At 40.5% G+C, this 71317-nt stretch overlaps 5 protein-coding genes and 1 long non-coding RNA gene across 9 annotated transcripts in view; 4 read left to right on the top strand and 2 right to left on the bottom strand.

Annotated features, from left to right (window-relative positions):
• Nucleotides 1-6012, top strand: part of itchb (itchy E3 ubiquitin protein ligase b) — a 25144-nt gene extending 19132 nt beyond the window's left edge. For all 4 annotated transcript variants that reach the window (XM_029435639.1, XM_029435640.1, XM_029435641.1 and 1 more), the window contains 6 exons: nt 263-403; nt 563-683; nt 860-964; nt 1546-1642; nt 1876-1948; nt 2858-6012. In XM_029435639.1, coding sequence (XP_029291499.1) covers nt 263-403; nt 563-683; nt 860-964; nt 1546-1642; nt 1876-1948; nt 2858-2957 — 637 coding nt within the window. In that variant the 3' untranslated portion in view covers nt 2958-6012. The remainder of the gene's footprint in view (nt 1-262; nt 404-562; nt 684-859; nt 965-1545; nt 1643-1875; nt 1949-2857) is intronic.
• A 5264-nt stretch (nt 6013-11276) lies between these two features.
• Nucleotides 11277-23860, bottom strand: LOC115011155 (uncharacterized). The gene is made up of 12 exons (XM_029436163.1): nt 23812-23860; nt 21622-21740; nt 18663-18740; nt 18348-18538; nt 17662-17746; nt 17424-17576; nt 17240-17353; nt 16802-16902; nt 16494-16640; nt 15852-15986; nt 15415-15542; nt 11277-13277 (listed from the first exon to the last, which is right to left on the bottom strand). The coding sequence occupies exons 2-12, from the start codon at nt 21734-21736 to the stop codon at nt 11603-11605; spliced, it is 2922 nt and encodes a 973-aa protein (XP_029292023.1). The 5' UTR covers nt 21737-21740; nt 23812-23860; the 3' UTR covers nt 11277-11602.
• A 4709-nt stretch (nt 23861-28569) lies between these two features.
• Nucleotides 28570-38935, bottom strand: znf341 (zinc finger protein 341). Its single transcript, XM_029435954.1, has 16 exons — nt 38874-38935; nt 37890-38000; nt 37276-37466; nt 35873-36022; nt 35290-35724; nt 34807-34990; nt 34513-34606; nt 34311-34401; nt 33666-33861; nt 32739-32995; nt 32414-32622; nt 32087-32183; nt 31769-31901; nt 30680-30791; nt 30433-30503; nt 28570-30315 (listed from the first exon to the last, which is right to left on the bottom strand). The coding sequence occupies exons 1-16, from the start codon at nt 38902-38904 to the stop codon at nt 29750-29752; spliced, it is 2928 nt and encodes a 975-aa protein (XP_029291814.1). The 5' UTR covers nt 38905-38935; the 3' UTR covers nt 28570-29749.
• Nucleotides 38936-39509: 574 nt separating this feature from the next.
• Nucleotides 39510-46968, top strand: e2f1 (E2F transcription factor 1). The gene is made up of 7 exons (XM_029436509.1): nt 39510-40851; nt 41111-41210; nt 42974-43193; nt 43406-43558; nt 43673-43787; nt 44085-44367; nt 45970-46968. The coding sequence occupies exons 1-7, from the start codon at nt 40600-40602 to the stop codon at nt 46209-46211; spliced, it is 1365 nt and encodes a 454-aa protein (XP_029292369.1). The 5' UTR covers nt 39510-40599; the 3' UTR covers nt 46212-46968.
• Nucleotides 46969-47408: 440 nt separating this feature from the next.
• LOC115011373 (uncharacterized) lies at nt 47409-49898 on the top strand. The gene is made up of 2 exons (XR_003832577.1): nt 47409-48784; nt 48967-49898. It is a non-coding gene; the product is annotated as an uncharacterized LOC115011373 (long non-coding RNA).
• Nucleotides 49899-51012: 1114 nt separating this feature from the next.
• LOC115011023 (protein-glutamine gamma-glutamyltransferase 5-like) lies at nt 51013-61045 on the top strand. The gene is given in 13 exon segments (XM_029435951.1): nt 51013-51049; nt 51613-51807; nt 52384-52620; nt 52717-52835; nt 52937-53065; nt 53434-53611; nt 54444-54579; nt 55087-55190; nt 55695-55981; nt 57377-57653; nt 57857-58017; nt 59106-59245; nt 60889-61045. Coding segments are annotated over 13 exon segments (2157 nt in total).
• Nucleotides 61046-71317: the final 10272 nt, after the last annotated feature.

The following is a 71317-nucleotide window of genomic DNA, read 5'->3' as shown; positions in this document are numbered from 1 at the left end:
TTGATAGTTTGGTTTCAAGGTTAGAGATGTACTTTAATTTGAATATATCATGTAAATGACTAGAGTCTTTAAACTTTTATTTTATTGCAACTGCATTTACAGTAACCTTGAAAGTGTTTGAAAAGCGCTTGAATTTTACTACGAGTTGTAATCACTACTATAGCAGATCCCGTTACAGTATGTAGCCATGCTGTGAGGAGGATGTTGTGTGATTGGATGAGGTACAGTGTTGTAGCAGCTGAGTGTCCGTGCTGCTCTTTAGGGATAACAACATCGAGGAGTGCGGGCTGGAGATGTTCTTCTCCGTCGACAAAGAGATCCTGGGGGAAATCTCCACCCATGAGCTGAAACCAGAAGGAGGAGACCTCCAGGTCACCGAGGAGAACAAGGAGGAGTACATCAGGTGGGTCATTGATCGCTCGGCCTTATTACTTCACTACATGATGCTTCACATAGTAGAATAAAAGTCAGCTTGGATTCACTTCAGGCCTATTAGCAGTGGTTTTGACTTTGAGGAGGTGGAGTGTTATATGTGTGTGTTCGCCTCTGTCTCCCCCCGCAGGCTGGTAGCAGAGTGGAGGATGTCCAGAGGAGTGGAAGAGCAGACTCAGGCTTTCTTTGAAGGCTTCAACGAGGTTCTCCCTCAGCAGTACCTGCAGTACTTTGATGCTAAAGAGCTGGAGGTACGGATGAACCTGAAACTCTTTTTATTGTGCTATGGGATGAGAGTCTGACATCTGGAATGCACATAGTGAGCTGTACATTTAATTAGTGTAGAAAGACAAGCTGATTTCATGGTAATCTTTTCTAGATAAACAAACTGAATCTTTTAATATTAATAACATGAGTCCTGTTACAGGTGATGCTGTGTGGTATGCAGGAGATCGACCTCGCAGACTGGCAAAGAAGCACCATCTACAGACACTATGCTCGAAGCAGCAAACAGATCATCTGGTTCTGGCAGGTCAGCAGTCACCTATTAAGTTCTTTACCACATAAACTCCAACGTCCTGCCACGGCTTTTTTTCATGCCGTATAAATGTGTTATTTTCGCCTATTCTAAAAATGGTGTATTTGAATATTGGGTTTCCTTAACCGTCTGGGAATTGCATAAATATGGAAAGTTTGTGGATTCAATTAGTCCAAATATTGTCATGTGTGGTGATGTTAGACCCCATAGTAGCCATTTCACTGTAGTGAGACCATTTTTTTGAAAGTTGTCCCTGCTGGATAAAATGAGCTGCTGTGAGCTCGAGGATACAGCCACAAGCTACAGACTGGGGGCATGTTATGGCTTTTATAGATATATTGACAATACGAGGTTTCTGAGCAGTTTCCAGAACAGAAGTGCTCGCCATCCAATTACCGAAAAATACAATTCTTGCAGAAATCTCCAAAGTTTGAGACCAAACTTGATTTGCTATCAATTCAAGTTTTTAATGCCAAATCACAGCATGCTGTTTATATTATGCATAATTAATGTGATCGCATCATTCTTCTGGTGACATTTCAGTGTTTTAACCAGCATGCCACTTTGTCCTGCAGTTTATAAAGGAGATGGACAATGAGAAGAGGATGAGGCTGCTGCAGTTTGTCACTGGTACCTGTCGCCTGCCTGTGGGAGGCTTCGCCGACCTCATGGGTAATAACATCAATATATAACCATTTATTTCCATATGCGGGTGAAATATGCATCTCGTGTCTGGATCACACTCCGGGTACTTATTACTTTGTTTTGTTTTTTTACATCCGTTTCTAACTGAGATTGTGAAGCTAGATATCGGGGGGGGGGGGGGGGGGATCTAATCGTGTTTGTTCCAGTTTCTTGTGTGTTAAATGAACCATGATCACTCACTCCTTCTCTTCACTTTACAGGGAGCAATGGTCCCCAGAAGTTCTGTATTGAGAAGGTGGGAAAAGAAAACTGGCTTCCCAGAAGTCACACGTGGTGAGTTCATGCAAGCTACGCTAGAACCTGCAGCAGATCGACTCGGTGTGGATAAAACTCCTAAAGTTTCCGTTACTTACCGTGGCACTGCAATTATTAGCCCGGGCTTTTATTTGCTTCAATCTCTGAACTCAACCGGCTATCAAAATGTTTATTCAAACCAGTGAATTAGGCTATCAAATAACATATCAATTAGTAATCATTAATTGGATGTAGCACTCATTTATACCTACACACCTCTTGATCCTCTTAAAACCCTGTTTGGCATACCGAAAAGGAAAAGGGTTAAAAACTTGGAAATGTGGGGAACACTTTTATTTTGTTGCCAGCAAGGTAATGAAAACAAGCATACCCAACAACACAGTGCAGCAAGAAGAGAAAATATTGTTTACATCAGTTAAGATGGCACATATTTGGACTTTATGACGGGTTCTTTTTCTAAATCTGAATGAATTATACTTTGGTTCTCATATTTTCTGTTAAATTAACTGACTGATTAAATTGTGGAGAACTGATCTAACAAGGTGTAGCAGGTCCATATTAACCCGCCATCTAATTGAGAACTGCGTTTATTTGTCAAAACGTGTAGCCACACCCGGCGAGTGAACGGGACTTGCCGCTTCATTGGGACTCTGCTTTTAATGAAGTTTTTACGGTAACTAAGCTTTAGTCCTGTTTGTAGCAGTTGATCAAAGGAATCGGTATTGTTGCCTGCTTTTAGTTTGGTTTGTTTGCCTGGTTAGTTGTTTTAAGTGGCGTCAGCTGCAAGAAAAGACCTCATAGCACTATGATTCATGGGTATAAGGAGAAGTCTTTTATGATGCTCATTCATCGCCTCCCTTGGATAAGCACCAAGGGGAGAATGAGAATACAGTGTATTGAAGTATAGTTCTTATTTTACTTTCCCAGCTTCAACAGACTGGACTTGCCACCCTACAAGAGCTACGAGCAAATGAAGGAGAAGCTGATGTTTGCCATCGAGGAGACCGAAGGCTTCGGACAGGAGTGAGAGGAACCATCAGGAGTTTGAATAGTGGGTGCAGGAGTCTGAAGGAATAAAAGACCACCAGTGTTCAAATCAGGGAGCCCCTTCAGAAAAAGCGGGTGTTTCATGTGTTTCTGCTCATGCATGCACGCACACGCCTGTATGCTACTTCTATGGGTGTGAGACCATTTTCTGCATGTTGTTGCTAAGGAGCTTGGATTTCCGCCTCCCACCACCATGCTCGCAGCAGGCCTCTCAATGCTTGATTGGTACGTGACCATTTTTGTATTCTTTTAAACCAAAACACTGAAGCTGCTCCCATCTCTCAGAATGTGCGGCAAATTATGCATGGAATCCTGAATACATACCCTCCATGACATCTGCAGGATTTTCCCTCCCCACAGTGTGATCATGTAATGGCAGGGAACAGGGAGGCCTCTGGTCAAGGGTCACGGGCTCTAACAGTAGAGTCTCGTCACGTCGTCTTTGTCCCTGTTTTCTTCTTGAGTTGCTCTCCAACAAAGCACCTGGTAAAAGTCAAAGTGTTTATTTTAAGGCGAGATTGAGAGGGTGTGCTTTTTCTATAACAGGATTTAAGGCACAATGAGTAGGATCTGTCGGTAGCGGTTTGTAAACGCAACATTCAAAGTTGCCCCGGCTTAACGAGGGTGACGGTGCTCTCGCCAGCAGGTGAGAGCCGACACCCGTTTAGCATTTTCTGGTCGCTACGTTTTTATTGTAGATGTTGACGCCCAGAAATGAATCCAGCAAACTGAGAAGAAAAGATCAAATCCAGGTCTGTGGTGCAGCCTCTGCAGAAACAAACACCACCACACTCTTCTAGGAGATCATAAGTTAAATATTTTTGTACGAGTCTATACATTTAGGAAAATCCTACTCATTGTGTCTTTTTTAGGTTTCACCAAAAAAAGCAAACTTTGTTGCTCTAAGATTGTTTGTTGCGTCCGCTTTTATCCTAATGATGATGAATGATGATTTTATATCATCATATCCTCAAATCTCTCACACCTTCACCTGCATCTCTGCTTATGGATCTTTCTTTAACGTGTGACAATATAAGATGATAGCTATGCCGTAGTGAATTTATAAAGTGCCCCAAATTAATGCTTAAATAACAGACAATCTTGGTGACGCAAATGGATTTTTGCGACATATAAGTAACGAGAGAAAGATTTAGTGTTCCTGTATTATAGTATTTGATCTGTGATTCACTTAATGATTGTGAAAAGTGTTGAAGCCTCCATTATTTACAGTGGTGGGAAATGTGGAAGACTTGAACAGAGCTTAGTCTGACCCTAGTTTTATAGGGCCCGAGTTTGAATTCTGTGATGGGGAATAGGACATTTTGATTAGAGTATTCTGGGAGTGTTTTATAATTTATTCATTTTAATGTCAGCTTTTGAGACATTTTACATCTTCCTTGCTTTTATTTTGGGGTGGTTTCAAAACAAGACAATGAAGAAATCCATTGGGGATCAAGTACTTTAAGATGTGTATTCAGTACTCAAGATGTACTTGAATTACTGTCGGAACTTTAAATTAAAACACGAGTGAAAAACACCAAATGCAAGTCAAACCAAATCTTTTTTTTTTTTTTTTTGTTTAGGTAACATCTTTAGTAACATTTTGAATGCATACCTTGCAAAACTCCAAAGTAAATTGCATGAAAGCTCCTCATACACATGTAGCATTTGAAGGAGAGTGATAGTTAATACCTTATTTTAATTCTTGTTGCCCCACAGCCAACCACGAAATGAATGGGAAAAATAAATAACATTATTCGTAATTTAAAAAAATCACTGTCAAAAAGATGCAGTGCAGTATTTAAAACTTAAAGGATGATTTTAATCTGAGTATTTTCACTTCATAACAGTCAAAGTTCCTCCGATATCGTTTTGTTTTACAGACAAAGATACTGCTTCAGAATTCCCAAGAAAATAAATTTTTAGCAGATTACCGTTCCTTAATTACAGAAGTGTGTGTGTGTGTGTGTGTGTGCACAAAGAAACCTCCAGATGCTTCACCAGTGTGGAATCCAAAGTTGAGAGTGTAAAGAAACAGTCTTTCTGGAGACGCTCGTTTGGTTTGGTTGATGTCACACATCATCTGATCAGTCACAAAGTTAAAGAATATGTTTTATCAAACTTCTCTTAAAAAAAAAATAAAAAAATAAAAAAACAGGTTGCTTATTTTTTAATTACTCGCTGAAAAGACCGGTGTGGTTACTGAGGAATGTTGGATTCAGGTGTTATTGGTCTGACTAAGCAAAGCACTTTAAAAAAGATATATATATATCCCTCCACTTTCTTATCTTCAGCATGTGGGACATCCAGTCCTGGTTGTTAGTAACTCCAGGCTCTTTGTTTCCACATGCGTGCTGAGAAGGTGTTGGTCATGAGCCCGCAGCCTTATTTCCACCCTCAGGCATCAGGTACCCTTTTCAGCAACATGATGCCGGCAGAGATGATTGACCATGTGGACTTTATGTTCATACTCTGGACTATGGCTCTGCTCAGATCCTGCTGTGGAGAAGTAACCAGACCAAGAGGAGCTTGATTAGTTCATTTTTAGAAGAAAGTGCACCAGAGTGGAAAAGCTGTGAGACTTGAGCTGATGGCCTGTTTCCACGGCTCACTGTGACTTCAGCTGGGATAGCAACTACTGAGTCAAAGTCCGTGTAATATAATGAATGTATCACGATGAAAAGTTGCCTCAGATTGTTCCCCTAGTGCAGAGTGAGGTTTTGTTCTTGTTCTCCATCGCATTTTAAAATCCCAGGGACATAGCAGATAAGTAAATATGTGAATATCGTAATTCACCGCTTTTTTTTTTTTTTCTTTTTCTCCTGAATCCTCCATGTACAACTAAACCACTGTCACTCTCCTGTATATGAAAACAAGTTGTAAATGGTGTCAATAACAAATTTTCTTTTGTAAAAGAAAGGTTTTAATAAGAGGTTTATGGTAACACTATATTTTCTTTTCCCTGTTTAATTGCCGATGTACATGAAAAATGTGTAATATAGAAATTGTCACCTTAATAAATTAAATCAAAAAAATGTGTGTGCCTTAAATGAATGAATCAGTATCATGGTAAAATACATTGTGTATCCCTGCTAAGTTCTAATCTATTATTCACATTTATTTATTTTGTCATTAATTACCAACCTGCATTTATGAATTCGCTTAGTTTTTACTTTTGATCAAAAATATTTCAAGAAAGGAGAAAGGTTCTTTAATGAATAATTTTTAGCTTAAATGTATTAATGATGTATGTACCTATTTCAGCTTTGATTTGATTTAATGTAATCAGTCATATTTAATCCTCCATATATGCAGTTTATTACGTTAATGCAGTTAATATGTATGACTCACCATTCGTTGTTCAGAAAGGTAAGTTAACGGTTGTTCGTTCAATGTGCACAATGAAGGGGACTTATTATTAATACTATTAATAAGACGGCAGTCAGTTTTTTTGTGGGCTGCCTCGTTCAGAAAACATGGGCTTCAACAAGCCATTCAGATTCGACTCCCCTTCCTACGTCACACGCAGGCTCATGAGAATATACCGCATGTGAATGTGAATGAAAAGTACAAACAAGTCATAATTAAAATAAAGGAAATAGATTCTAAAATTGTATTCCTGCAAGAAACTCATCTTTTACATGAGGACGATAAAAAGATCAGAAGAAGGTGGCAGGGTAGTGTATTCACAGCATCATTCTCATCCCAGGCCAGAGGAGTTATGGTTCTTATTCATAAATCAGTCCCATTTCAAGTGAAAAATATAATCAGAGATAGAAGAGGAAGATATTTGATAGTCCAAGGTTCTTTATTAGAAAATCTAAATCTCGTTAACGTGTATGGCCCAACATGGATGTTCCTTACTCTCTCAACACTTGCAGGACAACACATTATAGCAGGGGATTTTAACCAGTAGTGGGCCGTCAGGGCCAGCAAGGCCTTCTCTGCTGGCCTAAACATCATCAGAATATACATTTAATTTTGATATATTTTTTCCACAAATATGTATTAAAATATTCCCCATAGTCTATTCTCTTCATTTCATAGCTTTCCTCTTGGTTGCGCTGCTTCCAGCCTCAGATTGAGATTTGGAGGTCTGGGCTTTATGTTAGAGCTTTTATCCAATCATATTTCAGCCATGATGTGTTGCTAGGGTCCACGAAATCTGCCCTTAGGCCTTCAGAATCAACAGTGCGGGCGCCTGTCGCTTAAAGTGAACGGAGACAAAACTGTGGCGTTAACCAATCAGATTTCGAGTTGGGGACACCGGGGCCAACTAGCAGGCGTATGATAACGTCTGCACGTGCACGTCTTTTGATTGGTTACGCACTATTGAGAGGCAGAGCTCGCAAACTTGAACGAGCTAATTTAGATTTCTACAAGCTGTTTGTTTTCAACCCACAATGGCTGAAGGAGGAGAAGAAATCGATTTGGTCGCAGATTTAATTACAACGCCATTTTCAAAACAAACTTTTCAAGAAAAGCTAGACATCGTGAGAAGAGAAAGGCCAACCCCGACGCTAGCGAGCCTATCACAGGGTTTGTCCGCCACTTTCAAATCACTAACTACGAGCGGTACCCCCGGCTCACAGCCTCCGAGAGGCACTGCACATTGTACTGCTGGGAATGCCTGCTATTTACAACTAAATGTTTCATAAATATTAATATAACTCTGTTGTTAGGGTGATGTAACGCCCGGTTATACTGCGTTTCTGTCTAAATGTATAGTTTCTAGAGTTATGTCGTCATGATGGTATTAAGAGGTGGAATAATTCAGGTAGGACTGTGTAGGACATCACTGAAGGCCTAGGTGTGAAATGCATGGCCCGCCACTGATTTTAACTGCACACTAAACTATAGATAGATCCACGGGACAAGGTCAGTCACATGACCGGTGTAGAACAGTTATATATCGTTTTATTAAAGAGTTAAGGCTGTTGGATATATGGAGAGAATTGAAACCACATGCAAAAGCCTATTCCTGTTACTCGAACACATTCAAGACCTATTCACAAATTGATTACTTTTTTGATTTCCTCAGAATTGCGGTCCAAAATCCATAATTGCCATTATGATAATATTGCTGTCTCGGATCACGCGCCCTGTTTAATCTATGTGGATAAAACTGTCAAAGGACCCTCCTAGATGGTATTTCCAGCACAAATGGTTACAAGATGAAGAATTTATCAAATATATAGGACAGATGGATGAGTTCTTGGAAATCAATACTACACAAACCTCTGCATGTACAAAATGGGACGCTTTTAAAGCTTTTCTAAGAGGGCATATTATTAGTTATACAGGGTCAAAGTCAAAAAAAGGCACGAGAAGAGCAGTTACAATTGGAATATAAAATAACTCTTCAGGAAAATGTTTTTGAGAAAAGTAATCCTCAACTTGAAAGCGAGTTACTGATTTTGAGAGCTGAATATAATAAGTTGTCTGCTTTTAGAGCTGCCTCTAGTCTTTTAAGACTCAAGCAAACATTCTATGAACAAGGTGATAAAGCAGGTCAATTATTAGCATGGCAGATTAAACAACTAGAAAGTAGAATCAATAACAACCATTCTATCCAACGGACATGTTGTTGTGGATCCTATAGAAATTAATGATGCCTTTAAGGACTACTATAAAGAACTATGATAAAAAAAAATGAAACTAATGTAAAAAAAATAGGTTTCTTAGACTCACTAACTATACCAAATATCCCAAATGAACGTAAAGAAGATCTAGAGCTAGAAATGAACAAAGACGAGATTGGGAATGCCATTGATAATATGAAAACAGGGAAAAGGGCAGGATCAGATGGCCTTCCAATTGATCTATATAAAAAATTCAAAAACAAATTGCTTGCACCACTTGTGGAAATGTTCTGAGGCACTTCCACCCTCCATGAACGTTTACAAATATTGCTACCAAATATTAACAAAGATCAAAACGGATTTATTATGGGAAGCCAAGGTTTCCACAACGTAAGGAGGGTGTTGAATATTATTCATGCTAATCAAGAAAAATCAGATACAGCACTTTTATCATTGGACACCGAGTGGAATGGCCTTACCTGTTCAATGTCCTGGAAAGATTTGGATGTGGAAATAACTTCATTGGATGGGTTCAGATAATATATACAAATACTACAGCGGAAATCTTAACAAATAGAAATATTTCAAAACCGATAATCAGCAAAGGTTGCAGACAAGGCTGCCCACTCTCGCCCCTTTTGTTTACATTAGCAATCGAACCTCTCGCAGTAGCAGTTCGTTCACAACCTCAATTTAGTGGAATAACAGTAGGGCCGACTTAGTACGACATAGAATATCGCTTTATGCTGATGATGTAATTGTATTCATGTCAAAATTAAATGAATCTATTCCGGCCTTGCCACAGCTCATAACATTTGGTGATATGTCAGCATATAAAGTGAATATTACAGGAATAATACTAAATCCTCTATTTTACTGCTTAACGAACATGAAAGAAGGAACCCACTTAATGAGGTAATTAAATGTAACGCTGTGGAACAGTTTAAATATTAGTACCAAGAATACAACATGTTGTTGAGGCTAATTATGAACCTTTAATGACAGAAATTAATGAGTCAATTGATACATGGATGTCACTACCTTTATCTATAATTGGGAGAATCAATATTTTAAAAATGAATATTTTACCAAAATTACTTTATTTCAAAAATATTCCCCTGTCACCCCCATTGGATCTGTTCTCAAAACTTCAGAAGAAATGTTTTAGATTTGTATGGAACAATAGGAGGGCAAGACTTCGTTTGTCTTTATTGTATTTACCATTTGATCGAGGGGGTTTAAAATGTCCAAATATAATGTGGTATTACTGGGCTGTGCAGCTGAGAACCATTATGTTCTATTTTTCAACGAATGATGCTCCTCATTGGACTGAAATGGAATCCCATGGTTTAAAATGACCTCTTCCCTTATACATATATTCAGATACAGTACGAAAGCTACGTAAACAAACAAAACATCCAATTGTAAAGCATATGATAAAGATATGGTATGACGTAAAAAAAATATTTAAAAGAGCCGCATTCACTATCACTTTTAAGTACCCAGTAGAGCAGACGCAACATTTAAAATATTGGAAACTTAAAATAAGGGACTTAAAATGATCCAGGACCTTTATTTGACAGACTCAAACACCATGACGTCCTTTGAGGAGCTGAGGTCTAAGCTCAGTCTCAATAGAAAACATTTCTTCAAATACCCTCAGCTGAGAAGCTTTGTTAAGGCGAATCACAATAGTGCACGATCAAGACCCCTACACTCACCTTTGGAAGAAATGATAAAGGACAGTCTGAGAAAGGGTATCAATATGCTGACCTCTTACTCAGTAGAAAACTCACAGTATAAGTTGAATGCCTGGAAGGACAACCTACAAATTGAAATTTCAGATGAGGATTGGAAAACGGCTTGCACTGCTGCTCATACAAAGTCTATCAATACATGACTAAAACTAATACAGTATAAGTGGTGGATGCGGACATGTGACTCCGGTGGATTTAAACCGATACAACAAAAACATTCCAGATATATGCACAACATGCACAGAAACTATTTACCATTTATTATACATTGTTTCATTGTATATGGCAGTGCAGAAAGATTGAAAGGTTCGGAGAAGAAGTACGAGCGACAATAGAGAAGATTATTTCAAAACAGATTTTACTGGACCCCAAGCTTTTTCTGTTGGGTTTATATCCGGAGAAACATAAATATAGTAAAAACCAGCGAGCATTTATAGACCGCAGTTTGATTCATGCTAAGACATGTGTTGCATTGTTTTGGAAAAACGTTCACAGTCCAAGCATTACTCAGTGGTTACGACGGATATTATCAGGCCTTCCATTAGAGAGGATATCTTACATATTAAAGGCTAAGCAGCATATATTTGAGAATATATGGAGGCCCTTTATAAACTGTCAAAGACTTGGACTTAACTGATGATCAAGTGGGCGACTAGTTGCGGTGGTAATGCAGTTCCGAGCTGGACTTGTGTATCTCTTGTGAACATGTTTTGTTTCTGAATGTTTGCCTAAATAAGTAATGTACTCCATTGTGTATTAGATTACCACTTGTTTTGTTTTTTCTGTATTTCTTTGTAATTTTTTTCGTTTCTCCTTGTTTTCTTTCTTTTTTGTCTGTAACGTTGAAAATGTAATAAAAATATCGTGGAAAAAAAACACAAACGGAATTTGATTTTAGAATTTTAGTGATAAAAAAAAAACAGTAAACAAAGTATAAAACTATTTACAATCAAATTTGTGAGTCTTTGTCTCTTAAATGGGCAAGAACAGGCCATAAAATGGAAACTATGTACAGGTGTTTTTTTCCACAATTGGAAACCTCATCTTCAGCTCCAGCATCCCCACAGCTTCTCCCTCTACAGTACTGAATGTGACCTCTGGTGGACACCTCCTCTCCAGCTCTAGCCTCCCCACAGCCTCTGCTAGGACACAGGCTACTTGAAGAAGATGCGCACATTTACATATAGAAAGTACAATTACAAATTTACAGACTTGGTACGCTGTTCTAAAAAAGTCACCACGCAATACAAGTGTCGAGTTACATACCGTCTCGCTTCCATTTTAATTCAATCTGCTGTAATCTCTCCTCTCTTCACTTGGTGGTACTGCCAGTGACAGTTCCTGTCTGGCTGCAGACACAGGCCCACATCACAGTCCTCACACTTCCAGGCAGTGCTCCTCTTGCAGAGTTTGCAGCGCTGCCGCCCCATGCTGGCTCTCTGCGCTTTGGTCTGTCTGCTGCTTGTGGGGACAGGTAGGTGTTTACCTGGGGTCTTCTGAGGGCCACTTTTCAAGTCAACTCCAAGGAGGTGTGCAGTGAGCTCCTCCTGGAAACGCTGACGGGTCATCGGATTCTGCTGCTGCAGGCTGACACAGCGGGCCTTGTGGATGACAAAGGAGTTTGTCGCAGCGATGTCAACCAGATGCTGGAAAACAGTGGTGGGCCATCTCCTGGTTTTCCGGTGGACTGAATTTGTGCCAATCATCTGGTCCGAGGTGTCCACTCCCCCCATGTACTTGTTGTACTCTGTAACTGTGGTGGGTCTGGGGACAGAGAGCTTTTGTTTTGGCCCATCACCTGTCTTCTGCCAGCGCTGCACTGTGTCCCCCATGTACACTGGGTGGATGGTGGAGCATAGGGACACTTCTCTGGTGTCCATCCACTTCACAAACAGAAGATCCCTGTCCCTGATCCACCGGATACTGCCTCGTGGGGATCTTTTGGTGAGTGCATTTTCTTGGGTGGTGGGGACACCAATTCTTCCTTTCCTGTATGTCCCACAAGCGCCAAATCCCTGCTGGCTCAGGTGTCGGAAGAGGACGGGACTGGTGTAAAAGTTGTCTGTGTAGATAATATACCCAGACCCCAGGTAGTCTTTGTTTACCAGTCCCGCTACAATATCAAAAGAGTGCCCTTTCCCTGATGCTGTCTTGGACCTTCCCGTGTAGAGCTTGAAGTCGATGGTGTAGCCGTTCATGTCAGCAAGCACAAAAAACTTCAGCCCCCACTTTGTTGGCTTGGCCTTCATGTACTGCTTGATGCAGAGCCTGGCCTTTGTACCAACCATCCTCTCATCGACTGAAATGTGCTGTCTTGGGTGGTAGATGGCCTTGCAGTTAATGCATATCATTTCCATGAGAGGTCTGACCCGGTGGAGGTGGTCATAATCCTCGGTGCCCTTTTTCTGATCATTTTCTTCATTTTTCTCTGGGTCACTCATATGAAGATTAGATAAAATGGCCATGAACCGGTCTCGGGACATGACGGTGGCAGGGAATGACACATGGAAGATGGTTTTCTTACGCCAAAAGTCGCTCATCTTCGGCAGGTCCAAAACTGACATGTACAGCAACATGCCTATGAACTTCTTCATTTCTTCTGGAGTTATTTCAGTCCAGAGGAACTTTCTCCCTCTCTTCCGGTTTTTGGCTGCATTCTTGTTTGTGTTTTCACAGAGGAGTTTGAAAACTGTAGCATCAAAAAAGTGGGAAAAGATTTCACCTGGTGCTGGGTTTCCCATATCGAGAGGGGGTTGGACACCTGGGGTGCGTTTGGGGTTGAACCTCGGTGGTTGAGGGACTCCATCATCGGGCTCTGCCTCAGTCTGCCACCTCTGATGTGGTGAGCGGCTTCGGTCTCTGACAGCATCCCCACAGCTTCTCCCTCTCCGGTCCTGAATGTGACCTCTGGTGGACACTTCCTCATCTCCAGCTTCAGCCTCCCCACAGCCTCTGCTAGGACTGAAGAAGATACGCTCATTTACGCATAGAAAGTACAATTACACACCTAGTACAAACTTATAGACTTGGTACACTGTTCTAAACAAGTCACCATGAAATACAAGTGTTGATTTACATACAGTCTCGGTTTTGATTTGAATTAAATCTGCTGTTCTCCGCTCTGTTGTCTGTGCTTCTCCAGCGCTGCGTGTGTATTCGTTCAGAACAGATGGGCTGTTTTGCGGGCTTCCGGGAGAGGCATAAGTGAAATTACCGTAATGACTCGATATTGGCTGTAAAGCGCAGAGTCTCAGCTTTCAGAAACTGTTGGAATATTTTCGATAGCGCAAACCATGACGTAATTACAAGTTTTGCTTGCGCAATGTGTTGCCGGCGACACACTCTGTGTTAAAGGGTTAATAACAGAACTGATAAACATTTTGGGCTGAACTGTCCCTTTAATTTAGAGCTGTTTACTGTGTCCAGTGAATTTATTATTAATAAACTCACATTTTATGAAGATTAGAGAGTCCCTTTATCGTCTTGCAGAGACCGAATCTATAACGTAAACAGGAAGTTCGTCCCTCCAGACATTTAATCCAAACATCATCCACAAGATTGGATTGTTTTGTTTAAGGACGGCCTCGTGCCCCCGTGAGGATTTGGTGACCCCTAGTGGGGGTCAGGAATCACTACACGATGGAAGTTAGTTTGATAACAGCAGAGTGAGCAGCAGCAGGATTCAACACATCACAGATCGTCACGGTGATCCTTCATCAGTTCTTTTGAAGACACTCAGAATTACATTTAAAAACAATTTGACTCTTTATTTCTGATCTGAGTGATGGTAGAGCGAGAGGCGTTTGGTAAATCTTTTTTTTTTTTTTTAATATAATCGATGTTACCATTTATTTTAACATTTTAATCTGCGTCATCTGAAAAATGATTCATGAGACTTTAAAGACATTTAATAGCAGCTAAAGTCTTATTTTCAGATCAATGGATTCAACGCTTTCAGTGTTTCCCCTAGGTTTACTGCTTTGGAGGGGCTTTCTAAGGAACCCTGATTTAATTAAAACTTTAACTTTAACTTTAACTCACCCGGAGGAACCACGGAAAGACTTTAAAGCAGGGGTAGCCAACGCAGTGCCCGCAGGCACTTGGTCGTCCGCAGAGCATGTTCCCACAAGTCACCAATTTATATTTAATTGTTTTGCCGTTTAAAAAAAAAAAAATCAATAACACTTGAATTATTCTTTATTTTAAAATTACAATATAGAATTTAAAAAACAAAAATGTTTTATGTATACTCTGTACCCTGTCTGGGGTTAGAGTTCAATTCCACGCACAAGCTAAATCTCCATTTCCCTTTTCGCTGAGACAAGCTAGCAGGAGCAGCTACGATGGGGCGCTAGGTGCGGGCAGAACAAGCCGAGAGTTAAAGCAGCTTTGAGCAGCAGCATCTCTTTTCACCAGGCCGGTGAACAAGTCACAGAAAGCAACGGAAGCTTCATTTAGAGCTGCACATTATTTTAATAAAGTACAAGAAAGCCTTTTCGGACGGAGAGGTCTTGAAAGGTGCAATGATGTTATTGAAAACACTGTTCAGAGACGAGAAGAAAGGTTCCGATGTGATCTCCACTCTCTCGATGTTACAAAGTTAGTGTTTGTACAAACAGGATATGATCTGAAGATGTGACAGTTAATGATTTCCTATACAATGTTACAGAAGTGATACTTTGTACTAAAATATAACTTTGTACTAAAATATAACTGCTGTGATTTTGAACAAAATCATACTCATTCATACAAAACTGTCAATAAAGATATTTACAGAAATATCAGAGATGTGATGACTCTGACTTTAAAATGTTGAATAGATTGAGAACATAAATAATAATGTTGCATGTTTAAATGTATCTGTTTCCTACCATGGTAAATCATTGTTAATAATCATTGTGAGGAATAATTAACATTAATATGTGATCAGACAGTCTCTTCATATATATGAATATTTATTATTATTATTATTAATGATAACATTATCATTAAAGGTGAACCGTGCAACTATGTTATTCAGGAAGTTTGTATCAAACAAGTAGCCCTTCGTATTATTCAGAAAAAGGTTGGTGACCCCTGCCTTAAAGATTCGTCTCACCTGTCCAGGAGCCTGCGGCTCACCGGCCTCTTGGTCAGGGACCGGGGGGATTTCTGGAGGGGGAGGCTCCTGTGGACGGGGGACTTCTCCGTCTTGATGTTGATTGGCTGGATGAGGGAGGCGGGGCTCTGCTTAGAAAATGTCGTCAGAGGACAAAAATATACATTTTATTAATATTATATATATTAATAATATTTTCACTTTCACCGAGTTAAATCTTTTAACTTTAGTCCTTTATTAAAAAGCTTAAAAGTATGTTTTGAAAAAACGTCAATATGGATTTATATACGTCACTAAATGTTATATTTTGTGTCTCCATAGTGTGTGATGTGTGTGTCACCAACAGCTGACAGATTCTAACTAAATGATGAGATGTGTATTAACAGACAACATGATGAAAACGTTAAGAATTACAAATGAGGCTCGAGGGCTCTGACCTTTGACCCCGGCGGCAGTTCTTCCAGCTGAGCAGGGCACCGGAAGCTGCGATGGTTCTCCAGTTTGTGCTGCATCTTGTCCTTCAGAAAGACGAACTGAAGACGGCATCTGTTACAGTGGAAGGCCTGGTTGATCTGAGACACAGAGACAGAGGACATAGTTTCATCATGGCAGAAAAAACCTGCTGCTCTGTACACGTGTTGGTCAGTCACAGATTCATCACATCATCTGGAGGCTCACACAATGCAGAAATGACTACATAATGATACCGATCAGTAAATGCAGTCAGGTCTGTCCGCAAGACGACAAGCAAACAACTCTTAAAATTATTGTTTTCTAAATAGAGTTTGGTTGATCAGGGCTAAACTAACATTGTAGCTCCATCAACACTCAAAATAACGACTTACTGTTTGTACCAGGCAGTCTGGAGCTTATACATTTAAATATTTTCTTTACATGTAATTTGTCCTACAAATCATCCCGAACACTTCACTACAAGACGAGCTGCATGAAAAGATTATTGTCCAAGTAGCTCAACACACCTGCACACATCAGACAGGTGAGGACGGGGACAAATAATTAATCAGCGCTGAAAGAGGCTCCGAGATATAAAGAGCAGTGTGTGTGTGTTTGTGCGTTACCTGGTGTTTCAGCAGGTGCTGGTGGTAGCTGGTGGGGTTTCTGGTCACCTTCAGGCAGAAGAGGCAGAGCAGGAAGCGAGAGTCTCTGTGGAAGCTGGCGAAGTGCTGCAGGATGTCCAAGTAGAAGGACGAGCGATATGAACACACCTGAGTTAACGAGGTCAGAGGACAGACAGGTTAACGAGGTTAGAGAGGACAGACAGGTTAACGAGAGCACAGACAGGTTAATGAGGTCAGAGAGGACAGACAGGTTAAGGAGGTCAGAGAGGACAGACAGGTTAACGAGAGGACAGACAGGTCAGACCCACCTGGCAGACGTAGGGCATCTCTCCTGGTTTGTGGTTTGACTTCATGTGATTCAAGAAGGCCGGCTCGTTCTCAAACGCCCACTCACAAATACGACACATACCTGAGAGAGAGAGAGAGAGAGACACACAGGTGAGTCCTGAGAGAGAGAGAGACACAGGTGAGTCCTGAGAGAGAGAGAGAGAGAGAGAGAGAGAGAGAGAGAGAGAGAGAGAGAGAGAGAGAGAGAGAGAGAGAGAGAGAGAGACACACAGGTGAGTCCTGATATTTACCTGGTATATTTATTTATGTTTAAAAGTTTTTAGCAGTTAAGGTTTATTTAACTTGTTGAGGATCAGAGTTTCTGACTGAAGGAGAATAAAACTGCAGTAAAGTACAAAAGAATAGTATCGAGTACTTGAGTAAAAGTACTTTGTCACTATGAATAACTGAAGCCGTACCGCTGCTGAAGGAGGTGAATCTGGTGACTCCATTGGCCGAGCTGGAAGGGAGGGCAGGGGGGCCCGCCAGCTTCAGGGGGTTAGCCCCGCCCACCTGGGTTATCTGCAGGTTAACTGTAAACAAGAGAAACATTAATAATCCAACATTAGTCAGTCAGCAGTTCTGATCAAACAGCTGACGCACCGGGTCTGGGCGTGCTGTTGCGGATAATCAGTAGGGTGGGCAGTTGCATGGTGGTGAAGGCAGAGCCTCTCGAGGGGGCGGGGCCTGCCCTGCCCTGGGGGAGGACCGGGGACACGCCCATGCTGGGCCGGACCAGCTGACCCAACGATGGGGCTGCGGGGGACAGAAAACATTGATCAGCTGACCTACAGGTGAACTACAGTTGTACAGGTGACCTGCAGTTGTCCAGGTGACCTACACTGGATCAAAGTCAGCGGCTGCATAGTCTGACCCGGCTGCTGGTTCAGCAGCAGAGGAGCGCCACTGTTCATCACCGGGAAACCCTGCATACACAAGATCACAGACATTAAACACACAGAGCTTTTCTATTCACTTATATTATATTAATATATATTAATATATATATATTAATATATATATATATTAATATATATATATATATATATATATATATATATATATATATATATATATAATATATATATATATATATAATATATATATATATATATATATATATATATATATATATATATATATATATATATATATATATATATATATATATATATATATATATATATATATATATATATATATATATATATATATATATATATATATATATGCGTCCTGAGAGAGGGATCCCCTCCTCATTTGATCGTTTCAAACATTTGACCCCCAAAATGTCCTCAGTTCGTCTTTGAGTCGACGTTTGTGACAAATCTGGAGAAATTCCCAGCAGGCGCTCCTGAGATAACACAGAGCGGAGACATGAAGAGAAACTAAAGATGAATGTTGAAATAAATATATTCGTCCACACATCAGGTAATGAACGGAACTAGAGAAGAAGTATAAAAATACGTAATTAATTCAGATCGAGTACCCGCAGAATAAAAGAGAGGGCGTGTTTGTTTTGTGTACCTGTGTGGTGAGGAGGATGGACGAGCCGTGGTGTGTCCCCGGGGCTGCTTGGAGCAGGAACTTCCCCTCCGCTGTCTGCGTCAGGATGAGGGGCGGTGCCGGAGCCATCAGGGGTGGGGGAGAGTGGGAGGAGGAGGGGGGATGAAGGGAGGCGGGAAGGGAAGAGGAGACAAGCTGCAAGAGAGGGGAAGCTGAGGAGCAAGAACAAGAACTCAGAGTTAGCATCAGTCTGTAGCCCGGGCAGGTTGTTACTGCTAGTGACAATAGAGCTTCAGCAAACACTACAGTACAACACAACACAACACACACAGATACCTGTTGGAGGTGGGAGGGGTGGAGGCATCTTTGGGGGCGGAGTCTCAGAGGCTGGAAGAGGAGAACGAGAATCCTCCACTACAGAAACAGACATACAAGTGTTGTTGTTAATGTGTGTGTGGCTATACTTCTGAAAATGTGAGATATTGCCCGGGACAAAGGGGATTTTTACACTCAACTAACGCTGAAAAACTGAGCCCAGCGCTAAAATCTGAAAGGACGCATTAAACTCACTATCAACACGTTCAGGGGACGCAGTAAACTCACTATCAACACGTTCAGGGGACGCAGTAAACTCACTATCAACACGTTCAGGGGACGCAGTAAACTCACTATCAACACGTTCAGGGGACGCAGTAAACTCACTATCAACACGTTTAGGGGACGCATTTAACTCACTATCAACACGTTCAGGGGACGCATTTAACTCACTATCAACACGTTCAGGGGACGCAGTAAACTCACTATCAACACGTTCAGGGGACGCAGTAAACTCACTATCAACACGTTTAGGGGACGCATTTAACTCACTATCAACACGTTCAGGGGACGCAGTAAACTCACTATCAACACGTTCAGGGGACGCAGTAAACTCACTATCAACACGTTTAGGGGACGCATTTAACTCACTATCAACACGTTCAGGGGACGCAGTAAACTCACTATCAACACGTTCAGGGGACGCAGTAAACTCACTATCAACACGTTTAGGGGACGCATTAAACTCACTATCAACACGTTTAGGGGACGCATTAAACTCACTATCAACACGTTTAGGGGACGCAGTAAACTCACTATCAACACGTTCAGGGGACGCAGTAAACTCACTATCAACACGTTCAGGGGACGCAGTAAACTCACTATCAACACGTTCAGGGGACGCACACTGTTTACCTGATATCCTCATGATTGTTTGCACTTATTGTAAGTCGCCTTGGACAAAAGCTTCAGCTAAATCAGGGGTCCCCAAACGTTTTCCTGTGAGGGCCACATAACTTTTCCCTTCTCTGATGGGGGCCGGGGTCAGTTTGTAACAGAAAAAGTGTGACGATCGCAGGGGTGCCTAAACGTAAACATTTATTGTTTTCCAGAAAGCCACACATAACCAAATATTAATAACCCTTTCTGGGATCTTCACAGAAAAGAAAGTCAGAAAATAAATAATACTATTTGTGAAATAAATAATAACCAAATCACCCTCTCTGGGTTCTTCACAGAAAAAATTAAGTTTCACTTGTTCCAAAAGCAGCGCAAGTTTCACCTCAAATGCTTTTATGTGAGAATACATGTCGCAAATGAGTTCCCCCTGGCCTTGTAGCTGCAAGTTAAGGCTGTTCAGCATTTCTGTCACGTCAAAAATGTGAGGTGCCATTTCCATTCTGGGTCGATCAACTCTGGGACCGTTTTGTCTTTTGAATGAAGAAATGCTACCCGAAATAATTTCGGGTAGCAGCTCGTAAAAACGCCTCAAAACTCTGCGCCGGCTGAACCATAGGACCTCTGTGTAGTACAGCACATCGCCGTGCGCAGGCTCCAGTTCAGACAGGAATTGTTGGAACTGCCTGTTTAAGTCCCTTTGCTCTGATGAAGTTTATGCATGACACCATAACCTTCATGACAGAATCCCACTTCAACACTTTGCAGCACAGTGCTTGCTGGTGAATTAGGCAGTGGACATGTAGCGGGGCGGTGAGACCTGTTCTTCCATCTCCCGGTTCATGCGTCCTATTAGACCCCGAGACGCGCCCACCATACTAGGAGCCCCGTCAGTCGTGATGCTGGCAAGCTTTGACCAGTCTAGGTCCAACTCTTCCATGGTTTGGCATACTTTGCCGAAAATATCCTCCCCCGCTGTAGTCCCTTTGAGACTTTGGAGGGCTGCCAGCTCCTCGCACATCTCAAAGTTTGCGCTAACTCCACGAATAAAAATGAGCAGCTGCGCTGTGTCTTGCACGTCCGTGCTCTCATCCAGTGCTAATGAAAAAAAGTCAAATTCTTTCGTCTTCTGCTGCAGCTGGGCATATACATTACCCCCGATTTCTTCAATGCGTCTGGTGATTGTACTCGCCGACAGACTCACGGCATTAAAGACATCTTTCTTCTCGGAACACACCTCTTCCGTGACAGCATTCAAACATTTCTTGACAAACTCCATCAGTGAAAGGTTTACCGCTGCTTGTTATCAGTTGAGCAACCCGAAAGCTGGCTCGAACGGATGACTGGTTCAGCTGAGCTTGGCGTACAAATGTATTCTGCTGAGCTAACAGTCCACTTTTTAGCTTTGAGAGTTTGTCTGCTCGCATTTGGCCTTGCAAGTTATCATACTTGTCTTTGTGACGGGATTCATAGTGTCGGCGCAGATTGTATTCTTTGAATACCGCCACCGCCTCTTGACAGATGAGACAAACAGCCTTTTCTTTGCATTGAACAAAAAAAGAATCGTTTGACCACTGCAAGTTAAATACCCTGCGAGACGAGACTGTGCAGTACAATAAATAATAATATTAATTTATATTTATGTAGTGCAGACAGCAGGGGATGTCTGTGGGTCCTGATGGCTTGGTGGTCCTGTATCGTCTGCTGGGTGGCTGTGGTCCTTTATGATGATGTGTGCCTTCTGGAGGCACCGCAGCTGGAGACTGTTGTTAATGGTGTGCTGTTCTGCTGCCACCACTATCTGAAGAGAGTTGCGGCCCGTCAGCAAGCTCTCGATGGTTCCTCTGTAGAAGTTTGTGAGGATGCTGGTGTTCGTGCTCAGGAAATACAGCCGCTGACAAGCTTTCTTAGTCACTGTTCAGATGTTTGACGATGTTTTCAATATAAAACAGATATTAGATGAATTCTGAGCCGTTTCACTTCTTGACAGAAGTCTGAAGTAATAAAGGAAGTTGAGTTCATGGAGTCATTTGTTATTATTGTGATATCAAGTTGGCATCGAGAATCGTTTTGTGTGTGTCACCTGGCTCGCAGTAGTTGTTGTAGTAGTCCATCTCGTCCTCCTCCACGCCGTCCTCCACCTGTTGCCATGGCTCCAGCTCCTCCTCCTCACACTCCATAAACAGCTCTGTATCCATGTTGCTACGGAAACATCAAAGGAATAAATTAAACACAACTTTGACCTTTAGCAGCTTCTCGAGCTTTCAGTCATAGCACATGGACTTCATTAAAGACCGAGGTCACATAACACCACAGAATACAAACACTGGGACAGTGAAGTCCTGCATTCAAAATGTTATTAAAGTACAAAGGTATTATTGTCAAAATATACTTAAAGTATCAATAATTACTGATTGTGTTCATCACTTTAATGTTCCGATGGTAAAGATGGAGCTCATTTTAATAACTTTAATCTATAATAAATCATTTATTAGTTTATTATATTTTCTATTACTAATCTGAACATGCAAAGCAACTAATAACTATAAAGCAACACATAAATGTAATAAAAGGTCCAATATTTCCTGAGATGTAGTGCAGTAGAATTATAAAGTAGCAGGAAATATAAATACTCCAGTAAAGTAGAGCAGCAACGATGAGACAGAAAATAATCTGCAAATATTATGGTAATGTATTAATGGTTAAAGTAAAGTTTCCTGCAGAAAGGTCTTTCAAGTTTGTTTTCAGCCTCAAATCTGCATATCAGCTGCTTTTCTGTTTATTTTAAAGTGAATAGCTTTTGGATATTTAAAGACATTCAACCCTTTAACACCTAACCCTAAAAGAAAAAGTATCTGGCAGTTATTTACAATTTACTGCATGTTATAAGAGTGTAAGAAAAACACAAAAAAACACTGCAATTGTACATGAATAAGAGATTTGGCATGTTACATTTGAAATTTATAAAACTATTTCCAGTACAAATGCGAGTCTTTTACTCTTAAATCTGCAGAAACAGGCCATAAAATGGTTCTAAATGAGTCACCATGAAATACATGTGTTGATTTACATACCGTCTTGCTTCCATTTAAATTAAATCAGCTGTTTTCCGCTCTATTTCTCCGCTGTGTTGTCTGTGTTTATCCAGCTCTGTGTGTGTGTATTCGCTCGGAACAAAGGCGCTGTTTCGCGGGCTTCCGGGAGATGCGTAGCTGAAATTACCGTAATGAGTCGATATTCGCTGTAAAGCGCAGAGTCTCAGCTTTCAGAAACCGTTAGAATTGTTTCGATAGCTCAAACCATGACGTAATTACGGTAATCCAAAGTTTCGCTTGTGCAACGTGTCGCCGGCGACAAATTCGGTGTTAAAGGCATCAGGACTCAGGAGATAGTACTAGCTGTGTCGGGTCTGGCAGGCGATACTTAATATCCGCTGTCGGCCGTACCACAGAGTACAGAGCAGCTGCTTTCCTCAGTCTAACGTTATAAATTACAACTCATCCTCCGTACTCCAGCATTTTTTTTGTGTAGCAACCCTGTCATGTATTATGTGAATTAACCTAAATAAATTATAACGAAATCTAGCTAACTACTGATGACTACCTAGCGAGCGGAACATGACAGTTTAGCGGAAGTGGGATTTCATCCTCTTCTTCTGCTGTTTTTTTTTTTTTAAATGGCGGGTGGCAACTAGTGTTGTGTTTGAATAACGTGTGGACCAGAGGACCAGAGTTTTCTATTTCCATTAGGACAGAGAAAAAAACGGACAAAGAAGAATCTCTTCATTACCTTTTAAAAACTCAAACAAGGCTTTATAATTACCGTCTTCAATACTAAATAAATGCATAATATTGCTGCTTTAGCTTCAGCTTTACTGAAAGTTGCTTCAGGTTGCGGTGAGGTTCATGGCTGGTCAGGGACTTAGAAATATATGAACCCAACTGAGTAGCTTATTCACCATTTTCTTGGCAGCATGAACATTGATTACTGGTTATTTTCCGTATCTCATATCAGCATTCTTTATACACACAGTAAGCTACATATTCGGCCAAAAAAGAAGGTTACATTTATAGCGGCTCAGAGAGGTACATGTATTTGCTGTGCACCCTCCATAGCGTTTTTAGTCTGATGCTTTGATTAATGTTAATACAGACTGCACTATTTTGATTTTGACAAAATCATATTTTATTTAAGGTCAAATTTAGTTTTTTATTTAAATATTGGATTGTTTTCTCTTAGTCAGATCATATTTTCAATAAAATTGTGGTCTTACCTTTACTTGTAAAATCTTCAATTTTTAGCCTTCAGTCGGAGAAACAAACTAAACTAAACGCTGCTACAGTGCACGTGACTCTGATGTTAGCTAGCAGTAGCTTGTTGGTGCTACACTGCACGTGACTCTGATGTTAGCTAGCAGTAGCTTGTTGGTGCTACACTGCACGTGACTCTGATGTTAGCTAGCAGTAGCTTGTTGGTGCTTACCGTCTCTGGTAGAAGAAGAGCAGCTACACGAACCTGTGGGCTCACATGCGCCCTCTTCAGTGCCTCACCTGGTGTTTTTTCTCTGTGGTTTTATGTCACATCAGCAAGACTAAATATGTTACACACATACATTAACTGGACTATGGAAAGCCAGGACGCATAATTAAAGTGTCTGTAAACATTATGTTGGCGACATACAGAGAGATAGCAACAGGCACGCGCCAAATGCATGCACTCAACCTAGATTGCGCAATTCCGAGGGAAGGCTCAGCTCGTCGCTGCCGCAGCTCGCATCTCTCCTGTATCTAACAGAATACACAAAGTCAGCGATTTTGACTATAACAATTATCAACATTATTGGAATCATACAGAAAATGCAGTTATAGCACAGACCAGTGGACAAATATACATTTTTATTTATTTTATTGTTATTTGTTTTTTTAGTTTTCATGATGATGGGGGAGGCTCTGCCTCCCCTGACGGCACGTCCCTGCTTCAGAGCTTTTTTGCTAGAGTCAGCCATTGCGTCCCCCTTAATGCCTCTTCTGTCTCTACATAATCTAGTCTGTATAGTGATTCATAGATTTCATAGAGTATATATGGTCTGTTTTGGGATGACATGGACTGGATTGACACCTGCGCTGATAATGAATCTGAATAAATAATGAAACATACTATGAACCTTTTCGCTTATTTTGCTCTATAGGTAGTGTGCAAACACGTGACAAAACTGTGTGACGTATGCATGCGACTCCATGTTGGTTGGATAACAAATCAGCAATGGCGTCTAAAGCGAACAACAACAGCAATACAACTCTGACTTCTTCAAAGTATGTTGACTCTCTGGAGTCCTCTGCAAAGGCAAGTTTCAGAGAAAAAGTTCAAATTTGCGGCCGTGACCCGTACACGCTAAAGCCGTCGGATTATATTGAGGATTTAGATTCATTACCGCTGATTGAATATCCGGATATTGTGAACTACCTTGTGCTACAAACGTCGTGGGCAACCAACGCACACATGAAGGCATACAAGAGTTTAGATGCTTATAATTTCTTTGTTTCTGGCTGGGTTGGTAGTCTTATTACCAAACTCCTGAAAGATCACAGGGTGCTCGTCCATGCCCGTGTAAATCACTCTCAAAGAGCGCGAGATACACCGCTCAAGCCGTGGTTTGTGAGTGAGAAGAGCGGCGATGTTATCCTCGCACACTGTGATTGTATGGCTGGATTAAGCGAAGCATGTTCTCACATTGGTGCTTTGCTTTTCGCAAGTGAAGTAGTCTCAAGAATAAGCAAAACAAAAACATGCCCAGAAGAAAAGAGCAAATGGCTGCCATCACATGTAAAGAAAGTGCCTTATTTACCAGTCAGCGATATGGATTTTACCTCGGCCAAAAAAAGACCGCTTCTCCTGGTGACGAAAAATAAGGTCTTACAGTGTTCAGGTATATCATAAGCACAAATGTTTAACGTAAACATTGAAAACATAGCTTAAGCATGAACTCTTACCAGATATAAAGTGGACGCCACACACACGGTGAATTGTGCTTTTTCTTCTGTTAAATCCTCACGATTTATGTTGCTAAACCACAGCTTATGGCATTCGGTAGACAGCAATTCATCCCTCTTTTGTGGATCGTTGTTTTTGATGATTTTAGGAAATCTAAAGAACCGTTTCTCTGGGTCACGAGTAGCGTTATTACCACAATTATACACTGCGCACAAGATTGGCATTTTCTTTCAATCTTAGACGTTTAAATACAAAGAAAATTACGAAGCGTTGTAGCAACTCACACGTGAACGGCCGCAGTCTTGGTTGTGTATATACAACCAACATGGCTGATTTACGGGTTGGGACGTAAGCGTGACGTCACATGCACACGATCTATACACTGCAATGCATTTCCAATTGCATTGTCAATAACATCTTAACTGTATATACTGTTAAGTGATCTGGTGTTTTTTCTTTAATGTTTATATTTAAATCTGGCTCAACAAAAGCAAACCCAGTACTTCCATTCTTAGGCTCCTTTGATCCATCTGTGTATCCCTCGTGTTGTCCTCCCGATTGCCATACACCTTTTGTCCGCTGGGGTCCCAACATCTGTGAGAAAAGTCCCGTTTGTTTTTTGTTGTTGAGGACAACAGTTATTAAATTCAATAAAAAAAAACATAATTCAATAAAATTCCTTAACATGTATTTTAATCGTGAAGAGCATAGTATTGAACAACTCATATTATTTTCAGACCATTTGATGAATAAAAAACATATTTTGATGGCAATAGATTTAATTTGGGGTCAGAATGACCCGAGGACAACACAAGGGATATATGAAATGTTTTGTGTGATGTTCTTAGTCTTTCTTCAACTGTATCTGCCCAATTTCCTTTTATTTTATTTCTTTTGAATATAGGAATCTAAGTACACGGGGGAATAACCATGTGGGAGTAACTGGGTAAGGTACTGTGGTACTATTTGTTTTCTCATGTAATCCCATTTATTTTTTCATTTTACTTGCTGCTCAAACATAACGTTCTTCCTTTGCCTTCCCATGTTCCCAACATGGTCTAAGGGCTTTCGTAGTCGAATCTTCTTCTTCCTTGTAACCTTGTAGACTTGCCCAGTGATTCATCATTATCTGCTTTTAACTGAGGTTTAGTGGTACTTCTCCCATCTCCACTTGGATTGCTATATATGAAGAAGTCTTAATAGCCCCAAAGCATAGTCTTTCGTTGCCTGATGTTATGAATGTTTTTGCTGCTGACCTGTATACTATACTTCCATAATCTATCACTGATATTATACAAAACATAAATATTCCTCAAAGCACTTAAGACTTAAGATAGCTGGCCCAGTGAATGGAGTTTTTCCTCTCAGGTCCAGGAAGTACTAAACTTCATTCCTACTCGTGCTCGGACCTAGGTCCAAAACACCCCGTGGCTTCCTGCCGAACGACAGCTCAAAGGAAGAAAATCCCGTGGAAGCCTGGGGCACCTCCCCCACTGCGAACAACAGAGGGTCTAACCCAGGGGTGTCAAACATGCGGTCCGGGGGCCAAAACCGTCCCGCCAAAGCAGTGTTACTCATTGCGCGGCTCGCCAAGCTTTAATTGGTGGCTTGCATGGCAGTGGGCTAAATAAAGGGGTGATAGATATGACTGCAGTCAATACAGATATTTCGTAAAAACAAGCAGGGCTATTACATATATCCCATAAAAACACAGTGTCTGCTCTATTAGCCTACAAATAATAATAAAAATAATTGATAATAATAATTGATAAAAGATGCAAATATAGACAGAAACAAGATATTTAAACTTGCTCGGCCCAACATGGACTCACTGTGGAGTTGTCAGTTTTGGCGGTCTATCAGCACTACATGGTAAATGTGCTCTTGGACGGGTAGATACATGGTGGGCTAATATAGAAATAAATAAACTTAAGGTCATTAAAAATATGTTATCATAAGCATGCTTATGAATATGGACATTTGCTAACAAATAACTTATATTGCTAAATTGGAACATTTAAATTGGAGGATACTACGACCAACCTGGCACTTCATACTGGCGTTAGCTCGCTTTCATGCTAGTTAGCTCGTGTTGCTACAGACGTAAAATGGATCGATTTCTTATTAAAAAAAGTTGCACACCAGGTGGACAGAAACAAAGCGTGACAAACGAGGAAAATTAAGATTTGGCGCATCCAACAACCGCAAATCGAGCGGAAGATGCTGGAGATGTGGTTTGTGGACAGACAACAGCTGCTCCCGTTAAATAAATAAAAAAGATACGAGCTATACAAGACGAACAAAGGAAATTTCAAGAAAAGTGGACAGGAATTTTTATTTGTCCTCCACGAGTCGAACACTTCGTGTTTGATATGCCGCATTTCTAAACGGCGCATCCAAAATTCAATGAAATTTACGCACCTGGAAGTCAAATTAGTAAATAAAATAGAGCACCTTTCTTCTTCTCTTTTTGGAAAACAAAGGCTCGTACACAGGACAACTAATACAGCTGAACGATTAACTGAGACATCTTTTGAGATCGCATGGATTTTGGCTCGGGCAAAAAAACCTTCTCACACTCAGAAATTGTGAAACACTGCTTTTTGGCTTCAGCAGAAATATTGTTTGCAGAGTTTGACAACATCATCCCAGTATTAAGATAATCCTGCTTTTATTGAATGTATTGGTTGGCTGCATTGCATATTGTATGTTCTGGGTAAATGACAGATTAATAAGCAGACGTGCTTTTTATGACTGGATGTTGCTTTTCATACTTTGCGGTAAAAGTGGCTCTCCTATTGACTTTGTCCAATCAATGCGGCTCTCATGTAAAACATAGTGAACACCACTGCGCCAGAGGGTCCAATCCGGCCTGCGGGATGACTTTGCAAAGTGTAAAAATGTGTTGTTTTGATCATAAAGTAAAATACTGTTCCAGATACCTGTGAACGAAATGTGTTGTGCCTTTGTAGATACACTGTGATCAGTAAGTTGTAACACACGTGTAAATGATAAAACAAGGCATAATATTGTTGTGGCCCCTGAACTAAAATGAGTTTGACACCCCTGGTCTAGCCACTTATCCCAATTACAACTATCATCGTGAAAATGTCCTTTACTTGAACTATCATTAACACAGTTGATGCTAAACTGTACTCACATGAAACATCTACATGGCGTAGAGCTTCACTTCTGTGACAAGAGAGACAGTCTGACCCTGAAAAGATTTAGACCTAGTATGCATGAGTACAAAGCGCATTACAGCATACATATTTATTTAAAATCAATATGTAATAATATTCTACATTTAGGCCATTTGTATTAACAACATTTGGTTATTTCACCATGTTTTCACGTCCCCATGAGCCCTTTGTGGACTTGATGGATGGTAGAATGTCTGCATAACTAAATCAATATTTCTGAATATTACTTTTTTCTTAGTGCTCCCTCCAGCTAGTCTCAGAAATCTAAGAAATCACCAACTGCAGTAGAAGAAAACCAGGGAAGCTGAGGGAAGTGGGCTCCCCAATAAATACAACAAACAATGTCAAACTGATCATACGTAACAGAAAAAGAGTATCAGAGGATGGAATTCTTTGTAAAAATTCAAGAACATTTATATGAACACAAATGGACTGCTTTTATATAGCGCTTTTCCAATCTTTCCAATCACTCAAAGAACTTTACAACACATGTCATTCACCCATAGACAGATTGTACATCAGCTTGTCAGTAGAATAACCATTCACACACACTCACACACACACACTCACACACCGTTGGTCATCAGTATCTTGCCCAAGGACACTTTGACATGCTGACTGCAGGGGCTGGGGATCGTACTGCCGACCTTCCGACCGGAGGACGACCACGCTACCACAGCCACCCCAAAGATACTTTGAGACAAAGTTAAAATGATTTAGTTTTTGCAACATTAAATAAATAAAAATGTCGACATTTTAAATGAACCACTGTGGCTTAACAACATTTGTACACGAGTACATGGAAATAGTCCACTGGTTATTTTGACAATTCAGATCTACCAGGTAACATACTGTACTTACTTTACAGTTAAAGAAGTAAAAGCAGTGTGTATAATATAAATAACGTTTTAATTTAAAACAAATAATGATATAGTTTCCCAGACTCTTTAAATATTGGATAGCTTAGTTTGTTTGGTCCGTATCCAGGAAATATTCCTACAAAGATAATGGTTAAAACTACAAACATGGCTGCTGCAAACAGTTTTGGTCATTGCTCTGAATCTGCTCCAGTGCCACGCCACCATGTTCCATCCCGTCATCCTCCTCCTCTCTGTCCCGCTGCCCTTCAATGGTGGTGATAGTCAGTGCAGCCTCACAACCCTCATCAGTCCTCCGCCCCTCCTCCTCCTCTTCCTCCTCCTCTCCCTCCTCCTCCTCTTCTTCTTCTTCTTCCTCCTCCTCCCCGTTTGTTTCCACCTGCTCTTGGCTGCCCTCTGAGCTGTCATCCTTCTCTCCCTCATCTCCCCCGTTCCTGCTCCTTCTCCCGTCGTCCTCTCCATCCTTCTCCTCTGCCATCAGCACTCCCCCGCCCTCGTCTCCCTCTGCCGTCCCTCCTTCACTTCCTGTCCTGTTTCGTGCTGCAGGACATTTGTGATCTCTGTAATAGCTCTGTCTGGTGAATCCCTTGTTGCAGGTGGAGCATCTGAAGCGGTAATTATCTGTGTGGGACTGCTGATGCTCCAGCATGTGGGCCCTGCGGCTAAACGCCTTCTGACAAAAAAGACACTTGTAGGGTTTGATACCTGGAGGGAAGAGAGGAGTTAAGAATTAATGTAATAATGCGATTTGTTGTTTTTGATACAGATGATGGATTCTACGCCTACGAACATGAAAAATAATTATTGGTATTATTCACTCACCAGAATGTGACAGAATGTGGGCCTTGAGTTTGTCTGGTCTGTTGAATTCTTTGGTGCAGCCTACATGTGTCCTGATGGAGACAAAAACATTACATTGAATAACTCGTAAGAAAAGCAAGACGGTCTAAAAGGGGAAAAACACAACAGGAGGATAGATGGAATGAATTGAATGATACAAAGAATGAGTCAAGTAGGGAGAAGACTGAGTTCAATAATCTAGAACGGCTTTTCCATTGGAGAGCCTCACCTAAAGGGACACTTGTATTTCTTGAAGGGTTCATGGATGAGCATGTGTCGCTTCACTTTGTCTTTCCTGTTGAACGTCGCCTCACAGAGGGGGCATTTGTATGGCTTTTCACCTAGAAAATGGAATCGACAACAAACTCAAACCTTTACTTTCATCAATGACTTGTAAAGTTATCACTTAAATTGGACATACGAGTAGGGCTGAACTCATTTTTGCAAGCTTAGTTTTCCAAAGCATTCAAATGCTAACATTATAGCCAGAGATACAACAGCTGCCACTTGTTGAATCAGTACTTTACTCTGACATTATTAAGGTTTTATTTAGCACTTCCTTATTTGAAGAACAGGTTCTTCCTTCGGTCACAGCAACATTTTGTGTTGTGATGCCAATAAAAAGCAGAACTGGGTTTTCAGCATGAGCAGTAACAATAGTGCTACACAAAGAAACTCAAACATGAGACTATAAAAAATATCAAACGCGCTGACACCTTCTGATCGTTTGGTTGATATACATGTTACTTTCATAAAGAGAATCCATTTTGTGTATGTGCGTGTGGGAAATAAAACACCCTGACCCACGCATCACTACTTGAAAGGCTTTGTGTGTGAAGATATCAGAACTGGCATATTTTAAGATGTTTGGTCAAATAAATAGATATTGTGTTGTTTATAATTTAACTGCAGGTGCATCCTCTCACGACAGAAGCGACAGCTCGTTCTATTTTCAGAAATCTCAGATTATTGGCAGGTGCACACTGGTCTGTTTAAGTATAACATAATTAGGTTAAAATGAATTTAATATGCTGCAAATACATTTTTATATTAATTTATAATTCATTTAGGCCACCAGGTAGAGTGCGTTCAGTGCACTTTGACAGTTTAAATTAATGTAGAGATAACATGCAAAAAATAAATCCTATGGACCAATCGATTGGTTGAAGAGAAGGTAGAATTCCAGCCGACCAGAACTTTTCTTTTGGTTGACTACATCCCTAAATATCAACACATCGGCCCCTGACTTTGTTACGGAACACAAAACACAACTGTGTAGAGTCTTGGCAAAAAGTCTACATACAAGAAGACTTCGGACCTGAGTGAATGCGTGTGTGCAGTTTGAGGTAGTGCTCTGTCTTGAAGGCTTTCTTGCAGATCTGACACTTGAACCTTCCTCCAACGCCATGAGTAGGGAGATGGCGTCTGAAGTACCTTTCACACGGGAAAACCTGAAGGCCAGCAAGAGAACAGAAGTCTTAAAATGTGACATGAAAAACACCTTGAACAGCTTAAACCTGAATTAGCATGGGAGACTTGTGAACACTATAATTTATAGAGTCCAAATATCACTACAATAGTAGCTTCCCATGCTGGCTCTTTACACAAGGACGGCTGAACAGAGTGTGTATTGTACCTTTTGACAATGTGGGCAGGGAAAGTTGTGGGAGGCCGTCAGTAGATGTTGTTCCAATGCCTCTTGGGTAGAATATCTGCTTTGACACTTCACACACCTGAGGTGAAACAAGAAAGAAAGCGGTGGTTTGTTCGGGATAATGAACCAACCAACTACAGTAACATATCAGCTGTCTTCTCTCCTCAAGGAGCTTCCTCTACGAGAGAGACTTTCTCTCCCCTACCACAACTCAAAAACACAGAGTGACTTAGGGTTGCCAGTGTTCTTCCCTCTGTTCTGCTATAACTAAAATGTAATCAACACACAAGTATGAGTGACTGAGCTGACCTGTAGATGGTGGTTTCCTTGCGTGTATTTTGTTGTGGGCAGAAGCAGTGGGAGTACTGGTGGACTCCCAGTTCAAACAGTGAGGGGAACACCTTGCTGCAGAGGTGGCAGCGGTAGGTCAGCTGCTCCTGGTGTGTCCTGGTATGCTCCAGGAACTGATCCAACTTCTGGAAGGTCTGGGAGCAGGACTTCAACACACACTTATAAACCTGCAGGGAAGTGGGCATGGTCATTCATCTTGTCAGCTAAGATGTTTTATCCCATTTTTAATGCATACCCAGATCATCTATCCCATGAGACTAAAAGTAAGCAAACACAGACTCACCTGTTCCCCTTTGTGCTGGGTCATGTGAGACTTGAGCTGGAAGTAGGTCTTGAACTTGCTGGTGCAGAACTGGCACTGGTAGGAGCTGTCTATTACAACTATCTGTTTGGTCTGAGCTTGGCACTGTTGGTCCTGGTTGGTCTGCACCTGCACCTGCATCTGTACCTGAGGATGCCCGTTCTGTGCGTCCTCCCCAAGGCTGCCCTCCAGATCAGCCCGAGCCTCAGCCGCACTCTCCTCCAACTCCCCTGGAGCTTCTGTAACCAAGGGTTGTATTTACTGTAAGGGCTTGAGCTGTACATCTGATGCTGGATCAGTAACTGTTATTACTTAATTAAATGTGTGTGTTCGTGTTGGCTAGGTGTACCCAATAACCAGGCAACTGAGTCTATATGCGTTTTTGAACCTTTTTAACTTTTTTAGTTTTAAGAATCCCTTTTTATTGTGTCCGCACAGCGAGAACTAGAAACGATCAAACTTCTTAGAAACTCGTATTTTATAGTAGATACTCTTCGAGCACAAACGCGACATTTAGTGACGTAAGTGTGTGTGTTGACTGGACGAACACATCAGCAATTACAGCCATGGAAACCACCATTTAAAAAAACCTGTTGTGTAAACAACAGACAACGCAAAACACACACAACAGCTCTTATAGGGGGAAAGAAATGGAAGAAAACACGGCCAAATGGACCAACAGTGAAGTCCAGGCTTGACTTAGCGTATATGCGGCGGGGAAAATATACAACGTGATTTTGATTTATGAAAGCGTTGCTATATCAACTGCCAGTCAGCTTTTAGCATTCCTATTGGAGGTATGTAGTTCTCGGGTGCAATTTCTCTCAGGAACAATTTGTCCGGAAACGCCGTGTTCTTCAATATAATTGACATTATATGCATGATTATTGGGATGTAAACAGACAATACCTGTTTGAACTTCCTCTTCTTCGATTTGTGTTGGACAGTTCTGCTGCTGTACCTCCTCCTCCTCCTCCTCTGGTTCACCTTGCTGCCGCTGCTGCGGCTCCCCGTCCCCCTCCTCCTCCTCATTGGCTGACACTGGTACCACCTTTACTGTGATTGGTAGTCTGGACACTGTGCTGGCCACACCCAGAGGCCACACCTTTAACATAAAGACAGTTCACATTGTATGGGCATAATCAAAGGACATGCTTTATGATACATTTAATCAGTGTGGTTGATTTACTATTGTCAGTCTCAGTGGGAGAATCTGCTTTAAATGAACTCATGGAGCTAACGTTAGCTTAATTAGCAAACTAGATACACCTGATGAAAATCGGTAGAAATGAGAAGCCTGCTTTTGCCCACCTTGTCTGAAATGAGTTACTTGAATTCTGGAAGTTAAATATGCCGCTGTTGTAAACTGCATATGTGCTCTGGCAAGAATGAGAAGCTGGACAGAAGTAGAAGGGCAACAGTGCTACGCGAACAGTCAAGTTTTGTGCTAGCGTCTGATAAATCTGAGGCGAGTTGTTTGTTTGCCAACCAAATAGTGAGGATATTTTTGTGTGGGGAGTACACAAAACAGTATAATCAAAAACTATTCAGAACCTTGTGTGTCTGCATGTGTTTCTTCACGTTGGACTTTTGGGCAAAAGCTCGGCCACAGACGATGCACTGAAACGGTTTCTCTCCTGTGTGACTGTTGAAAGAAAATAGTTAGAAGTCGTTATTGGAAGTAAGAGTCTCTTTCTTTTGGGTTTTAAGTCTATTTTTAGATGGGTACAGTCTCCCCTGCCGGCCGGTAACTCACCTTCTAATGTGCTGCTGAAGGTCAAAGTTTTTCGAGAAGATTTTGTCACAGAAATTACACTTCAGCTTTGGTACTTTTCCTTTCAGATGCTCTGCTAAGGAGTGAAATTCAGTGAATGAATATTTATCCTATGATCTTCATCGTACATTTCATATACTCATTATGACGTTGTGCATAAAAAACTGCAGCCTAAAAAGTGTAACAATACTTGTTTATCTTTTCAGAGAATTTTCCTTACATTTTAATTTTGTAAGTAAAACTTGCAAAGTTCTTTGATCTTTTCCCTTCACATACCTGTGGCCCCATCAGAGGTTTTTTTGCTACTCCTTGATCGTTTGGGGATGATGACCTTTTCAAAGTCTCCCAGCTCTGTGAGGTTTGTGGTGATGCTGCAGGTCTTTGTTTTTGTGCACTGCTTCCCAGGGCTGTAGACAGGGGGGGTGTTGAATGACTGGCTCTCCACACACTGACTGGGCACCTGAGGGAGAGACAAGGGCTCACTGCTTTGTCTTACACTACACACCTGATCACATTATTTAGTATTTTTTAACTCATTTCATTTAGAGTTTTCTTAAAAGGGGCAGTTCACCCAAAAATCTAAAATATATTTTTTTCATTTTACCTCACCCACAAATATGAATTTTGGAGTTTGGGGTGAAGTATCCCTTTTAATATTCTTCCTTCAGCCAGTACCGACAGAAGTTGTTTACATTTCTTTTTCATGCAACACCAGAGTCTGGAATGAAATGTAATACTGAGGCGACCAGCGTAACTCACTTGTACAGGATGGAAAGGTTGCAGACCCAAGGCGTGGATCTCTGCACCACCACCCCCAGCCATATGGGGCAGTGTGCTGTACACCTGCACCACTGAGTTGCTGTGGCTGGCTGGGACCTGCGAGGAGAGCGGCTGCTGGGTGGGCTGTCCAGCTGGCAGGGGGTGTGCCGGCGTCTGGGGGTGGGAGGACTGCTGCTGCTGCTGTTGTTGCTGTTGTTGTTGCTGTTGTTGCTGTTGTTGCTGTTGCTGCTGTTGCTGTTGTTGCTGCTGTTGTTGCTGCTGTTGTTGTTGTTGTTGCTGTTGCTGCTGTTGTTGCTGTTGTTGCTGTTGTTGCTGCTGTTGTTGTTGTTGCTGGTGATGGTGATGGTGATGGTGGTGGTGGTGGTGATGGTGCTGCAGGTAAGATACACCAGCTGTGTGCATGCTTAGGTTACTCTGCAATAAAGCAAAAGAAGCAGACAGATTTGATAACAGTACGCAGCAAATTATTTTTACATTTATGTAGCAATATTGTACACTCAGAATGCACATTTTCAGTTGTCCCAAAAAGTGTGGGCCGATTCAGAGCAAATATATGCATTACCTGTACAGGCGCCTGCATGGTGGCCATAGGCTGGTCGATGGACGTGAAGGCTGAGATAGCCGACATGAGAACATCGTCACTGACCAACACGTTGCCTTGAACCAGAGTGTGTGTCAGAGGGGAGGGAGGGACTGTGATGTAGGTGGACACCTAATGTAGAAGTGGGGAGTTATACACAAGAAGTGAGTAGTATAAACAAGTACGAACAAATACATGATTGTCTAAAAATGTATAATTCTTACCTACTTTGCTACTGTCATAACAATGGGAAATATACAATTTGTGTCTTAGCCTCAGAAGACAGAATGAATGTCACTGCACTGTTTTATCTTAACAGAAATTCTTCTTTTGTCTTCTTATAGTGCTTCTCTCACTGCTATCCTCTTTCACAAAATATTCAATATACCAAGATATTTCTAAAATGTCTTTATTCCGATTGTTATACTTACTGTTCCTTTTTTTCCATTATATTGCATTATATATACTCCTTTGTCCTCACATACACATTCATGTTTTATTAATTTGTTAACAGGTTTATACACTGCATGTTTAAAGATATAATTATATATATATATATAATATATATATATTTTATATATATAATATTATATATTTAGATATATTATATAGATTTTATTAGTATATATTAATATATTTTATCATATAATCTATATATATTTATATATATAATATATATATATTTTATATATCTAAATATATATATTTTTATATATATATATATATATATATTTATATATTAATATTATATATTTTTTATATATATATCTATTTTATTTATTACTATAATATATTTTATATATCCTATGATATCTTTTTCTCTATATATGATCTATTTTTATCTCTCTATATTATATATATTGTACTCAAATATTCATTAGATTTATTTTGTATATAAAATATATATATATATATATATATTTATATGTATTATATATATATTATATATATTATATATTTATTTACAAAATATTCAAAATACCAAGATATTTCTAAAATGTCTTTATTCCGATTGTTATACTTACTGTTCCTTTTTTTTGCATTATATTGCTCCTTTGTCCTCACATACACATTAATGTATTATTAATTTGTTAACAGGTTTATACACTGCATGTTTAAAGATATAATTATATATATATATATATATATATATATATATTTTGTATATAAAATATACATTATATATATATTTTGTATATAAAATATATATATATATATATTTATATGTATTATATATATATTATATATTTATATATATTATATATTATATTATATATATATTATATTATATATTTTATATATGTTTTCAAAAATATTTTCTAACTCATTCCCCATTAAACAAATATTGATCAAACATAACATAAAAACACTCTATGTATCCTCACCTGTCGGTTGGCAGGAGTCTGTGGTACAGAGCTGATTGAGGGGACCGGTGTGTAGGCATTGGTGGAGGCCAGAGAAACTGTGGACAGGGAGGGTACGCTAGACTGACATTGCTCCCTCTTGTGTGTCATGAAGGCTGGCAGAGAATTAAACTGTTTCTTACACTTCCCACACAGGAACACATCCTCGTCGTCTGTAGGAAGGACAAATGTAGAGGTTTGAGGTGCTGTATACTGCAGTCATAACCTCCAGCATTTTCATGCAAATAATTCACAAATTGTATTGTATTGCCAATTATTTAAATAATAGTTGTCAATGTATATTCCATTATTGTATAATCCTAGTCCTGGGCAGCAAAACAATTATGCATTTGTTGCGGTTGCAATGCCATACCATCAGGGAGATAGGCTAACAGTAAATGTTGCGAGTATACAATTACTAAGAGGGAGATCTTTTAGTCACAATCCAATAATGAACAGAATTAATGGCATATGTGACTAGCCTAATAAAAACATTAATCCAAATACAAGTACATAAAAATAAAACTTTTAGATTTTTATTCTTCTGTTTGTTTGGTTATCAACGGGCTGTCCTTCACTGTAGCTGCTGTACGTACCCATCGACTGGATAGAGGACGTCCCGGAGACATTCTGGTTGTTTGGATCAGGAACTCCACCCTGGCCATCCAGCAGAGACTGGACTGCCAGCACTGTCTGGTTGTCCATGCCTGAAGAAGAAGAAGAAGAAGAAGAAGAAGAAGAAGAAGAAGAAGAAGAAGAAGAAGAAAAAAACATGAAATAGGTCACATGCTGCAAAGCTCCATTGTATTCTTGGCACTCTCTCAAAATCTGAAGATCTGAATGTTGTTATTAAGTTGTAATAAGGTAAAGGTAAGAACAGTGTCTGGCCCTGGAGATGAAAATAACCTGTGTCCTGTTAAAACGCATTTCAACAGGATGGATCTTTACGCTCATAGTTTGATAATCCTTCAGAAAAGAAAAATGGTGCATGCTTTAAATCAAGATTAGCAACAAGCTTTATATGGTGTATTCTCCAGCCACTTCAGCTCTACTTACTTCTAACCTAACTATATTGATCTTATAACACATTTTAGGAAGAATGTACACACATCTAATAATAATAATAATAATGATTATTGCCTCAGGAAACTAAAAGCATATGGTCACTGGAAATGCACTACCAACTAACACAGACACACTAATAACCGTTGTAGTAATAAAGCAACAATACAGTGTGTTGTCTCAAAACAGCCTGCTGCAATAATATACAATGTAGTGTAAATAGCAAGAGGGTGACACATAATTGTATTGCCTGACTGTAATATGATGAGAACGACTAACAGTCGTAAACTGTCCATAAGGTCTGAACAATAAATCAATCTGTTTGTTTGTTTACAGTCAAAACCACTCTACTCTATTTGGGATGTTTTGATTGTTATAACGAAAATAGACACATTTACATCGGTGTATAGTGAGTTTTCTTCACGTCAAAATGGTCCTAGTATATTGACGTAGTTTAAAATACACATTCACGTTTTATTCCAGTTGCAATTACGGGTTTATTATCAAACTATTCGTACCTTCAAGCACTTCAAATATTGCTTGCGCCATCTTGAAGCTCCTCTGCTGCGCGATAGGCGCTCGACTAGGAAGGGCTGCCTGTTGAGGTGCGCTCCCCTCAACTCATGGGAAAGTACAATAAAACACTTAGAGGCAAACATACTCCTAATTGATGTATAATAGACTAACAAGGGTCACAAAATATGTACAAACTGGAAGCAAAGCGTGCTTGTTTTGCTGAAGCCATCAAAACATTACGGTTGAGTGTTTGTGTTGCTCACTATACAGTTTTCCCATGTGACACAAAATTAAACATAGGGCGTGGCACACTTACATTTTGAGTACGGTGCTATAGGTTTGATGGGGAACAACTTTTAATTAACATTTAATGAAAGGTAACAAAACGAACGTGATGCTAGTACGATTTTTTTGTGAACCCTGAATGCACCTTTAGATCGATGAATCCGCGCTCGATAAAATAACAGACAACATTTTAAACCAATCAGAGACCGTCCGTCCCGCCCTCTGAAAAGTGCAGCTTTTTGACCAATGGTAAGAGCCGGATTGAAGCACATGCCGGTTTCGCGGCAAAAAAGATTTCGCGCGAAAACAGTCCGATCCTTGTTTAGATGTACATCAGCTGGGACAATAACAACAATAACAGCCGATAACGGGGTCTGAACGGGGCTTTTATAAATGGACCGCGTCTGACGTGAGCACCCGACGGACCCGCGGCTGCTGTTTTAAAAGATGCGCGTGTATTTCACCGGTTTATTTTCTTACATTTCCAGTTTTGTCAGACTGCTTCCTGCGTGCCCCATCAAAACGAGGGGGTTGAAGAAATGCAGCTAATAACTCAGCTAGCATGCTAATCTGCCCTATATTTTAATATTCAACTACATCGCTTTAGACTCCGCTGAACTAACTCTTGCTTCATTACATCTACTCTCAGAAATGCTTCTGAGTTACGGTGCTGTGTTTTGTGTTGTATATATTTTTATTTCGATAGCTCACACTTGGAATACTGCTATAAAGTTTTAATAGCCATTTACCTAAGCCCTGCCTTAGGTGTAATGAGAAGTATTATTGTTTTATAGACTTAATTAGCTAGTTTGTCGGCTGCACCGGGTTGTTTGTTAACTTGTGTCAGTCTTTGTTGTTAGGACATAAGCTAGCTCGTTAGCAGGGTTGGTAGTTGTGTTCAGGGCAGTGTGTCCAGGCCTCGCGGCTGTACTGTACTGACAGGAGAGATGACAACAAAAGATTAGCTTGCTCCCTTGCTAGCTCGCTAACCTCCGACGTTTATTGCTGTCACGGCGGCTAACTCTTTATTTGATAATATATCAGCGGCTGAGCCTCAGAGTTGGTATGCATTTAGCAATTATATTTTATTTGCCAAATTTCCTGTTTGGCAGAACATCCTGTCTTGCTGTTTCACCACCAGCCTAAAAGGGTTTATCAGCAGTTAGCTTACAATAGGGTATTATTTGTGTTTAGGTAATACTGTTACTTATATTGCATGTGTAGCAGCTTGCTTATAAGTTTTACAATAGAGAAAGGGGAACTTTTCATAAGCAATGGTAAAGCTGCCTATAAACACCTGCAAACAAACTTTCAGAAGGTTTCATCATTGTTCCTTAAATTCACACAGTACAGTAAATCCAAGTGTTTGCTGATATTCAAAGTGCATTGTCTTAGTGTGCAACCCCGAAAGTCCTGTGAAGGGGTTCTCAGTGACACCCTGCAATGTCAGAGACTCTGATAACGGGCCACACATCGGAGGATCTGTTGGCTGACTTTGAGACACTGCTGAACTCTGGGAGTATTAACCTGGGTGAGGACCACCAGATAGTGATCATCACCAGCCCCAGCAATGAGGGACTCCACCCGGGCGCTGCCCCCACCAGCACAGGGGAAATCCTGCTGTTTGCCACGCCGCAGGGCCCTGTTGATGTTGGGATCCAGGACAAGAGACGACCAGCTCTGGGAAGACCTCCGGTGAGGAGGGGGGGTGGGGGGAGAGACAGAGGTTAGAAAAAGGGTAGGAGCCATAAGGGAAGTGGTTAGCTGAGGAGTTTAACATATTATGTTGAAATGTTTTCATAAATGCCTCAACAAAGCTGTATGTCCACTTGTTGCTTTAAGACATTTTTTCAGTCATTTTTCCTTTCCTTTCCTTTCCTCTTCATAAAACATGATTGTAACAACATTATGGTAGTTTTGACTGTTTCTTTCTTCAAACATTTGTATTCTTTAGGTAAAGAGGAAGTTGGACCTGGATAGTGACCATCAGTATGTCAGCACCACACGACCATCCATAGGCCAAGCACCACCCTCCACACCTGCCCCTCCCAGAGGTACACACACACACACACACACACACACACACTTGCATCTTATTCTGCTGATGTTTCTTTCATTGTTTCCCAACATTGACAGCAGAAGCAACAAGTCTGCTGTACGTGAGCATCACATCTATCCAATCCATACTATTCTCTGACCTTTGCTACAGCTGTCATTGTCCTAAAAACAGCTGTCCTTCTTATCAGCACAGCCTGTCAGCCTCTGTTTGTCTTCAGCAGGCTGACTAACACCTGAAATAATTACAACTATTGGTCCTTTCAAATGACAAAAGATTCATACGGAAAGATATTTATTTATTGTTTAATTTACGTTGTGTTCTCCTTCTTATTGATCTTAAATAATCATATTTAATACTTGATTCACAAGCCTCTCTTGGTGTGTAGTCATTGTACTTTCACTGTGTAACAAACTACAAATGAATGTCATGTGTCTTTTTAAAATGGGATAACTACACGATATAATGTCTGACAAGGACTGCAAACATTAACTGTTTCATGAGAAGTGTATTTTACAGACTGAAAGCGTAATAGAGTTTGTTGTTGGGAAGTTTAACATGCAGTAGACCCTGGAGAAGAACCTTTAGTGTGAATATAATGCTACTGAAATGGCTGAAACCGTGACAAACAAACATTTTTATCCCGTATCCCAAATTCTGCCTTGAAACCACTGTGGTAGTGGAACTGAAAAGTTGTTATGCATTAAGTAGAGCTGCTTAGAAGCAGGTGGGATTCAGGTACGCCTTTGTACTTAGCAGCAATCACCTGTGCTTTAGATAGGATTAGTATTTCAAAATAATTATAATTTTGTATTTGTGCCTCTTGATTTACCAAACAAAGGCTTGATGATTAGTGCTGAAAGCTCATTTAAAATATATATATTTCAGTATTTGCCACCATTGTTCATGAAATGAGGAGCATATGCACTGAAGACATGGAGATCAAATACATTCATACCAGAAACAAAACATTACATCACCGTTTAACTGACGCATGGATCAGAGATCTCTGTTCACTTCAGCAATAATAGTGTCATTTCTGCAATATTTGAAAATTCCACAATTTCTCAGATTTGTGCAGGATTAAAGTGAGACAGGCTGTTTAATAGTCCCCTCTGGAAAGACTCCACTGGTACTGAGACACACCTGGAGCAGCACAACACTGTCCCAGTATGACTTTGTAGAGAAGTAGAGAAGCTTGTTTCTCAGCAAACTGACAGGTGTACCTGAGGAAAGAACTCCAGTCTGAAGTGATGTGTCCATTATGCTTTGGACGGCTTACAAAAATAGTCAAAGTTACGAGCAGTAAACTGGCATCAGAGCTTTCATAATTTGTCCCATAATTACATTTCAAAAAGTAAAATTGACATTACAGTTTCACCCCACACGAAACTAGTGCATTTGGTTTGAGTAAAAAGCAAATGAGCATCACGCTGCAGTATTTTGACCTCCTTTTAAAACAGGAAGTCAGCACAGGACATTACTGTTGTGTTTTAACAAAGGACATATTGGTTTGAGGGAGAAAGGGAATTGGTTTTGTTGGGTGGTGGAATTGTTTAATTATGTTGGAATAAACTAGTTTAAAGTATTAAAGATTTATTGTTCTCTGGGGTGGCTACGTGGAATTTAATGGGATGGAATATTCTGCAGATATAAAATGTGCAAATAACTGCCAGTTGTTTATGAATCGATGTACGGTATAACATGCAACATTAACCAGCCAGCTGAAAAGTAATGCTGGCCCTCTCCCTCTCTTCCCAGTTCCTCGAACCACGACGGAGAAGTCGCGCTACGACACTTCGTTGAACCTGACCACCAAGCGCTTCCTGAACCTGTTGTCCCAGTCGGCTGACGGCGTGGTGGATCTGAACTGGGCCTCGCAGGTCCTGGACGTCCAGAAGAGACGCATCTACGACATAACCAACGTCCTGGAGGGAATCCAGCTCATCTCCAAGAAGTCCAAGAACAACATCCAGTGGCTGTGAGTATACATAAAGAATAAATGACTACATAAACTTAAACAATTGCACACTAAAGCATAATTAGAGAAATCTAAAAAACAGGAGTTACAGCTCATGTGCAGGATGTGTCTTATTACAGCAGTATAATATTGAAAAGTGGCTGGTGTGTTGTGTTTGAAGTCCATAAACCTAAGTTTGTTTCCCTTTTTTCCATGCGGTCTTCCCCATGCAGTGGTAATCGAGTTGATGCGGCATTGGTTTCCCGCCATAAGGAGTTGCAGAGGGAGGTGTGCGACCTCACAGAAGCTGAGGAGCAGCTGGACGAGCTCATTTCCAAATGCAACCTACAGCTCCGACTGCTCACAGAGGAACCACATAACAAGAAATATCCTTTTGGCCAGTTTCAGTTACTTGTTTAGTAATGCCAGCTGGCAGAGATGGCAGATCTTTTTTAAGACTATGTTGCGGTCTTGTATTCCTTAATCGTTGTGTTCTTCACATTGGGCTATGTGCGCTGCCAGGACTTAAAGAAGTCATTTGATTCCCCGGACCAGCTGGTCATGGTGATCAGAGCTCCACCAGAGACCCAGATGCAAGTTTCAGAACCCAGCAAGGTACGGGCCTTAGATGTTGTTCAGCCTCAAACATGTTTGATTTGAGGTTGAAGCAGCTCAGACAGAGTTTTCTAAATTCTAATATTTATCCGAATTGTAAAAAAAGGAACCCGACCTTTTTTGATTATGAACATGATTTGTTTTTGTTTGTTTATGAACTGAAAGCGCAAAAATAGATATTTAAATAGTTCAAACCTTCATGTGTTTTTAGAAGGAATTATCAAATGTTATTTTTGGTCCATTTTGAGGCCCTCTGAGGTTTTCACCTGATGAGGCATATTTGTGTACATCTCTCAGGGTTACCAGGTGTCGCTGAAGAGCACGCGGGGTCCAATCGACGTCTTCCTCTGTCCAGAAGACAGCTCTGGCGTCTGCAGCCCTGTGACAGGAAGTAGTCCCTCCAAACCCAATGCCGACCCATCACTGGTCCCGCCTCTCTCACAACCCACGGACCAATCACAAGCCAGAACATCCACAATCGCCCTGGAAGTGGGTTTATCATCTCCAGCGTCTACGTCATCCACAGTAACGGCAGCCTCCCAGCAGGACCCCTCATCACTGGTGTTAGGTGGTGACTCAGGTTAGTGTTTGTCAGTAAATAAATGTGTATTTATTAGAATTCATCAATGTAAAAAGTCCAGCTAAATTGAAAACATGGAAGAGTTGACAGTCTGCTGCAGTAATGTGAGTCAAAGGTCAACATTTCATCAAACTAAGTTGGGTCGAGTTGTGGAGACCGCAAACGACCCGATTGTCAAACCCCATTTCAGCAACAGTTTATGTTTTGAGAAGACTCTCCCTTTTTATTTCAGATTGAGATTTGGAGGTCTGGCCTTTTATATTAGAGTTTTTATCCAATCATATTTCAGCCATGATGTGTTGCTAGGGTCCACGAAATCTGTCCTTAGGTCTTCAGAATCAACAGTGCGGGCGCCTGTTAGCTTAAAGTGAACGGAGACAAAACTGTGGCGTTAACCAATCAGATTTCTAATTGGGGACACCGGGGCCAACTAGCAGGCGTACAATAACGTCAGCACGTCCACTTCTTTTGATTGGATACGCACTATTGAGAGGCAGAGCTATGCAGAGCTAGCAAACTGAACTTGAACGAGCTAATTTAGATTTCTACAAGCTGTTCTTTTTCAACCCACAATGGCTGAAGGAGGAGAAGAGATCGATTTGGTCGCAGATTTAATTACAACGCCATTTTCAAGACAAACTTTTCAAGAAAAGCTAGACATCGTGAGAAGAGAAAGGCCAACCCCGACGCTAGCGAGCCTATCACAGGGTTTGTCCGCCACTTTCAAATCACTAACTACGAGCTGTACCCCCGGCTCACAGCCTCCGAGAGGCACTGCACATTGTACTGCTGGGAATGCCTGCTATTTACAACTAAATGTTTCATAAATATTAATATAACTCTGTTGTTAGGGTGATGTAACGCCCGGTTATACTGCGTTTCTGTCTAAATGTATAGTTTCTAGAGTTATGTCGTCATGATGGTATAAAGAGGTGGAATAATTCAGGTAGGACTGTGTAGGACATCACTGAATCGTGCTGTTAAGTTTGTTTTCCACTTAGAAAGTGGAAGCTAGTAAGCCTAGCTTGCTAACGCTAGCACTGATTCCCATTCTACATTATTTGCAGCTCCTGCACACTCAGTGTTGAGTTTGTCCCACATTGTACAAAGGAGGACCAGCTCAGGTCTCTTTTTCATGGGTCGAGTTGTGGTGACCGCAAACGACCTGATTGTCAAAACCCATTTCAGCAACAGTTTGAACTCTGACCTCCGCACTTCCTGCGATGCCCAGTGATTCAATACACAACACATCTATTGTGTAACGTAGTGTGTGAAGCCCCAGTTAGCAGGAAAAGCATTGTAGTTACTAGTATTGTTAACAATGGTCTGGTTGCATTTATGTTTCCCACTAAATCATGCCGTTGAGTTGGCACGCACAATACATTTCCTTAGAACTGACAGCCTAAAGACGTGCATCCTTTGTTGGTGTTACATTTCACCTGTGCATTTCCAGCTATGACATGTCAAAATGTGTCACAAACACAAAATGGTTAAAGCTCTTTCTGTTGGTATTTGTCTACAAAATAAGGTATTGATCAAAATCCACAAACAACCATGTAACTGTGGTCCAGTATTTATTTGACATTTGACTTTCTTTGACAGAATCGCTCCTGGGTGGCGACCCGTTCTCCAGCCTCGGAGACATGCCCGACTTTGACCTCTCACCCCTCTCCTCCTCGGACTTCCTGAATGGAGATGGCCTGCCTCTCCCATTGGACGGTTTCATCAATCTGTCCCCCCCCCACAGTCACGACTACCACTTTGGATTGGAGGACAACGAAGGCATCAGTGAACTGTTTGATTGTGACTTTGGTGACTTGTCGCAGGTTTTGGGGGACAGTTAGATGAAGAAGACGACGAAGAGAGGAGGAGCATTTGGGCTTCTAGATTTCGGACTGTTCCTCTGTTCCTTGAGGCTTCTACACGAGGGCTGCCAACCGACATTTTATTGGCAAATCTTTGTCAAAAACCCAAACTCAATGTTTTAATTGTGCGGGGAAATATTTTTTGTAGTAATTGCCTGTGCTCCCCAAAATACCCCAACTACAAAATCTCAGTCCCCAAAATTGTACAGCACATTACTTGTTTTTGGCCATTTAAATTTTAGACCAAGAATTTGGCTTTAGTATAGCTATTTAAATTATTTATGCGAATGTTATTTTGATTTTCTTTTGTTATTGATAATGTTTAATCCAAGTGGATTGTGCAGGTGTTTGTGTGTGGAGTATAGACTCATAGGGCTGGTTTCCTTAACACTGATGAGCTTACATGCTAAGTAATAATAATAATACTATTATCACCTTAATAATAATAATAATACTTAATATTCATAAGGCTGTATAATAAGCAGCATCATGAGAGGTGCATGTTCAGTGCTGGGCTGTCCAAAAGCGTCTCGGAGCTTTGATGCAGTTTCACATTCTCAATATTTGTTTCCACAATGATAGAGATCATTATAAGCACACTAAAGGCTTCTTTAGTAATAATTAGTTTGATCTACAACACTGGAATCCTGACAGACTGGCTTCTCTAATGTAATGTCTGACCGAGACACTCGAGGTATCATTGCTCCAATTTAAAGGAATTCTTGACCCCCAAAAAGATCATTTGTATCTCAGTAACTCGGCACGTGTTACCTTGAATTTGGGGTGCGTTTAAAAACAGCAAAACTATATCAAAACATAAGTTTACAAACTTTCACACTCGTGCAGAAAGTCTCATTTATCAAGTCGTATCCTCGCTTTACAAACACATGCATTTTCATTAAAACGTTACAATTTATAAAAAACTTCAGCATAAACTACTCGCATGAACGAGTAACGCCCCGGCACAAGCGGGAGAGTTTATAAGGCATCGTTTTGATGTCGTTTTGCTGGTGTTAAATGCGGATCCCTTTTACTTCAATTCATCAAGAATATTCTCCAATTTTTGGATTCTTTGGACACTAAAGTTGTCTTCACAATTTCAAGGTAAAATGAAGGATGAGTAATTGATATAAAAATTATCATTGGGGGGGGGGGGAGGGGGAAGCATTCCTTTAAATTACTTTCATTTGCAAATGTGTCACAATCTCCTACAGAGGATTTACAAGAGTTTGTAATAAATATCTAAAGGTCCATTTTAATTTGCCCTCCTGACCCACTGATGGGCTGAAAAATGAACACAAACAAGAACTAAGATGTTTTTGGGGAGTTTGGCTCAAAAGCCGTTTCAGAGAGTCTCAAGGAAACAAATCAGCAATTAAAATCCAAAGAAGTCCAGATAGGTTTTGTTGGTGTGCAGGAAACCAGGTGATGATAGTCTGCTGCAGTTAGTGATTGAAAACTAATACTGAATATTCTCTATTAGTTAGCGAGGCGTTTAGCCTTTATAGTCTCAGGTGTTCGGATGGAGAAAAGTCTTAAAATCAATGTTTTTGATGCAAACGTGTATGAGAGTATAACCGTTTTAGATGCATTTTGTCGGTGTTGTGTAGGTCGATAATAGGTTTGTACAGGTTTAGAAAACGATTGAAGACGGTGTATGTTTTTTTTTTTTTTTTTTTTTTTAAACTTTTCCAGTCAAGGGTTTAAGTAAGAAAGGTTCACCAGATGCCTGTAGACTAATGCTCACGAAACCACCAGACACACACTCTTACTGGCATGTTTTCTAAAAGCATTCAGTGTTTTGTTCTTATGGGTGAATTAAAGCACAGTTGCTTTTTTGCTTTACCCAGTCTTATTAGTGTAGATCAGTGATGTTCAGGAGGAGTGATGTGGAAGTGATGGACACATGGTAGAAATTCAACGAGCTGTTATTGTTCAGTGCACTTCAGATGAGTTCAGAAAGTTAATGTTCATGCCTTAAATCAATGAACTCTACCAGGTAAAGGGAGGATATCTTATCTTGGCCCCGCAAGGATAAATTCCTTCTTGTTTTTCTGCTATGGTCACATCAGGCTCAGTCTTCTCTTACTACTACTACATGAATTGGTTCTTTTAGAAACCACATTGATTTTCAGCCTGAAATAAGCAGCAATAACAAAGACGTTTTCACATCATGCACTCATGAGTATGAGATGAGACACTGTCCCGCTACGTGTCGTGTATCGTAGTCAGAAATGTTTGCGTCAAACTTATGTTCTCGTTCTAAGTTATTCCTAAAGTATTGGGATTTGGGTGCATGTGTGTTGAAAATACAAGTTGTTTTGTTGAATTTCATATTTATTTTGTAAAAAAAAGTACAAAGTGTTTCATTCATTTTCTGTCAGGAAGCGACTACTTTGTAAATCCAAGCATATCATGCATTGATAAATGTGTCCTCTGGTTGCGAAAAAGAAGGGTTTTGTTTGTAAATTAGCATCTCAACAGTAGCACATTTATACTTTATGATGTTTTCGTTCCCCTCATAGAGACGATATTTCCCTGTCTGAACTGTTGTTGTGCATGTGCAACCTTTGCATTGGCTAATGATGCAAAACAAATTATTTTTATTTTTTTTCAAGAGAAATAATATTCTGGAAAACAGTCATTTTGACTGAATTGATTAATGTGTGACCTAATTCTTCCTGAGTTTATATTACAGACCTCTCCATGTTGCAGGCAACATAGCTAATCTAAGGTTGTACATGTGTTGTAGCCTTTGGGTACCGCAAACTGTCGTGAAAACTACAGTCATCGTTTATTTTCTTTTTATCTTCAGGTCTGTAGGAACCATAACCTCCAGTGTATAATTTCAACAGCTTCTGGAAACTGACAGCAGAGTTACAAGCCACTAAAATGTTAGGCACCTTTTGTAACCCCTAGAATGTATGTTCTTGTTTTTGTCAGGTTAAACGTACATTAGCATCTGATCTGAGCACATTGTTGTTGAAAGTCAGCATTTCTTTTTGTCCACCTGTCATGTTTTGGTTCTCTGCAGGTCACAGTGCATTGTTGAGGTAAAATCTTTAATTATTAATGAATATTCAAATCAGGATTTTGTTTTGTGTGTGCGGCCGTGGTGAAAGAATGCAATGTTTTCAGGGTTTTTTGTGGAGTTTTGTTTTAAAAAAAAAAAAGAAGTTCAAGTTAAGATTTGCACCAGGGTCGAAATCAAATCACCTTCAGGTACAACGCATGTAAAACCTTCAGAAGTAACGGGTCATGGCTGTGTTGAATTCATCATGAAATATATGCCATTTGATCCAAGATATACAGCACTACACATATCTAAAAGCTGTTCATTTTTATTCAAAGGGGACTTTTCATGTGAGAAGTCACTGTTGAACGCTAAAAGGTTTACAGATGCTGACAAATGATATAAAATTGATGTAGGCTAACAGAATGAAAGTGAATTGACTCCAACCCTGATACAGTCGCTGTCCAAAGTGCTTTTAAGGGAAACTGTAGCTTATCCAGCAACTTAACAATCAATTGTTTTTGTTTTTTTGTTGCTACATACTGTGTTAAAAAAATACAGATTTGTACTTGTGAAATATTAATGGGCCCCAATATTCTCTTTTGTATCAAATTTTCTTTGACAAAAATAAAAAAATTACTATTTTGATTTGACCCAGTTGCATCTCGTCTCGTCTTCTGTTGTACAAACGTGCAGCATCCCATTTAATCATTTGCAATAATTTGTCATAACTTAGCTTGTTATGTTGATTGTAATTAAAACACTGTAAGAGCTTCAGACATAGTGTACCACACTTGTAAGAAAGGTTTGCCGTGTGAACGTTAAAAGGGATTGTTTTTACAGTTCATGTTCAAGTTTACTGGTCTTCAAAGGATCCACCAGGCCTGTAGGAAGAAGCGTTAGCATCGGGGGGCGGTTGGTTATGATTACTTTTGTCTTACACAGAACATTATCTTTGCATCTCCTCCTTACTGTATAATGTAATCCGCAAATAGATTTCTACAAAGTATTGTATTTAAAGTAAATACTTCACTTTCTTACGGTTACCATTCTTAAAATAATGAAGGCTGTGAGATTATCACTGCCAGAAATGACACAAAAATAAATCATTCAAATTAATTTTCTTCACATAAAAGTAAACACAATATCAAAAATGCAGCTAGAGGGAGCCCCTCACACAACAGCACAGAGAGGCCGGGCAACAAGCAGACGTAGATGCTATGTCGTAGTAAACAGTCTATTCTCTCTGAAGTGTGATTTTGGTGATATATCATAGAGATTGTTTTGGATATCAAATCTTAATTAATTCAAAAGTTGTGGTACTTCCGGTCACCTTCTAGTCCCTAAAACCTCTTCCATTGTCAAAATGTTATATCTTGTTTATTTAAAAGTTGCAGTTCTATTTTGTATAGACTTTTAGATTAGATGTATTGTCCCCAGGGGGGAAATTCATTGTCACGGCACTGTACATGTACATAAAATATATTCAATGAATAACACAGAATACAAACAGAGAGCACCACACATGCATAATCATAGTCTTCACTTTCCGCTGCTCCCCGGTTGTTTTTAATACCGTTGGTTTTAAAATGTTGTGAAGAAATGATGGGTCTTAGTATTGGACAGCTGTTAAGCAGAAGATCTAGACTAAATACATGAAAACAAACCTGTCACACGTCACAACAAAAGAGGGCGAGTGAGATGCTTATCAATGGGAAGGTGGAGGCTGCTTGTCATTCCTTCACTTGGAGCTCCTGCTGTCGCACCATGAACCTTATGCCACAGAGCATGCACAACGTCTTTGGTGAGTTCACTCTGCAAATCATTCTTAACTTTAACGTGTTTCTGCTCAAGAGAAAAGTGTGTTCATGCTTTGGAGTTTCTTCAAAATTGAATGAAGCTTTGTTTGACAGTATTGATGTCATTTCCTAAGACTAATACACATTAAGATTGCTGGCTTGAGACTTTCTAACATGTATTAACCTTCCACAGATCAGATGAATAACATCAATTATTTCAACATCAATCACATACATAGATCATAGTTAAAATGAGTGATTTAACATGACTAGCTTTCCATCACGGCATTCTACTGAAGACAGAGCCAAGGGGAGCTGCAGAAGTCTAGTTTTCTCCCAGATCACTTGAATTACAATATGCTGAGAGGTTATTATGGACTTTTGCCCAATGATGCCAAATAAAAACTGCCTACCCTAATGATTATTTAGTCAAGTATTTTCCCTAAACTCATAGATTGACTGGCTCCTTTGAACCTTTTATTTCAGTTTCCTGCTCCACTAGATCATTGTCCCTTGAGTGAAAGCAGCTTCTTTATGTGTTTTTATATTACATCATTTGTTTTCCCAGGCGCTAACGGTAGCCCATGCCGAATGAAGTTTGTCAACTTTGAGGCAAAGGAAAACCACACTTCCCATGAGACACAGGGCCTCAGCACAAGGCACCTGGTGGTGCGACGAGGGAAACCTTTCAAACTGTCTGTGTGGTTTCTCAGCCGCTCGTGGGATCCTCGCACAGAGTACCTGGTCCTGGAGGTTTGCCTCGGTACTAAAGACAATATTAAGTCTGCTCACATTTAAAGCAAGACTGTGTCATTTATAAAGGAAATAAATAACACAGTCACTCTCTTACAAATGTAAAGTTACATTCAAAAGTAATGAAGAGCACCCTTTGCTTGATCTAATGTCAGGGATGTTGTTGCTACAGCTTCACTTGGTCTGGTATGACTAGTAGCTTAGTGGCAAGTCTTGGTTAATGTTAGCAAACTTCACGTATATTCATACTACAGATTGCTGACTTTTTGACTTTCACTTATTTTACTAGTTTATCATTTTAGGAAATGCTGTTATTTGCTTTTGAGTGAGATGAGAAGAAACATGATGATGATGCTGCTCAGTTTGCTAACAAGAGCTAACATTAGCCACCATACGCTACTGGTCATACCCGACCAAGTAATGCTGTAGCAGCAAAACTCCTGAGTTTATGGAAGTGAGCAGTTGTGTTTTATTGCTTATGAATTAAACATTTTATTCTTAAGATGGCAATTATGTTTTTAATGATTCATACGTTACATAGTCTCACTTTAAGTAAACTAGTAAAGTGTTTTCCTTCACCATGCAGGCAATCGGTCACACAGGATCCCTGTCCAGTTCTCTGACGAGCTATCCGACCCCCAAGGCTGGTCAGCCAAAATCTACCCATGCGACATGCATCCTCAGTCAGTCACCATCTTCGTCTGCTCCCCTGTTAATTCCTCAGTGGCTCTGTATCAGCTCTTGTTCCACATCGAGTCCTTACAGAACAGAAGGAGCTATGCAGTGGGAACATTTGTGCTGCTCTGCAACCCTTGGCTGAAAGGTTGGTCCATGTAGTAAAACCTCCTGTTATATTGTCTACACTTTTTAGCAGTTACCTTGTTACATGTCATTCTCCACCACTGCTATTGGCTTTCAGATGACCCAGTGTACATGCCCCTGGATGTCCAAATACAAGAGTATGTCAAGAGTGATTACACCCTGTTGTACATGGGCACCCATCTAAACATTAGTAGGCGGCCCTGGTCACTTGGTCAGGTATGTGATGCTCAGCTATCATGAATGGGTCATGTCTAATCACAGCATTATTTGCAGGTAAGAAACAGTGTAGCAACATTTGTGTTTCCATTGTTTTGAAGTATGAGCCTGGAGTCCTTGAGGCGTGTCTGAAGCTGCTGCAGGTCAGCACGCAGCACCTCAAGGACAAAGACAAAGACTACATGCTACGAGCAGACCCCGTCTACCTCAGCCGGGTGATCTGTGCAATGGTGAGAGACAACACTCACAAATACTGTATGAGCCATAGATATGTAAAAACATGCAAATGCAATCCCTCTCGCATAAGTACTTTACTAATATTATCAATGATATACGGAAGCCCCGAGAGGGAAAAACAATTCTGGTGATCCATTTTCTAAGTCTGACATAAATAGTTTTCTCTCCTTTGTTTATGACTTAATAACAGGTGGAAAAAAGTTTTGGCAGAATAATTTTTGGGGAAATGGATCACCAGAATTTTTCATTTTTCTCACTTGTCTTTCGGGCTTCCATAGAATAAAACAGGAATTTATTGAACACAAATTTCTCTGCAGTTACACCGTGAAGAAAGAAAGTTATGTGTCCCTTCCTGTCCAAGGTGAACTCTAATGATGACCTGGGTATTTTGGAGGGGAAGTGGCAGGGCAACTACAAAGATGGAGTCAAGCCTACAGAGTGGAGCGGCAGCGCTGAAATCATCCACCGCTGGGTCTCGTCCAACTGCAGCCCAGTGCGCTATGGACAGTGCTGGGTCTTTGCATCTGTCCTCTGCACAGGTACTTTGATTAAATGGGACATGAGTATATTTATGCTAAAGTCATGGGTGACATTTAAGTGCTATTGAGCGATCTCCAACGCTGAGCAGTTGCCGTACATCTCATTGAATTTGAATATGAGTCAGAAAGTCAAAGATTTCTCTCAATGTTCCATGAAAATAAGCTACGATATGTGTTTTAATATTTTAGGAATACCGTACTTGCATTAGTCTATATGGTCTGTAGGGTCAATATGCAGCGTGAAAATCTGTGGGTGACAAAAGAGGGAATATTTTTTGGAAGAGTTGGGGTCATAATGTAATTTTGTGAGCTGGTCAGTGTTTGTGGGTAATTTTTTACCCTCACACCAGTAATAATTAAAGCCGCAATTACGTATTTCAGACCACATTTCCTGTATTGAGTTACTGTAAATTACCAATGACTAGAGTGAATATTTAATTCCCCACCTTCATGTATAATGTTAATCCCGTTCAAAGCTAATATTTGCCTGATCATGTCGGCTGTCATAGTGCATACATAGTGATCTTACTAGCTCAATTTATGCTGTGTGTGAATGTTATTAAATCATATACTTTCTTTCTTTAAAGTGACGGATGGTTTACTTAAATTATACTACAAATATATTTTCTCACACACCTCTGTTGATGTCTGCCAATAGACCTTGATGTAAATGTTTTTTGTCTTTTGTATTTTGGATGAACTAACCTTTAAAATATCATTACCACTTCTTCATTTGATTTTCAAAATACAGGCTTAACATTTCAACCCTAAATTTGTCCATATAGATAATTTCAAAATCCAGCTCAGTCTTGGTGACTTTTCTTTCTTCTAGTGATGAGAGTGCTGGGGATTCCCTCCAGGGTGGTGACAGTTTTTAACGCGGCCCATGACGGTGATGGAAACCTGAAAATTGAAGAATATTACTCGACCACAGGGGAAAAGCTCAAACTGTCAAAGGACAGCATTTGGTTGGTGTCTCTTGATCTCAAACCACAAAGATAACAGTTGGTATTTTACTTGTTTAGCTATCAGGATGATTTTACAATTGATATTTAAGCGTAGTCCACACATGCGCAGGTATTTTTCTAAAATGTATTTTTTTCTATGCGTTTTGGCCTTTCGCCCTCACCCAAACGGCACTTTCTGTCACTGAAAACGGGGCTTTTGTAAAACTCTTTTCAGGGTGAACATTTTCAGAAACTCCATTTTCATGGTTGAGTTTTTGGCTGGTAACGTCGTAATGTGCGCCGTTATCTCCTTTCGTGCAATAGCTGACTTGACTGACTGACTGTGTGTGTGTGTGTGTGTGTGTGTGTGTGTTGCATTGCCCACATTTATTTTGGTCTAAGTCACCTTTGTGCATTTGCCTGTGATCCTGTAGTATTGCTCTGTGCATGCATGTCCATGTTTATTGGTGTATGCATATTCATTTGTTTAGAGTGTGTGTATGTTTCTGATTCCATACCCTCTTGCAGGAACTTCCATGTGTGGGTGGAGTGCTGGATGAGGAGACCAGACCTCGGTACAGGGTTTGATGGCTGGCAGGTAGTGGACCCGACCCCCCAGGAGAAGAGTGCAGGTGGGTCTCTGCCCCAAGTGGGTTTCAACAACTGCCATTTTGGATTTCAATTGATCAATTTAACGTTTTCACATTTTTTAGACGTACCTGATCAAAACCTGAATGTGACATAAGAGCTGGGGGAGGTGGGTAGAAACAGCTGTTTGTGTGTGGATTGTTTTCTCTTAGCCAGATCCCATTTTCAATAAAAATTGTGGTCTTACCTTTAGGCTACTTGTAAAATATTGTAAAATCTTCAATTTTTGGCCGTCAGTCGGAGAAACAAACTAAACTAAACGGTGCGATTTTGACTATAAAAATGATCAAAGTTATTGGAATCATACAGAAAATGCCGTTATAGCACAGACCAGTGGACGATGATGATGGGGGAGGCTCTGCCTCCCCTGCCTCCCCTGACCGCATGTCCCTGCATTTGACAATGTTAAATTCTTAGTGGGGGACACCCCCAGTGATTTATTTGTGAATAAGTACTCAGTATGTGACAATAAACATATTTCTCTGCAGGGATATTCTGCTGTGGTCCTTGCCCAGTAGTTGCCATCAAGCGACGTTGCCTCACCGCCCCTTTTGACACCTCGTTCATCTATGCCTCTCTTGATGCTGACGTCATACGGATGATCGTGCGCGATGGACTGGTGGTGGAGAGGGAGGTGGACACTGAGTCTGTGGGACAGCTGATCTACACCAAGAGGATCGGCTCCGACTCACCAGAGAATCTGACACAGGTTTATAAGAGCAATAAAAGTAAGACGACATGGTAAAGTGTATCTCCTTTAAAAAGAAGCACATTTGTGTAATGAGTCAGCAAGATGCAAATACTCGTAGAGATAGTAGAGTGTTTTCTGTCTTTTTCCTACACATGTGATAAAGTTTATCTTCCCATGTTCTTTCCCTATCAAGGGGGGCCAGCAGCAGGCACTGTAAGACAATCAGCGAGGAGAGGTCAGCAGTTGTGATAAAGCATCTTTACCCTCCACCCGTCTTGGTTCTCCACATGTGTTTTAAAGTTGTTCTGTCAATGTGGGGACATTCTCATGCAAATGATCACAGAAAAGACATCCCTTAATTGTCTCTCTGCTTGTTGTGGTCTGGTGAGGGCACTTATTTGATACCATTGCTTTGATCATGATAAAATCCCTCTCACTTTTACAGCAAGGTCTGAAACATATTCTTGTTTGATGTCAGTTACAGCGGCTCATGGACCAGGTAAGCTTTCATACTACTCATACTGTCACACAACATGTCACGTCCCTGAAAAGTACTGTCATAGTCAGAGGTTCAGTTCCCACTGGCACCAGATTTACTAAAAGTGTTTATGCTAATAAGCAAGATTTGATACTGTTGTTTTTTTTAATGACAAAATCCCTTTCACTTTTACAGAAATGTTTAGTTCGCAGTGCGATCAAATGGCAGATGGAGCAGGTAAGCTTTCATTCTAATCAGTAGAAAAAACATGTCATGAGGAATTAAACTGAAAGTGGACGCTGTCTGATGTTACAATCGAAGCGCATTTGAGTTGCAACAGTGAGCTACGGTTGTAACACGGCTGCATTAAACAAACACTTTTAATGGCCAATCAACAATAAAAATTCAGTCAAGCAACTGATTTTAAGTTGCATTCATGTCTTTCCTTGTTGACAACTACATAGTTAGCGAATCTCATTGATGGAAGCTGTAAAAATACTATAAACCCTAATCTGATTTAGAAATAACATCTGACTGAACACAGAATATTGGCCAATATGGCGCATGCTTTTTGGGGAGGCCCGTGTCTGCTGACTTCTTCAGATGTTTTTCCAGCACATCCCTGGGCACTAACTCTCTATCCCTTTCCCTATTTGGTGGCATTATGGAGCAAGCAAACAAAAAAAGCTTGCCAACAAAGGGGAAAATTAATCAAGCTGTGTCGCAAATCTAGTTTATGTGACAAATGAGCCGCTGGTCGCGCCCATGCTTTGGCGTGCCTTACAGACCAGAACTATGTGACATGACATATGAAACTATGCTAACTGATGAAGAACAGATGCAGAAACAGACAACTGTGCACGTTTTAGCTTCACAACATACAAAGAAAACTTCACATCTGTTTTTCCAGCCACCATTCCCTGTAGACTGGACGAACACTGTTGATATTTCTCAGGCCACCTGACATCATGATGAGGTCATAATGGCATTTACGTAGCAAGAGAAAACGTGTGTGTTGTATCTGTAACATGTTTCATTTAAGGCATCTCTTCCCTTCATCTCCAGGAGAAATGTCTCCCAGTTTGCAGGTGTCTTTAAGCATAGATGGGGATCTGTCAGTGGGTGAGAGCATCGTCATGTGTGTGACGGTCACAAACCAGTCAAGCAGCCCCAGAGTTCTGATGGAGCACCTCAACGCTCAGCTGAAAGAGTACAACAGCAGCGCACAGGAGAGCTTCTGGAAATCTCACAGAGAAGTGTACATACAGCCGGGTGAAGGTGAGGAGAGGACAGTGTGAACATGTACAGTCCGTTGCACTATAATTTAGTATAAGTACATTTTTAGTGCACATGGGCTTGACACATGTTAGTGTTTGATCAACAAAAGCTCTACTGAACCTTAAAACATGCATGAGGGATTATTTACAACTTCTATCGTTTCTCTCATGTTTGTTTTTCCACATCTTTTACATTCTCCGCAGTTCTGACGCTCCAACACACCATCCCTCCCTCTGAGTACAAGTCAGTCCTGGCAGGTGATGATATTGTGAACATGGCGGTGGTGATAAAGGACGTGAAGACCAAAGAGAGATTCCTGGCAACGCAGGAGTTCAACATAAGCTCACCACAGATAACCGTAGAGGTACAGCATCCGTCCACTCTTCAGATCACAAGGCGGTGTTGTCTTCCTTTCTTTTTCTTTTCTTTTTCTTCACTTTGATCTTCTGCCTCCTGTCAGTTGTACACGACACGATGAAGTTGTCTGAATGAAGAGCACTGACCGAAATGAATATCACTAAAGTATTCCTCATCAATGAATATGAATAATAAGCGAAAGTGGTCATGTGTTGCCCAGCTAATAGCACATCTGGATCATACTCAGCTGACTTGAGGTCATTATTATTGATTTGTACTAGCATAATGAGTATTTAGCAATCGCCATGACATAAGGGTTTCATATTCAGGTTATTCAGGTTAAAACAATTCCTTGTGTGGAATGTGTTAACACAACCAGAGTCCCTAATCGTAAGTGTTTTGTCAGTTGTAATGCAGTCAGCAGAGAATTACTTTGTCTATCTTGGTTTTGGTGCATATTTCATTGAAATCAGTGTTGGGAAAAAGTTAAATATATGGTCTTTCATTAGGTGTCTTCACTGTGTTTTGCCATATAAATACTTTGTTATTCCAAATATATTTCCTAGAAATGTAAAGATCTGATGTCCATGTTTGTGTTTTAGAGAAGAAGAAACACCGTTGATCTCCATCAAAGTCTAGATGTTCCCCAATTAGCAGATATTTTTACTTTCACCAGTAAACTTTGCACTCCATAGTTCTGGTGGTGCCGGTGTTACGGTTAACAACATGGAGGATAAAGGCATGGGTTCTCCGAAAAACATAGTCTTTATTCTTTATTTAGATCCACATTAGCTTCAACATAGTGATGTCCACATACAAAGAAGATAAACTCAAACAGGTTCCAAACAGCAATAGCTAAAAAGTATTAACATCTATGTGAGATCCATCAATGTGAGGTTGAAGGTTAGGGCGGAAGAAGCTCTATAGATAAACGTCGTATAATGTGTTGGTAGATATGGCACGACCAGATCCACAGTGCTAACCTGACATATAATAAGAAACCAGTATACTAGTTTTTCACAAAATGACAAATGATATTCTACATGACTATCAGAAGACAACATTATAATGTGGCCCCTGTTTGCTTATCCACAGATCGAAGGAGGAGACAGCATCCAGATGAAGAAGGAGCACACAGCGCACGTGTCCTTCATCAACCCATTTACCACAACTCTATATGGCGCTGTGCTGACTGTAGAGGGATCTGGCTTGTTACAGGGCAAACACGACACCAGGTAAGTCTTACAGGTGGACCTCAGGGTAATACAATGAATCATTATTGCGCCATAGGACAGTTGTCGTAAAAAAAAAAGAAAGAAACAATGTGACCCCTTGTTACATTCCTGCGGTGTTACCTCTGGGCGTTACACATATCTTTTACCTTTATGTCTGAGCCGGGAGGAAAAGATGGGTTTGTGGTTTAAGTGTCTAAGGAATGCTGTCAGGTCTGTTTGTGCAGCAGCAGGAACATAATGTTATCACACCTGAATCCGTCTAGCTCTGCAGGTAGAGTAAGGCACCGTCATCCTCAGTTAAATGTACGAATATATTCCTGCAATGACCCCCTCTTCTTTTTCTATCCTTAGTTCAAATCTAAAGTTACATGTTCTTTATTGCAAAGCAGGTTATAATTTAAATGTAGGAGTTCAGATTGAAAATATGACAAAGAACTGATGCAAACAATAAATCAATGCATAAAAGAATATATATGAAAAGGTGACAATAGCTTAATAACTGAATGTAATGATGAGAGCTGCAGAAACAACATATAAACTATAATATATATGGAGACAAACCTCAGACACAATGTCCATATAACACAGACAGTATTTTTGGAACCCAGTAGTCTGCACCTCCCTCGGTGAGCATTTTACCCCCCGAGTAAATATATCATTTTGTTTCGGTTGGAGAGTGTGTGAAGTACTTGGTGTTGGAGTTTTATTTTGGTCCCTCTGTCTTTAAACAGGTTGCAGTGTGTAAGGAAGTGTCACCTTTAACTTAACTTGTTTTGCTGTTGTTTACATTCCTCCTGATGCAAAAAATAAAACAAATGCACTACAGGAACGCAGGACTGTTTGTGTTCTGTTTTCTTTTGTCATGTTGTTCTTGTGCAGCATGATGGACTGAGCTACAACTACAACCCTCTGCTGCAGAAGGACATTAAATGATCCTTGAATGCTTGTCGGCAGAACTTAGACTTTCTGTTTTTCTCTGGCTTCTCTGTTCTCTGTCAGGCTCAGTAGTTAGTTTATGTGTTTTGCTTCTGCCACTTTGTCTGTTCAGAGTTAAATGGGAGTAAAGTTTATTTAAATGGAACAAAAAACTACTTGTTGTTAACCCTTGCATATAATGAATAACATTCATTATATGCAACTGTTTCCTTCCTTGACCTTTTGTATGGCCAGTCCCCTGGAGCCATGATGGCTTTTTATTGGCACAGACAATAAAGCAATAGTTTCACCGCAGAGAGGAATAAACTTGCTAATTAGAGAAAACATTCAGCAGAAACATCTAGTTACTGTAAGACTGTTAGAAGTACCACTGTGCTAAATACTGGAACAATAAAACCTCTTCGGCATTTGCTTTTTTTTTTAATTGAGGATAAGTTTACCGTTATTTCTGGGAGCCAAACAATCTCTGTACCTGGCAAAGAATATGCTAAGTAAATCAAATCAAGTATTAATCAATACACACACACACACACACACACACACACACACACACACACACACACACACACACACACACACACACACACAGATATATTATGATCGTTTGCCCCTTTTATTCATTGTCCATTCATTCATAACCTGACGATCTCCATCTTTTTGGTAAACTGTAATGTGGAAAGATAAAGTTTCTCTTCTCTCTCTCCCAGACTGGTTCTCCTGCAGTCAGGCGAGAAGATAGAGAAGACGGCGTCCATCATGGCGTCTTCACCCGGCACTAAACTGCTGATGGCCACTTTCTCACACAACAACAGCCCCAATGTTGTTTCCAGGAGCTTCCAGAAAGTCTTCGTCACGACTGCATGACACTGAAGAATCATTTGGCAGTCTCTATATCCATACAATATTTCTGCATTTTACCATACATACTTCTATCCTTTAAAAAAAACCAGATTCAACACAAGACTATAGGTTTGGCATACATGTACTATACTACACACGGAAATATAGTATATGAATATAATATTGTATGTTTTTCATTGTTTTGGAGATGCGAACATACAGCTCCATGATAACGGAGTAAACTCCATCTGCTGATGGACACTGTGAGATGAGGTTGAAAGCTTCAAGTTATTACTATTATTATTATTATGTCAAGTTGCTGTTTCCAAGGTCAAGAACTTTCAGGCAAAACTAAATGTCTCTGATCTGATTGTAAGCACACCGATGGGCGGGAATGGAGCCAGTCCTAATGCAATAAAGAGGAGCTTTCAGCTGATGACAGTGTTGCGAGTGTAGATATGTGTATGTCTTCACACTGATTGGTCATATGTAAAGAATATATGATGCATATATTGCAGCACATCTGATTATTTTTAAGTGGTCTGATATGACTCAAAAATAAAATGTCAGCACGATGATTGTTGTGTGTTATCTTGCTAGCCTTGTCAGTGAGGATTCTCCCCCACTAGTGATCTGTAGCTCCAGACATTTAGTTGCCTTTGACTTCTTGTCTGGTGGACAGTGTGAGTTCAGCCTGTGATGTTCCTCACAAGGGAAAGTTACAAAAGTCAAGCCAGAGAATATTGCACACAGAGGCGGAGATATCACAACTTTTATTCCTGAGTAAAACTCTAATCCTACTTTTCCCATAATGCAACAGCATATTCACTAGAATAAGAAATATATATACATATATAAAAAATACACACTGTCTATTTTACAACTGATAACATGCTAATTATTTTGAATAACAGTCAGAAATCCAAATAAATAATATATTTTAAAGTGGCTTCATAATAATTAAAAACAATAATTTAATAACACTTTTCAAGCTGGGAGAACACAGTGCTTATCATAGATAGCATAACGATAATAAATGTTTTATGAATCATCCAAAAGGTAGAACAAGTGAAACATTTAAAATAAACTTTTGATCAGGTGGTTTCACATCAAAGCTGTAATGTTAACAAATAAGACGTGTCTTCAGGCAAAACGTCTGTTCAAATGTGTCTTTACAGGATGTATGTATATGTAAGTAGAAACTGTCAGCAGATCAAATACTAACTGGAAGACAAAACTGAGGCGCCAGTACAGCAATGCTCAATCACACTTTGACCCATATCCTGCACGTCTTGCCAGTGAAGATTCTCCCCATACATTGGCCCATACCAGTATCACAGAGCATTTAGAAGCAGCTGCCCTGTGTCGTCCTGTCAACACCCTCCGACATGCCCGTTTGCCTTTGAATTCCTGCCAATTATGTCAGTGTGAGTTGATACCTGTGCTCTTGCCTAAATGAAAGTTACAAGAGTCAAGCCAGAGTAGCTTATGTGCTGCACATTAGACGGGCACTCCAGTGGCTTGTTGCTCTGTTAAAAACGAGTAGCCTCCAAGTCAGTGACGTCAATGTTCATGTTGTGGGTTGCCCCTTTACTGCTCAGGCAGGACTGTGCTGCATTGCTGTAACTCAAATACACCACTAGGTGGCAGCATTGGAGCATCCACTTGCGTGTCTGTGTCAGTTTTCTCTCTAAAAGTCACTCGGTGACTGTTAAACTACTAAGAACATATTTCTGCTTTTATATTTTATACTTTCGTCTGTGGTTCTTTGTATCCCTTTGCCTTTGGTGAAGATGAAAGTTGGTATGGAATTGGGTTGATTTATGAACCTCAAACAGCCTTGTTATTAAGTGGGGTTGCATTTCAGATATGATCGTGGTCGCTATTTAATGAGACCAATGTTGACTGTCGGTATAGAAACAGGATCCAAACAGCAGTCTTCCGTGTTGAAGTCCAGTTTTTATCAAATCAAATCAAATCAAATCAAATTTATTTGTATAGCCCAATATCACAAATTATACATTTGTCTCAGTGTGCTTTACAGACTGTACAGGTTACGACATCCTCTGTCCTTAGACCCTCGCATCGCACAAGGAAAAACTTCCTAAAAGAAACCCCAAAATTAAAGGGGAAAAAATGGAAGAAACCTCAGGGAGAGCAACTGAGGAGGGATCCCTCTCCCAGGACGGACAGACGTGCAATAGATGTCGTGTGTACAGGATAAACAACATCGTACAAATACAACATTTGACAGAAATTATGTTGTGTTGGAAAAAAAAAATAGAAAGTATGGATGAATCCAGGAAAATGTCAATAAGGCTTCCCGGTGTCCAGCAGGACCAGGTCAGCAGGCGCTGTCACGATTCATGATCCTGACGTAAACTTTATCAGTGGCAACCTGCCACATGAGAGACAGACACTCCGGGGATGATACCCCGGATGGTGAGTTAGTAACATACATTTACATAAATGCATACAGATAGAGAGGGAGAAGAAGACAGGGAGGGGAGGAGAGAGGAAGAGAAGGAAGAGAGCAGGGAGGTGTCCCCCGGCAGTCTAAGCCTATAGCAGCATAACTAGGGGCTGATCCAAGGCAAACCTGAGCCAGCCCTAACTATAAGCTTTATCAAAAAGGAAAGTCTTTAGCCTGCTCTTAAATGTGGAGAGTGTGTCTGCCTCCCGAACACAAACTGGAAGCTGGTTCCACTGGAGAGGAGCTTGATAGCTGAAGGCTCTGGCTCCCATTGTATTCTTAGAGACTCTAGGAACCACAAGTAACCCTGCAGTCTGGGAGCGCAATGCTCTAGTTGGTTTATAAGGTACTATGAGATCTTTAAGATATGCTGGAGCCTGACCATTAATTGATTTGTAAGTCAGGAGAAGGATTTTGAATTCTATTCTGTATTTTACCGGGAGCCAGTGCAGAGCAGCTAATACAGGAGTAATATGATCCCGTTTCCTAGTTCTTGTCAATACACGTGCCGCTGCATTTTGGATCAACTGAAGAGTCTTAAGCGACTTTTTGGGACAACCTGATAACAATGAGTTGCAGTAATCCAGCCTTGAAGTAACAAATGCCTAGATTAGTTTTTCTGCATCATTTTGAGACAGGATGTGTCTTATTTTTGCAATGTTACGTAGATGAAAGAAGGCAGTCCTTGAGATTTGTTTTATGTGAGAGTTAAACAAGCTTAGCTAGTCAAGCTTTATTTGGGCGGATCTTCACCAAAGAAAACACAAGGAAAAGGAATCTAGTCTGGCTAAAATATCACATTGTTTCTTTCTCCCAAGGCCTGTTGTTGTCATTGTTAACTCACATTTAAGTAAATTACTCCGAGTCCTCCTGACTCACTGTGTGCCGTCGCTGTAGTCCTGATATGACGCGCGCTTCACAGGAAATGGAGCTGCTGCTTTGAATATTGAGTCTCCTCTTTTTTGTTAACAAAAATAAAGAGGGATTTTGGTAAAATTTTTATATTTTAAACTACATTTTAGTCTGGTGTTTTATATAGTTACAGTTAGTTTGATGACGTCGGTGCTGTATCATCTCGTCTTAGTCATGGAACAAAACACTGGTTTTACTTTTTACGTCATGAGACAAAAATATACGGCTAACATTCAGTTAACTCACATTGTCAGGGCAGCAGGGAAACTTTAAAAAAAAATTGAACTCAGCTTAAAAAGGTTTTATCGTGCAGAAGCATTATTTCCTAATGTGAGGGAAGCTTACATTTTTATTAGAACATTTTCCAAATTAAAATCCTGAATCTCCTGCATGGTGTACAAACCATTAACAGCGGCTAAAAAGCCATTTTGACACAAGACACACACTGAAAGAGAAGCCACTTTACTGTAGGAGACGAAGTCATTCCTTCCAGAAATAGGCCCATCAGATAGCCTGTAAAAGTATACTGAGGGAGCGCGGACAAGGGCACTTTACTGTTCGCTCTGCACTTTTCCCTGTCAATATAATGGTCTTATAAATGGAATGATATAGAAGACCTTAGGTCTGTATTTGGGCATTTCATTTCAGGTAGCTCTGAGAGGTTCAGAGGGGCTTTACGCAGCGATACTTTATGTCTGCAGCTTCTGGACGAGGATTGTTTTGACCTGAAGGATTCTCGGCTGACATGTGTGTACCGAACAGCTTGTGATCTCACCTCGGTGTCAGGGAGATTGAAGCAGAGGCGTTGGCAGACGGAGACGATAATCAGACTCCACGCTTGCTGATTTTCAGACAAATTAAACGTCAGGGGAAAGCAGGGAGCGGGACCGCTGGGCTGCTTTGAAAAGCTGAGGCTATCATAAATTATTAATGGCTCCCCGTCACGGCCTCCCTCTCTGCATCCCTCGCTCTTTTCAACCATCCTGATCTTCATCCATCCTCCTCTATGCTGATCGCACTTCTTCCTTCCTTCCTTAGTCTCTTCCTCTGTCATTTCTCCCTCCTTCTGCGCCATCACCTCTTCTTTTCATCCCTCCTTCCTAGACTCCTTTGTCTTCAGTCCATATCTCCCTCCTTCTGTTCTCCCCCTCCTTTCTGCCTTCTTTTTGACTTCACTGATTTCCCTCCCATCCAGCTGCTCTTCATTACCTCTACCCTCCTTAATCTTGATCACTTTTTCCTCCTCTGCATATCCCTCCCTCCTTTTCATCATTTAGCTGTCCTCCCTTTCGTCATCCCTTCGTCTTTCCCCTTGAACCCTTCTTGCCTCCCGTTTCCTCAATGTTTTTCTTATCTGATTTATTTGTCCGATCTCCCTTATTCTCTTCCCTTCTCCCTTTGTCAAGTATTGGGCAAAGCTGTTCCTGTCAATAGCTAAGTTAGCTAGCAAACATTTGCATGTGTTGTGATGCAGCTACTGGAGGCTTATTTTATTTAGTATATGCCCAAACTTTGTCCATAAGCAAGATCCTCCAATCCAGTATCCTAGAAATTACATTCATATTAAACAATTCTGCACCTCACGATTTACGTCCAATACCAACTTTTAGTGGCAACGTATTGTGCCCTAATACAGAGGTACCTTTAACTTACATTCTTTCTAATGGCCAGCAGGGGGGCGACTCCACTGGTTGCAAAAAGAAGTCAGATTGTATAGAAGTCTATAAGAAAATGATCAGACGAGTTTAAAGTCTCATTCACTTGTTTCAAGTCTTCTTCAATACAGAAGACATCAGGATATTCATTTGGGTAATTATGATCCCGTTTAAAGTAAAATAGGCGTATGCATTAGGGTGTGGCTACGTTGCAGACTGTAGAAGCTTCGCAAAAAACATCCATCACTTAATTTATTCTCCTTAAATTAGTCAGTAACATGATTTAGTTGGGTTAATTTTTTTGTTCCACCCCAGTAGCTGAAACTGAACCTGATGGTTGGAACCAATAGCTTTACAATCAGCAGAACAGCAATCACTGCTTCCTGGGGACTAATTCCTCAAGTCACATCATTCCTGTGTAAAGTAAGTTATATATTAATGTTTGATGTGCTCAGTGCTGCTAATCCACTCCTCCCTCTGTCTTGCAGCCTGAGAAACAGAAGTTTGTAAACTTCCCGCAGCAAGACGACAAGCAAGGGAGCAGTGAGGGAGCAGATTGATAGATAGGCGTTTGATGGATTCCACTGAACAGATGGAACAGCTGCAAAGCCCTGAAGTGGCTGTCCATCCTCAAACTCGTGTGAGCAAACTGAGACAGGATTTGTAATGGGCCTATTCACCAGATTTAGAGCTTGAGCTTCAACCCTTGATGGTTAAAATAAACCCCCTAAAAGATTAATTCAGTATTCTACAGGGCAAAATGGATGGAGTCCAAATGTTATTTGAAATTACAGGCCTCCTGATTAGAGCCGATAAAATATGAACGAATGTAGTCAAACTGTTCCGAGCTATACAGGCAAGGAGATCATTTTTCACAGTATTGTAATGGTCTTCAACTGCTTGTAACGCTATCTGTCTCGTGCTTTATATTCTCACACACACACACACACACACACACACACACACACACACACACACACACACACACACACACACACACACACACACACACACACACACACGCAAACATGCACCTCGATCAGCAACCCCAGCGAGCTGTAATAAAGGCGGCGCTGATAGTTATGATAATGAATCTAGCTTCTGTCTGCCGTCTATTGTCACCTGGTAATGAGTTTGTCCTGAAGGTCACTCCTGTAATAGCTCATTAGCAACGCTGGCTAATGCTGCTCTGTGATGTAGCCCACAATAGCCGGAGGTGCATTGGTCAGCCAGGACTATTTGTTAGCTGGAGTGTCTCAATCGCTGCTTGACCGGGCCGTCATTCACCATTGATCAGTGCGGCTTTCATTATCGTTGAGGGGCAATGTGGCGGCATCTGTGTGTAGTTCCATTTATTGTATATGTGCGTGGATGTCTGCATATCTATAATTATGTGTGTTTGCCGGTGAGTTTTAATGTGTGTGTGTGTGTGTGTGTGTGTGTGTGTGTGTGTGTGTGTCAGGGGGAAAAGAAAAGTGAAGCCGCTGCATTCTCTCTCATGGCCAGCAGGGGGCGACTCCTCTGGTAGCAAAAAGAAGTCCGATTGTATAGAAGTCTATGAGAAAATTAGCCTCCTTCTCACTTGATTTATTAACTCACTCATTTTTGACCTCAGAAATGATGTTTTAGAAAGCACAACAATGTTTAAGGGAATATGTTCGTTAGATGTTTTGTGTTGTGTTTGTACTTCCTGTTTTATTTTGTTAATTACCTGTTCTCTGTTGTTTCTACTTCCTACCCCCAGGTGTTCCCAATCTGTTCGTTAGTGTCCTCACCTGTGTCTCGTTCCCTCTCACTTCTTGGTGTGTATATAGAGTCTGTTTTTTTTGTCTCTCGTTGCCAGTTCGTCTTCGTATTTAGATGTGAAGAGTTCCAGCATTAGTCCCGTCTTCCTGTTTCCCAAGAGTTTGATTCCCCGGCTTCCTCGACCTTGTTTCCGTGACTCGATTCTACCCTTGCCTGATCCTTGTCTGCTGTGCTGTTACGCTGAGTATCTGCCCGTGTACCAAACCTGTTTCCGTGACCCGACTCTGCTCCTGGATTACCCCTTGATTCTTTGTATGTTCAACTGTCTATGCGTGTACCATAGCAACTGCAAAGTTTTCAGTAAAGACCAGTCCCATTCAACATTTATCTGCCTCTGTGTCGTGCAATTGAGTCCCACCTCCCTTCTGTCTTGATCGTACCGTTGCACACATTTCTCAAAATACAAAGTTTAAGAAAACACAACGCTTTAGAAAAAAATTGCATTTCAGGAAACAAAGAAACATTTAATCTCTGAAATACTGTTATGTTTTGCACAGGGCCACCGTAATTTCTTTATTTCTTTATCCTCTGTGGAAGTGTGTATGTTCACGAGTGCATGAGTGAGAATGTGTGTGAGTGTGTTCTAATATGACCAATACTCACTAACCCAGCACCGCCTCATTAGACCAGTGCAGATGGATGTCCCTGGTCACTGCATTTTCCTGTAGACAAACTATGAGACTGCTATTCCTGCCTTTGGGGCATCCTAATATAAATGAATTGGCCCCAGCAGGTTCTTGCACAGGCACTTGGCAGCTCAACGATCACACATTCTCTCTCTAATGCAGGCCTTATTTTTCAGCCTGGGACCCATATGATAAATTCATACCTATTCTGTGACCAAGGTTCATGAAAACATATTGATAATTTTGCCATAGAACCATAGGTCATTTTGAGTGTTTTCATATGTTAAACACAATGAACAGAAAACAGGGAGTTCAACAAAAATGTAATAAAATGTTAACAATATATGTATCTACATCCTGTCAGGTATTAAAGTTATAGTGCTGGGCTTGAAATTAATTATAGGGTTACTGTTGTTGGATGCCTGCAGAACAAATACTATTTTGACATGATTGAAACTGTTCATGTGTCAGTAATTCACCATTTGTTTGTACAATAATACATTAATCACAGTAAATCTAATAATTGTTAATCTTATGATGAGAGTTGCAGTCCACAGTGCACTTTGTCTTGACATAGTCTATGATTATCATTGGCTTTCCAAAGTTCTTATCAACATCCTATTGCATGCTGGACAGCAGAACGACCAACTAAGACATCATACGCTCGCTTCTGGCTGATTCCAAACAGACTTGAGCTTTCACCTTGTTCGTACCAAACTGGTGGCAGTATTCTCAGAAAGGCCATGAGGCGTATAAACTAATCATCCTGTGAAGAAGCAAGAAGTCAACGATTATTACTCACAAAATGCCTTAGACAGAACATGCAACTCCTCACCTTTATAAAATCCTATCCATCATCATAATGAAACAAGGGTTGAAAAGTTTAATATCCTGTAAACCATGACTTGGCTGGCAAAATATTAAAATCAAATGTAGATGTTTAGACACAAATTGGCCTTCAGTTTACAAAATCAGCTGTAAGTTCTGAATTAGTAAAGCAGTTGTCAGTGGTGACATTTATGCTTGAGTTGTGTACCAATGTCTTGCTAGTCCGATGCACCTTCACGGCCCACATATGACAAACCATTGAATGTGTATGCCTTTGGAACATCACACATCAGAAACGGTTTTATTCCGTATTTGTCTGGTTTCTTGGGCATATAGTGCCGAAAGCTGCAGCATCCTCTGAACGAAATGAGACGTTCTTCCATGGTCACGTATTCACCATCCGCATATTTTTCTGCAGTTTTCAATTAACACATTTCACAGATTTCAAAATGCAGCACATTTGTCATTCTCCACTCTGGCCTGACATGTGCCCGGGTCATCAAATGACAGGAATGGCAAAATTGGCTCAAACCTCTTGATGCTGAATGCAGCTTTGAAGATTGGTCTCCCACTGTGCCTGTTGGACTACAGCAATCCTATAGACTCATGCTGTGCATGATATACACCCAATGACTCAGCGAAGCCTTCATTTTCATTTTCACCTTTGTCAACTGGTGTCCACGGTCCGTGTTTGGACTCCATGTATTTTCTTCCATATCTGTTGGAGTTGTCAATGACCATTTAAAGTATGTCATCGTCAATGAAACATGTCAATGCATCAATGTATCTCTCTAGTCGTATTTGCTAGTGCATATATGAGGTTCCCTGATCTGTCCTAGCTTCCCTTGGGACCGCTACTTGGACTCCATGTTCAACGGCAAGTCATCTGAACTAGCATTGTCATTCTCATGCTCCAGGTCTGCTTCTGAATTATCCGATTCATCACTGGGCACAAACACGTTCCTCATCATCACTAGCCTTTACCATCTCTTCATTGTAAGAGCTACTGTCTCTGCAATCACCCCGATCGAAGGTTATCAGCCGATTAAATGGACGTTTTCAGTGGTTATCAGCCTCATAGATGTGGGTGAGAAGTGGCCTGCTACAGCAACTAGAAGGTTTTATCATCTAATCACACATTTTATCACTGAAAGAAGGAATACAAGAAGACAACACCAACAACTAGCGACTGTATTCATTATGACAGGACTAAAGGCAGAAGTAAGGAGACATACTGTAGTATAAAGATCCAGGAGGGTTTGAGGTCAGGGATGATGGATGGGACACAAAACACAGGACTTTCCCCCAAACGTGTTGTTTGTATTCACATCGTTAAGTTTCACTTTCTTTTTACAAACGTAGTTATTTGAACCCAAACCAAGACCTTTTCCTAAACCTAGTTTAAAAAAGACAAACAAAAAATAATGCCTTACAAATGTTTTCACAGCAGGACATTGTTAAAGACAAATAGTTTGAGGAATGCCACAGTTAAAGGCTTAATTGCTTAAATTAGTCCATTTGAATCAGACTCGTTTTTCCCCCTGAACACAGCAATCATACTTTGGTGCGGACCAAAAAAAACACACAAAAGGCATTTTGGAGGAACTGGTCTCTGTCCCAAATTAAGCTGCTGTTTGTTGTGGGAATGCCATCCAACCTCGATCTGATCAAACTACAAGGCGTACTCTTCAAGTTAGAGCTAAATGCCTCCATTTGCATACTGAGATGCAAAAGAGCAACATCCACAGAATGAATCATCGGCTGACCTGGACTACCACCAAAGTATATTGTCTTCTTGATCATCTGGGCATATGGGACCTTCTTCTGGAGCTTTTTCCTGGGTTTACCTGGGTGAACATTCCCACGTGGCTTTAAGTGATGCATTTTAGTTCACTTTAATTATTTTTCTTTGTGAAAAGAAACCAAACTGAGGGAACCACATCAAACATACTATAGATTTAGATACACCCTCTGGAAAAAACATCAAGATGTAACA

The sequence above is a fragment of the Cottoperca gobio genome, chromosome 7, assembly GCF_900634415.1.
Source record: "Cottoperca gobio chromosome 7, fCotGob3.1, whole genome shotgun sequence".
Lineage (NCBI taxonomy): Eukaryota > Metazoa > Chordata > Actinopteri > Perciformes > Bovichtidae > Cottoperca > Cottoperca gobio.
Note: the sequence above shows the minus strand (reverse complement) of the source record. Positions and strands in the feature narration are given on the sequence as shown.

What these genes read in the sequence shown, in the direction of transcription:
- e2f1 (XM_029436509.1), top strand. Translation starts at nt 40,600, where the DNA reads ATGTCAGAGACTCTGATAACGGGCCACACATCGGAGGATCTGTTGGCT. An exon ending in CACACCTGCCCCTCCCAGAG is followed by an intron (nt 41,211 to 42,973) that starts GTACACACACAC and finishes CTCTCTTCCCAG; the next exon opens with TTCCTCGAACCACGACGGAG. An exon ending in GGTGTTAGGTGGTGACTCAG is followed by an intron (nt 44,368 to 45,969) that starts GTTAGTGTTTGT and finishes TTTCTTTGACAG; the next exon opens with AATCGCTCCTGGGTGGCGAC.
- LOC115011155 (XM_029436163.1), bottom strand. Translation starts at nt 21,736, where the DNA reads ATGGATACAGAGCTGTTTATGGAGTGTGAGGAGGAGGAGCTGGAGCCA. An exon ending in GCCGCTGACTTTGATCCAGT is followed by an intron (nt 17,577 to 17,661) that starts GTAGGTCACCTG and finishes TGTCCCCCGCAG; the next exon opens with CCCCATCGTTGGGTCAGCTG. An exon ending in AGCCGCAGGCTCCTGGACAG is followed by an intron (nt 13,278 to 15,414) that starts GTGAGACGAATC and finishes TATCTTCTTCAG; the next exon opens with TCCTAGCAGAGGCTGTGGGG.
- znf341 (XM_029435954.1), bottom strand. Translation starts at nt 38,904, where the DNA reads ATGGCGCAAGCAATATTTGAAGTGCTTGAAG. An exon ending in AACCTTTCCATCCTGTACAA is followed by an intron (nt 34,991 to 35,289) that starts GTGAGTTACGCT and finishes TCTCTCCCTCAG; the next exon opens with GTGCCCAGTCAGTGTGTGGA. An exon ending in AAATACAAGTGTCCCTTTAG is followed by an intron (nt 30,504 to 30,679) that starts GTGAGGCTCTCC and finishes TGTCTCCATCAG; the next exon opens with GACACATGTAGGCTGCACCA.